Here is a 70,305-nt window from a genome sequence, read left to right on the forward strand (position 1 = left end):
TGTCTTGAAGGCTGTAAGCTCGCTGCTGAGATGGGTTATCGTCATGTAACTTTTGAATCTGATTGCAAGGAAATAATCTCTCCTTTGAAGGGCCCCTTATCCAATGGAAGGTGGGAAATCTATCCTATCCTAAGTACTGTTCGAGATGTTTTGAACTGCTTCCAGACCTACGTTTGGACGTGGATTCCTAGAACCGCCAACCAAGCGGCAGATCATTTGGCAATGCTTGCCATTTCGAGGATGAGCCCGGAAGTATGGGTCAACCGACCCCCATCCTCTCTAATGCATATCCTGAACAAAGATGGTTTACCATGCCCCCCAAGGAGTGCTTAATGTTTGCGGATGTGTGGGCTTCTCGACGTATTCGGTTGTCTTATGACTACGTCTTCTTATTAGTCCTCCTTCCATGCAGCTGTGATGTTTTATTTCTTGTTGTTTCGTTGTGCCTAGCTGCTTTATAGGTTGTGTACTTCTCTTGGCTGTTTGCCTTTTTATGAAATTTCCATATTTCAGACCAAACAAAAAAAAAAAAAAAAAACTCCACACTTGTCTTTGTTCACTCCAATACTTAAATTATTAAGCCTTTATGTTTTATTATTGTGTAAAAAGACAAAAAAAATGTCATCCAACTTAACCCTAGTATATTTATACGTACATCCCACACACCCAACCACTTGGAAGAATTCAAATTCAATTTGAGTTTCTTGGGTGGCTAGTATGGTGGTTATCCTCACACCCATAGACTGAATCTAACTCGTTTTTCCCTTCCCTAGAAGAAGAAGAAGAAGAAGAAAAAAAAAAAAAAAAAAAAAAAGAAGAAGTCAATTTGACCTTCTTCGTCTTAGCTTAAATATCTTGAAGAGTATGTGAAAGACTAAAGCCAGGATGGCCACATGCAAAAGTGTGATTACTGATACAAAATTAAAAGCTCTGGTGATTATGAAGTGTGATTGCTGAAAAATAAATCCAAAACCTCCTTGAAATTTTAAAAATAAATAAAATAAAACCAATGTGAGGTTGATGTGAACTTAAAGTAGTGAGGGGTAAGATAGTGGGGTGTGAGGTATGAGGTTGATGAGTTATTTATTTATTTATTGGACATTTATTTAGAGGTAATTTGGAAAAATAGTTGGATTTTCTTAAAAATTGTGAAAATTTGAATTAAAAATTAGAATGAACTTACAATATAGGGTGGAGAAAGAAAAAGGCGGGGTTTAAATGGACTCACTCGGTTCTATACCTAGTACATTCTAAGTAAAATTTAATTTAAGTAAACCAAACTAAATCATCAATACGATACAATCAATACACTGATTTTTCGAATGAGATGCCCGTCTCTACAAATTACAATTATATATGAACTAGTGGCTATTTGCAGCAAAATTAGGACGACCTGCTTGATTGTCAGGAAAAGAATCTGCAGAACTATGTGGTTGATTCTGATGAGAATAAGCATTTTTCCTAATTTTATTATTATTTTGGAAATTCAGCTAACTTAATTACCAACAAGCTCAAAACCAAAGGACGTATAAAAAGCCGACCGATTTTCACCCATAGCAAGCATAGCTATTAGCCAACAATATTCATGATAAATTAAACATCAGGGCAATTTGGTAAATTTACAATGCGTGAGCAGATATCTAGCTAAAAGGCTTTCCCATAACCAAAACCAAAACCAAAACCAAAACCAGGGGTGGGGTGACCGCCAGTTTCAACTAAAATCTATGGGGGGCAACCGCAGAAACCTTTCTTACTTGCTTAGTTTTTCCACCATCCATCCCCACTTTCTTCTTCCATCATGCCTTTCCTTTCCGCCCCTGGTTTTGCTCTCTCTCTCTCTCTCTCTCTCTCTCTCTCTCTCTCTCTCCTAACTGGATCCTTATATATAATCCTAAATCCTTCACTCTTTCCCACTGTTCTACAAGTATATCATCGTCGTCCCACTTCTTCTTTGGCATTTTAACAAACACCTGTTGATCACTCAGATCAGCCTGACAGACAGTTACCCGCAACATAGAAGAAGAAGAACTTTGCTTGCTTGCTTGCGCATTATTCTTCATTTCGAATTCTGGGTCTTGAAGCAGAAAGTCTTTCGCGTCGTCGGTGCACTTGCTTTGTTTATTTGGGTGCAATTTTCCAAGTGAAGATATATACATATGACAATGGAGACTGCGAGGTTGGTGGAGCAGGGAAGAGATCACAAGGTCGTTTCGCGTGTCGGGCACGCTAGCAAGGTTGGGTATCATGTGAGCAAGGCCATAACGAAGAGAAAATGCGGCAAGAAGATCAAGCATTCGGTGCCATCAACGGTACTGCAACAGCTCTTTGTTTCGTGTAGACAAGTTTTCAAAGGCCCTGGAACTGTTCCTTCGCCTCATGATGTACACAAATTGTGTAGCATTCTTGGTATGTTCTCCAAATTTTCATACTTGCCAGAAATGCATCTTGTACTGTGATTCATTTTTGATAGGAATCTTGTACTTTGAATATTTGATTGATCCTCTGCTTTTAAATTGCATATATGTTCTTTGGTTATTGAGGTTCCAATCCCTGATCTTTTCCATCTGTATATGTATATCTGTTTTTTGGTAGGAATCGTATGTTCCTGTCATTCTGTTTTAGGCAAAAGTCCAAATCTGAAAAAATGTAAGTGAACAAAGCTACTATTCATAGCTAAATTCAATGGGCATTGCTATAAACAGGAAAAAATAAAAAATTGGAGAGCACCATATGCTTTGTTTTTTGGGTTGGTAGGCTACATATGAACGCAAGGTCAAGGCGTGGACCCCAATCTATGGATTTGGGGGACCAAGAGTACCTAGTTTTGAGTTGCCAAAAGGGAATGGTTTCTCTTGTCTTCTTCTATTAGAAGCTTCGGTCAGGTACTTGACCAAAAAAAAAAAAAAAAAACTTCGGTCAGGAGGAAAACTAATTGAAAGCGATTATTTCTGTTGATAATTTTAATATTATTTTGTTGTGCGTAGTGTATGCTTTTTGAGACTTAATGGTAACTTACTCGCTGTTTTGTATGTCTTGGTGATTGCAATTTTGGCCTGGCTTGTCCTTGATTTGAAAAATTCAAGTAAATCATAAAGCAATGAAAGATCCCCAGTTTTTAAAGCATTGTAGATTTTCCTAGACGAAACCCCAATTTTGCATTTTCGCCAGAATGCTCGGTTTAATATTTATTTGATTAATTTTTCCTACTACCCGAGGTGGATTTTGGGGAATTAGAGAGGAGAGTAAGAAATGTGCGTTGTCCAGAAAACAGAGGATTTGTCAAGATGCAGACAATGTGTGTTTACTTGAGAAGTTGTGCTGTACTTCAAAATATGCTGTAGCGTGCACAAGATAATGAAAGTAGGATATATATACACGGACATGCCTGTGGGAGAGGGGCAGGCTAGCATTTGTATTGAATATTTACGGGTAATACATAAAATTTTGATTCATTCCATGCCTGAAGGAAACATTGTCTGAGTTGATTGCATTCCTTAATACTTAATGTGGATGTCCTTAACCTTCTTGACAAGCGTTATTTCTTGTGGTACTGTAGATAAGATGAGACCAGAAGATGTTGGGCTTAGTAGGGATCTGCAGTTCTTCAAGCCTAAAACTGTGGTCCAAGGGACTCCTAGGGTCACATATACAACAATATACGAGTGCAGTAATTTTTCGGTAAGTCTAGTATTTACTTGAGGATAATTTCTCAGAACAACTGCTAAATTAGTTCCTTTAAAATTACCATATTTTGCTTGTTCACTAATTAAATTCATAGAATTCATACAAACTTCAATATTCTAATAGTGTGCTGTTTTTTCCATAAACCATTTACTCGGCCATTTGTTGATCACGCTTCCTGTTTATTCTTACGTGCAGTTGTGCTGCCTTTTTATTCCAGCAACTGGTGTTATCCCACTCCATAACCATCCAGAAATGACTGTTTTCAGTAAGCTTCTATTAGGCAAGATGCATATTAAATCATATGATTGGGTTGATCCCGTCAATTCAGATGGCTCCACACCAGCCCCTCAATGTGAGTCTCCTTTTTCCCTAGTTCTTTATTTCATTTTAAAGAAATCTATGCGGACGATGGATGGGTAACCGGTGTAGGATGGTTTTGCAGTGAGACTGGCAAAGTTGAAAGCTGATAGCGTCTTCACATCCCCTTGCAATACATCTGTTCTATATCCAACAGAAGGTGGCAACATCCATGCCTTCACAGCCATTACCCCATGTGCTGTGCTGGATGTGCTTGGACCTCCTTACTCTAAAGAAGATGACCGGGACTGCTCATATTACAAAGATCATCCCTATGCTGCTTATTCAAGTAAGTGAACTTTTGCTCTGTGGTCTTCATGAGCACTTTCTTCTTTGAAAATTTGCCAAAAGCGTGTGATTTATTTCCTTTAATATAGTGGGACAACAATGTAAGCAAGGTGTGATGCATATGAACCTTTCTAAATTCTCAAACTCTTTGAAGCTTAATTCGTATCTGTATGATTTACTTGGGAAGAAAGTGCACTGCTCAAAATATTGAAACTTTGATTACTGGAAAGAATTCAAGTTTGAGTTTATAAACTGTGCCTGATTCACCCGGCAATGTTTCAATGCAGATGGAGAGGCATCAGTAACTGAAGGGAATGGTGATTGTTATGGGTGGTTGGAAGAGATTGAAATGCCTGAGAACTCAGAAATGGATAAAATTCCGTACTTAGGACCACAAGTTACTGAGACGAGTTGCTAGGATTGGATGAATGCCTTTCAGTATTGATTGTTCTCCACATTCCTCTCTCTCTCTCTCTCTCTCTCTCTCTGCGCCTGGTACAGTGTTTGAATTAAGATATGCTGGTTGTAGAGAGCTTCATTTCATTATTTTGTTCTTTACTATGTAACATAGTTTTACAGAGTTTGATAAAGACGTTAGGTGGAATGTTGCCTTTCAGCCCATGGTTTATGAATTGTTATTTTGCTAAATATAATAGTCAAACCAAAATCCAGGAAAGAAAAGGGTGGTTTTCAATTTGTCTAATCTAAGGGAATGTAAACGTGCCCTAAAAGAAAACCCATTTATTCTTTGATAAGGGCTCCGGGCCAGGCTTAAGCTTCTTTGGTAACTTCCAAGACTAAGGCAACTGCTTTGAGTTTTCTGTTCTTATTAAACTTTAAACAGGACGCATATGCATACGTCACCTCAACCAGAAAATTTTCTTTGTAAACAAAAAATAAAGGGTTCCAACTCAAAGCAAAAGGGTCCAGCATTTACATTCTACATAGGTGATGCCTTCATTCCATTACCCTATAATAAGTACCCCTACGTTTGGGCGATAAAACTTAAGGCCACGTTTGATATGCGGGACTGGATTAGACTATAGCCTAGACTAACTAAATGACTAAATTTTGCTAGTCTAGACTAGTTAAACGACTTCATTTTGCATTCTTGGAATGATTAATGTGGACTATAAGGTTGACGGTTAATAGGGATAAGTTTTGGACATCAACCTCTTAATTATCAATTTCAGGCTAGGGATAAGTTTTGGACATCAACCTCTTAATTATCAATTTCAGGCTAGTTACATTGGTGTGCCCGTTTTCTACACAAATTAAAGACAATTTCTTTAAATTGGTCTGCAAAATTATTTTTAAAATAAATTTCAATAATGTTAGTATTCAAAAGCTAATCAAGTACACCATATTTTTCTTATTTTATAACTGTTGATTATAAAAATAAAAAATATTTTTTTAAAAAAAAAAAAAAAAAAAAAGCAGTCGCATTTGGCCGGTTTGTATCATATAGATTTCAAACTAATGCATTGAAATTGTGACCCTTTTAATTCTGATATTATTCCACTAAATTTTTTTTAAGTATTAATAATTCCTCTGTATAAATTTAATTACATATTTGAATTTGTGGTTTGCAGTTATGTACGTTTTTCTTTACACACTTGTAATTGAGAGTTTGCTTCGATGAAATTTAAAATTTTATTATTATATTTCTTTTATTTCGAAACAAATTTAAAATATAAATAAATAAATAAATCTCTTAGAGTCCTTCTAGCGGGTCTTAGTGCCTTCCTCTCACAAGAGGGAAGATCTTACCAAACTTTTAATTAATTTGTGACGAAATCTTTATAGTGGCCATTCGTTTGGAATAACTCTTTTTTTGGCAAAGCGTAGACTACAACTTATTTTATTAATGTTTTAATTGCTGACTTTATTTCAATAGCATTAGTATATTAATGTTCTAATCATATTATTGTTGATGTTGGATATCAATTATCTTTGGTTCTGGAAAATGGATTAAGTTACGTTATGTGTGGTGTCTTTCGATCTTGTCTAAAGCTTATCTTATTTATGGGAATAGAGATTTACATGATTTTTAAGTGGGAGTTATGATAGAATCGATATATCAGAGGTCCAATATCATATACCGTGAGATAAGTGCTACCAAATAATACTTTATTTTATGGAAGTGTGAACATTGCTATAAATATATGTGATTCCAAGAAATTATCTTAGTTTGAATTTTGTGAAATAAGATAATACAGAAACTTATCATTTTCTACTTGTTTAGTTTTGTCAAATTTTAAATAAATAAATAAATAACTTGAAATGGAAATGGAAAATGGAAATCTATTTCATGATCTTATCTACATGATCTTTTTTTTGTTCTTTACAAATTAGAGTTTATATTGTGTATGTTTATTGTTTTATTCAATCTAGAAATGCCAATTCATGAAAAAATGCCTTGTTGATTGCATACACATTGGTATAAAAAAAAAAAAAAAAAGACTATTCTATTTCATGTGCATATGCATATACTTTGTGAAAACACAAAAATAAATTTCTTTTTTCTTTGTTGAAATTAATTTTCTAGATTTTTCCTAATGATCACACTTGTTTTCAATTCTTATATTTATTTTAGCAATAAAGTTGTCAATAATGTGGGTGATTATTGCCCTTAACATGGTTATGAAACTTAATTACATTTTTTGTGTTAATACCGTTAAGCTTGGCAAGAACTTTATTGCTGAATAGTGCAATTAAAATACAAAACAAGATTTTCAGGTTTAAAATGATATATTATTTTAAAAGGAGAAATTATGACTTGTTGAATGATTGAGTGAAAAATGATATATAATTTTGTTAATTTTGATATACTGTCATGTGCAATTATATATCATTATTAAGACTCATAGCATAATTTTGTTCACTAAACCCATAATTTTGAGTTAATTATCATGAAGTAGGGGTGGGCACTCAAACCGACAAACCGGAAATCCGAGCCGAACCACACCGAACCAAACCGAAAAAAAACCGAGTTGACCAAAAAGTCAAAAACCGAACCGGACCGGATCCGGTTCCATGTCTTCAAAAACCGAACCGGTGAAACTAAAAAAATATATAATTTCAATATATATTTATATTTAATGCTATATTTTTAATTTCACTTAAAAAAACTTAATATTTATCCAAGTTCAATGTCAAAATATCTCTCTTTTCTCACTTTAATATTTATTTTTTATATGAAATTGAATAATTTGTTAATTTTCCAGTAAAAAAATAATATTTCAGTTGTGAATTGTATTACAAAACAATTTTAAAAAATAATTTTTATAATCCGGTTCAAAACCGTACCGGAACCGGAACCGGACCGAAACCGGTTCAAACCGAACCGGATAGTTTTTGAATTTTTTTAATTAAAACCGAACCGAACCAAACCGCATGAATAGTACCAGATCGGTTCTAATTTGAGGCAAAAATCGATCCAAACCGAACCGTGTCCACCCCTATCATGAAGTGTGCATGGAGAAGACTCAAACATAATGATAAATTATATATTATTATAAGTGGCATTTAATTTTGAATTTTGATCTTATGAAATACTTTGACCCTTTCCTCAACTAGTGGGGGTTGATGATTCCCTTAATTTGTGAGGTTATCGTCCTAAAGATTCTTTTATTAATTATTATTATTTTTTATCTTTGTGGTCAACATTGGAAACATAATGGATTTTGCTTTACATATTTTAAATGCGGGGGTGCTTTATATTCATGACCTTGATATAACCTCCAACTAATTATTAAATAAGTATTTTTTTGGCCAACTTGTTGTGTCAGTGCGAAGTTTTTTTGATATTATAAAATTTTATTATTAGACTAATTTGTCTTCATTTTTTATATGAAAATGTGTGCAAATAATGATGATCTTGGCATAGAATTTTGGTGGAGACTTTTTATGGTCTTACAGAGTCATATTGAGAATCGAGAAAATACAATGACAATTGAGAAATGCGATCATGATTTCGGCCAATTGGAGTGCACATAAAGGGAGTAAGAGAATCCTTAAATACTCCCTATTCATGGTTAATTTTATTTAATGAATTAAGCACTATATTGTTGCTCATAAGCATCAACAAGTGTACTTAAAGTTTCATGGACCATCAGAAATTCATATTTGGACACCAAAGAATTGAGAGGTACTCTTGATCATAAGATTTGATGTATGATGTATTAACGTTATACTTCAATGTATATCGATGCGTATGTTGAGAGGACCCGCCCCGAATTCCTTAGAACCTGGGATGAATTCTGTGCTATTTCCAACATCAAACTGATGCCGGGCCCACTTACTAACGACATAGTCTATCTTCCAAGTTAGGGAAAAGAGAAGCGAGACTTTCTGCCAAAATTTCGACAGTCTCCGTTGAAAAATGGACGTTTCCCAAAATTTTCAACATGTTAGAAACACAATTATGAACACCAACCAGCATAATGCACAAGATAATAACATGCAATTGTAAGGGCTTTGTCGTTCCGGCAGCTACTACGGGCCTGGGCTGCCATAAATAGCAAAATGGATGAAATTGCCCCTTGAGCCTGAGTTCGAAGATCAAGCCCCAAAAATGCTTCAAAAGGACAGAGATGCCTTAGGAAACACCTTGGTTACTTTCACCAACAAAAATAATTGCTGCTTACAGATAAATTCTTTATGCTTACAGGTAGAATCTTAGCTTAGCATGAGAGGCTTGTGGCATGGAAGCAAAGTTGCCATGATTTTAGTAGAGAAAGTTATGCGTTCTTGGGGGAAAAAGGATGAATAGAGCACGAATTTGCTGGGTCTTGCAGGTGAGAGAGGAAGCTTACTCTCTGGATGTGGTTGTTTTAGGTAATGATGAAGTAGTGGGGTGCTGGGTAGTTTCCGGCTGCTCGACGAAAACTCTGTCAAGCTTTGGAAAGTTTACCCAAAAGGGAAAATATGAAGAGATGGAAGGATGAGCTCGAAATTGCAGATGTTTCATAGGTGAGAGATAAAGTTTGCTCTCCAAATGTGTGTTTTGATGATGGGTAGGAAATGTCTCTTTTTATAGGCACTGGAAGTTATCATTTTCCAAGAAACCCTAATGGTTTCTATCTAATTTGGTCTAGTCTTTTCCTTCCTTTCTCCCCTCATCCCTTCAATCATCCTATTCTGGTGAAATTTCCTCTGCCCATTTGCACAAAATCAAGGATTTTTGGGAGCTCAAGGCCCCTTTCTCGCAGCTGCCTCAGTGGAGAATCCTCATTTTCAGCCATCTTTCTTCCTTCTTTTCTCCCATCTTCCAAGGCTAGGTCTGATGAGGGAAAGAAATGGGTATGTACACTGGTTTGAAGGGTGTTTTGCTCAAGTATCCCTTGATTTTTTGGATGTTTTTGCTTGAAACTTATTCCCTCCAATGTGCTAGAGCTTCTCAATAGCTTACACACATGGATATTTTGGCTTTCATTGTGGCTTTTGTTTTCAGCTAGGTGCTGGAGATTTTGCATATATTTTCTTGAGTTGCTTGGGCCTTCTAGGACAATAAGTTGGTTTATCAAGTGAATGGACTAACTTCATCAATTGTTGGGCTATTTTGGTTGAGTTAATGGACTATTTTGGTTGAAGTAATGGGCTATTTTGGTTAAAGTAATGGGCTATTTTTCTCTCTTTGTGCTCACCCACATATTTGGACCTAAGAAATGAGTTTGAGTTCTGGGGCTCCCAAGCAACCTTGGAACTTCCATTTCTCGGCCCATCAATAGGCCTCATGTCAACTTATTACCATCCATATCACAACCCACTCAAGTAAGCCCCGGGCATCTTGCGTGGCTTGGGCCCACTTAAGCTTGTAGAGTGGCTTGTTGCTTATTTGCTTGGAGTGGCATGTGTACAAGCGCATATGACGAACTTTCGTGTGCCCAAATCGGGTTTCTTCTCGATAAGGTATTGCATTGGGCCGAGAATTTAATTGGGCCGAACCGTGGATTTTTTGGGCCTCAACAACAATTCACATAATAAGCCTCCGGCCTAATATCCAACCCAAGTATGGGCGATAACAGAGCATATCTAAAGGAAGACTTCAGTTTACAACCGAAATGAAGTTCAACAGAAATTAAACAAATAAAAATGCCCAACAACAGTAATAGTTTAAGTCACGCTGCACCTAGGTAAAACTCCAGGTTGCCTACGTACCCCCCTTGGTGAGGGATTAAGCCACTAGTAGTTCTTTAATCAACAATCACAATTCAGATAATATTCAATTGTTCAAAGTAATGCCAACGATTTAATTTAGATTCATTACAACATCAAAATCGACAAGGCAACCACTGAACACTTTATTAGTTCCTTTCCTTTTATCAGTTCTTTCCCCCAACCATACCCTATCCAAGGCGTATGTTGCCGAACAACACCTTCCAAACTATAAATCATACGTTCATAGCTGTGCAGATACTCACAAAGCACTAGTTCAAGAATCTCGACCGAAAACAAATCCACACACACACACACACACACACACACACACATATATATATCAATATACACACCTCACACCATCATCATGTACCAGGGGAAGACAATCTAATCCGATGATCGTTTGACTAGACCATATGGAGGAATCCTCAACAACCATGTGGCCAGGGAGAGCCGTCCATCCGAGGAACTAGACTAACCAGCACGCACAGCAGAATCCTCAATACTCGTGTGCCTGTGACAAGTACTACGCAGACAGATTACCCAGCTATCCATTTCCATGTCCACTGTTTCCAAGTATTAGTATCCAAGGGGAGCTACATTTGATAGTACACATCATGTACCGGGGAAAACAATCCAACATGGGAATCGTTTGGTTGAACCACACGGAGGAATCCTCAACAACCATATGGCCAGGGAAAGCCGTCCAACTGGGGGGCTGGGCTCACCAGCAGGCACAACAGAATCCTCAATACTCATGCACCTGTAACAAGTCCTACGAACGCAGACTATCCCGCTAAAGGTCTACGGTACCCCGTCAAGGGTGTCCGGGTTCTGACATATCCAAACAATATCCACAGTTTTCCAAGTATCCATCAATTCCAGAATCAGTAACCAAGTACATGAGATGGCGTGTCATCACCAAGATCCAAAATCCACTTTCATAAACTAGCATATATAATAAAAGATAATCTCCTCAAAATCTACTATCCAAATATTCAAAGGTTACCGAAACCCATATACATAATAATAGTAATGATAGAACGATAATAATAATAATAATAATGATGATGAGCATTCTCGAAATTCCCATAATCACGTATAAAATACTATTCAACAAACTAGATTTCATAACCCTTATTATTCACTTTCCAAGACAACCCTTTGAAAACCTGTATCAATATCCAATGTACCCATGACCCACACACACATACGTATTTGAGTGTAAACATATAATCGACATTTAATTATATCCTTATTGACACCATACCCCTTTATCAAGCCATAAGTGAATTATAATAACAATCATCCAAATAAAATGGTAATAATAATAACAATAATAATGATATATAAACAGAGAGTCTCGTGTCACATGGTAAAGGCCGAAATCGAACCGATAGCCCGCTTTCACAACCTCCTTAACCAAAATACTCATTACCAGACAATCAGTTTCCCACCTATATCACTACATCAAAACAAGTCCAAGTTCCCAACAATATGCCATAACCTAACCACCATTCAAAATCCTACGTATTTATCATTGGCAAATAACTTCAGTATTACTATCCGGTACAGTAAGACCACAATCAAAACATACACCCTAACCCATGACTCTCAGAAACTTAACGTGTGTACACAACCTTGGCAAGATCCCAAAGCCATTCTAGTACCTTCCCAAAAGATGAGAAGGTCTCAAAAGGCCCGTGGTCAACAGTTGGTCAAACTTCTCGTTTTTAGTCAACCGGGCCCACAGGGCCCAACACCTCCGATTTCTAATCCGAAAGTTTCTACGGATTCAACAAGGTTTATTATTATACATGTCGTGTAAGTTTGGTCTAAATCGGACGGTCGGATTGCTAGTAATCGCAAGATCAGACGGTCACCGTTTTACGCAAACTTTAAGTCATTGAATCGGAGCATCCGGGACTCCGATTCATGATCTGCGAATTCCTGCACGAACTTAGAGGTACCTAGATCAACATATTTGGAAATGGAGTTGATCCAACGATCCGAACATATCGAATCAGGATAACGTCCTATATACGTAAATCTGATCGATAGTCAAATGATAACCAAATTCAAATTCGAACATACTGTCGTGCTCAGGACGACATGGGGAACATTCTAGCTTACAAACCCAACTTTGACACCCCGCCATGCACCGCCATGCGCTGCCACTGCTGGCCAATAATTATACCAACATATCAAACACATCAAGGGGATTAAGTTTCATACCTGTGTCGAAGATTAATTTGGTCGTTAAAGCCCTCGAAGAAATTTCTAGGTTTGGATTCAATAGTTTCGGAATGAAACACGTCGGATCTTCGAGAGAAATCACAGAGGGGAGGTAGGGGAGTGTTTTGGGTGTGATAACACGGCTGGGGGTGGCCGGAGTTGGCCGGAAAAACTATCGAGAGTCACGGCTTCGAAACAGCGGGTTTTGAGCCTCTGTTCATATCGATTTTCTAGTTTAATACTTAGGAATCAAAGCTGGAAATTTATATGGATGTGAAGAGGAGAGAAAGACTAAAAAAAATGGATCCAATTTCGTGGCTTGAGACGGCTAGAATCGTCCTCTGAAGGCCGCTGGGTTGTGGCGGGTGATAAGGGAGAAAAAGAGAGAGAGAGAGAGAAAGAAGAAAATCTGATTTTTAAAAACCAACTTTGAAATGTTTATGGTTGTGCCACTGCACTTCTGTTGATCGTAACTTCTTCGTTACAACTCCAATTTGAGCCCACTATGTGTCTACGGACTCATATCGACGCGATCAACATCATGGTGCCATTTAATTCCCCAAAATCCTACTTGGTTAAAAAGTAACCAAAATGACCCTATCTCTGAGGGCAAAATTATAATTTCCTATTTAAATAATTCAATTAATTTATATAAACTAAATAAATGATTAGACATTGGATCGGGATGTTACATATGTAATTTCGAATTATATTGCGATGAAATTCACTAATCATTTGTGTGCAAGATTTTGCAGGAAATATTTTAAATAACATTACCTACATTATATATGCCTTGCAAAGGCTAATGATGATATGCATGCCTTGTGGAGGAGGCTATTAATGTAAAATATCGAGGGGGATGTGCTTAAGCCCATAATGGAGTCACCTAGGGGGGTAACTCAACTTTTGTGATTGGCGATCCTATGAAGGAAGTTCAATGTGGTAGAAACAATCCATACTACGTGACTCATATAGCACTCATAAAATTATGGAGATATCTTCGAGATATTCTGCTCATCCCTAAGGCAAAAATGATATTTTATGTGACGCCAAGAAGGGATTTATCCCTGAATGAGTTTCGAGGTGGGCAATCTCCCGCAGGGTGCAGGTCACATGTATTCTTGAAGAACTCACCTAAGCGAGAGACGTCATGAGACCGCGACTGTAAGAATTGGGCTATTCTCTAGTAACTCTCATGAGAATCAAGATTAGTGCATGGCCATAAATAGCCCTACCCTGCATACAAGTCTCAACCAATACCATGTGTGTGATATGTTGAAGTTTGGTCAAATGTGTCGAATCAATACTTTGTATACTAAGGTTCCTCAAATGGAGACTATCATTACTAAGTGAAGGTTCAAGCCCATAAGGCACCTATACCTATTGCATAGTATTATGTCGCCCATATATAAATATATATTTTCACTATTTTTTGTCATGGTAAAATTTTAAAAAACTTGTGGGGGATTGTTGGAATTTAAAGGTTTTAAAAATTTTACCGTTTTGATTTATTTAATTATTTTGGCTGTTTTATTTTGTTTATTGTGGGGAGTTATAAATATTTAATTTTTCAGGTTTTATTTATATATTGAATGCCTTAATTTTATAGTTTAATGTGGTGGAGGTTACATGTTCTTGGATGCCTATAAAAGGCCAACCTCCTTAACATTTGATATACTAATACAATACCAGACTACCATAACTACCACTACAATTTGATTCTCTCCTCTTCTACATTTCATACTTTCTCTTTCTCCACTTATATTATTATTTTTGGGCAACGAATCTGTGACTTGGAGACCTATATCCGACTGTGAACGTAGTTACGTAGACCTTGAGTCTGTGTATTGGGGGTCGTATCTTGGAGTCCTATAGATTGCCAGTATCTGCACGTAGGGAGGCTATTAAGGCTTTAGGACATTGTCTTTGATGTGTTTCACCATACCAAGCTTACTTTCACAATTTTAATTTATTTTACGTTTATTTACCTATTATTTGTTTATATAGTTTTACTTTACTTTAAAAGACTTTCCAATTTCTTTAATATATTATTTATATTATAAAGGGTTTTGCTTTTGGCTTTTACGAAAAGAGAACAACTATAATTTTATACCATAAAATATAAGGACTAAATTGGCCAAATTATTAAGACACATGAGCTATTTTAATATTTAACCCTAGAACTAATGTTTTATTTTTTCATAAGCATCAATTTATAAATGGTTGATGATGGAGGTGGTGGCGATAAGGTCAGGTGTGATATGAACTTGTAGGCGGCTATGGCATTGGGGGAACTTGTAAGAGAATGTAGTGCATGCTCATTATTTCTTTTACAACCGTACTTTATAATATATGTCTCCTTGGCTTGCTTCCTCAAATTTCCAAGCTTTCTAAGCCATGTAGCGTGTGGCTTGTCACCTTGAATTGAATTTTTTTTGTTTATGTATGTTTCTTAAAAGGCGATTATTACTTATTTGTTAGGCTTAATCCTTATGATCTAATCAAAGACTAGATGCTTTACCCCTTTGACATCGTAAAAACTTACCGTCAACTCTAGACAAAAGACCAATCGTGTATATCCCCGACTTAGAGAGACTGTAATGAGGGGTTCATAGCGTATAAAATAGGCCGAGTTGCTTTAGCCGAAGCCCAAATGGGTTGGGCTTAGACCATTGGACATTTTCTATCTTCGAGTGGTTTATAGTCCAACCCAATTGATATTAGGCTGGGCTTTGGGCTTGGAGAGTTTGAATTTGGGCTTTGAGATCAAAGTTTCTTTTACCTTTCACTATACTAAAAATGATGGTATAAATGATTGTAATACTAAAATAATAAGAAATAAGCATAATATAAGTGAATATCAGTGGGGGATAAACTGAACCTTAATGACTTTTACTTTAATTGTGATTCTGTGAATAAGAACTACAAAAGCATAATATATGTGAATATCAGTGGGGGATAAAGTTGGTTGATGTGGTCTTTTTATACATCTTCCTCTATTAGCTTTAGAAATTTCGGATTAGTAAAAATATTGTAAATAAAAAAGTGTAAAAAATTATGGTTGTTTGTTTTTTTTTAAAATTTATTTATAGAAGCGGTATTGAGAGAGGGAGGATCGAACTTCGGTAGGACCTCAGACAAATAGCACTAGACTAAAGGCTAGTTAGAGTTCTAATTTGTTATATTGGGAAGCCTTAATTTTTACAAACTATGTAAAATTAATATTCCGAAAGTCTTCTTTTATTTTTATTTTTAAATTTATTATTCGGGAAATCCAGCTATGACCAATTTATTTTAAATATTTTGCACTACTAATAAAAATTCAATAATTAATTTTCATATATATATATATATATATTAACAACATAACATAATTAGATGTCCATTATTGGTCCTTGTTTTGAGCGAATTAGTCCCATAATTTACACTCGAGTTCCATTTTGGTCTTCAAACTCTCTCTTTCATAACAACTTGGTCTTACCGTTACAATTTTCGTAAATTTTAAGGAGTAATTAGTGATCAAATTGACAATTTTACTTTTAAAGTTGACGGAATTTGACAACGAGACTAATTTGACACATGTAAAAAGAGGTGGAGGGCCACTTAAGTGAGCAAATTACTTAAATGACCAAAATGAAAGTCGAATATACATTAGAGGTCCATTCCTTTTATAAAAAAAAAAAATAAAAAAAAAAACCCTTCATTTAATAATGGATGTCTAATCAATAACCCAATATATGTGACAACCACCCATTAAAATCTTGGAGTACATAATGAAATGAATGGTCAATGATGATGGGTTTGAAGCTCTAAAATTCCTGGGAAAGTAACTGAAATTATGTAAGTAAAAGCCAAAGAGGATGAGGATATGTGTGAGAGTGATAGGCCAACAAGGAAACTCTCACCTTTATGTTGCATGAAATGAGATGAGATGATAAAGCTCTCAATTCCATGTGAGGCTGTTGCTTCATTCTGCCACTTTAATAAGTGGGTCTTGAATCCATAAAGTAGTCACCACCAGACTCTATTTGTGTCTCAACAATACAAAATTGGAAAATGCTTTTCCTTATTGACCTCCATTGTCTTCCTGTTCCTGGTGTCAGAGTTTGTTGAACCACGGCCCACAATTGTTTCTAAATTATTATAACTAATATTTGGCGCTATTCATGTGTGTATTTTATTATTATTTCTTAATGAAAGTAGATCATATAATTATAGCTACTATATAAGAGTTATGGCCACATCACAAAGTGACAAGACAATCGAAGCCAAAGCTTACCGGACTTGGAAAGCGAAAGCTTACATTCCAGTCTGTGCCTGTGGTGTGGCTATGTCATGTGTGTCTCTGCATTGTCCACCTTTAATTTTAGTGTTTCATATTTCAAATTGAAATTTAGTATTTCATATTTCTCTCACTCACACTCACAGTGAAATAAAGCTTCTCTTCTCTGCAAGAATCTTTCTTTTTCTTTTGCTTTCATCAGTTCCGGTATAACCATGGCTTCCCTTTGAGTTTAGCTTTCCAAAATATTCCAGAAGATCAAAAAATAAACACAGAGAGAGAGAGAGAGAGGAAAAAACGTAGTGAAGAAAATTAAAACGTCTGTCTGTTGCGGTTTGCATCCCAAGTTTCTTTGAACCCGTGTCACTAGATTGTCTTGTTGTGGTGCGCAGTGAAAAAGCTGGCTTCTGGAGAAGAAACCCATCTCATGTGTCAGCCAGTAAGATTTGCGGGCACCTTGGAAACTGATTGTTGAATGAGTGGTTAAGAAAAATTTGGGATTTTGTGAAGCAGGTATGCATGTTTTCTTTTTTAAAAATTTGTTTAAATTTATAATATTTTTTGTCGGATTGGGTTTAAATTTTGTTGCAGTTTGATATATGAGAGTAGGAATGTGCTTATTAATCTGAGTTGGGTTTGTGTTTGTGGACTTTCAAAGTTTTCCTTTCTTTCGTTTGAGGGGATTTCATTTTTGTGCTTTTGGGGCAGTTGTGAATATTTACTTGGTTTGAAAGTTACCATCAATTGATTAGTTAGTCTTAACCAACTATTGTCACAGGGTTTTAGCAGAAGCTTGTGGATTTGTAATTGTCTGCAACTGTCATTTCTTTTTTTGTGAAAGGAAAAGAAAAAGGAAATATCCAGAAGATTTTATCAATTTATCTGAGTTTTATTTTATCTCAAGCTCCTGGACTGGTATATTGGAACTCTGAAGTCAAATTCATTTGTTTATTCAATCCATTGAGGTGAGATGGCCTCTGATTTTGTTGAGAGAAAATCTTTGATACTGTCAACTTACTTTTGTCTCTGGTTTTTTTTTGTTATTTATGTGTCCTTGTTCTGACTGAAATTCTTATATTTTGAGTATATATGTACATACATATCTATACATAGTAACATGTTCAATATGTTTGTATGCCAACATAATATGAGTGCAGGAGTTCTGTATGTGGTTTGGGAAGCTGGATGCCGCTACTTTCAACAATGGGGTCTCGTAGTCCTTGGAAAGCCTATATCTTATGAGCTTGGCCCCTGCAGCCGATTCTGCTGAGACTGCTATGGCAAAAGTATCTCTGTGTTTTATGCCTTTGGTTCTTGCTATCATTCTCTTGTCAGCTACTCATTCCGAACAACATCAATCCTCCCAAGCTCAGACCCTTTTGAGAATTGTACGATTTTTAAACTTTCCAACTGTTTTGAACAGCTGGAATAACTACAAAGATTTGTGCAACTTTGAAGCAAATTCTTCTTTGGCTGTCGTATGCTATGAAGAAAACATAACCCAGCTGCATATAATCGGTGAAAAGGATGCTCCTTTGTTGCCTCGGAACTTTTCAATTGATTCCTTCATAACAACTCTTGTTAAACTTCCGAGCTTGAAAGTCCTCACATTGGTTTCTATTGGCTTATGGGGCCCCTTGCCTGGTAAAATCGCACGCTTGTCATCACTGGAAATACTTAATCTGACTTCAAATTTCCTGTATGGCGCCATCCCTCTGGAGCTTTCATCTCTAACAACCCTCCAGACGCTTATTCTTGATGATAACATGTTTTCTGGACCGCTTCCGGATTTGCTGAGTTCACTTCCAGTTTTGGCTGTTTTGAGTTTGAAGAAGAATTTGTTCAATTCATCTTTGCCGATTTCCTTGAGTGATTTGGAAAATCTTAGAGTGCTCGGGCTTTCACATAACCACTTCTATGGGGAAGTGCCTGATTTTAGCCGTTTAACAAACCTTCAAGTTCTTGAATTGGAAAATAATGCTTTTGGACCTCAGTTTCCCAAACTTGGAAAAAAGTTGGTCACCCTTGTACTGAGCAAGAACAAATTTAGGTCTGCCATCCCTGCTGAAATCAGCTCCTATTATCAGCTAGAACGGCTAGACGTTTCTTCCAATATGTTTGTGGGGCCATTTCCAGCATCATTGTTATCTCTACCTTCAATGACTTATCTTAATTTTTCAGGAAACAAATTCACGGGAATGCTTTTTGAAAATATGTCGTGCGATGCTGAACTTAAAGCTGTGGACTTGTCCTCAAATCTTTTGACCGGAAGCTTACCTAAATGTCTTCTGTCAGATTCTAAGGACAGGGTTGTTCTGTATGCTAGGAATTGTTTAGATACTAGAAATCAAAATCAACATCCATTTCCATTTTGCCGTAATGAAGCATTGGCTGTTGGAATAATACCTGAGAGAAGCAAGCAAAAACAAGCTTCGAAAGCAGCGCTTGCCTTAGGTTTAATTGGAGCGATTTGTGGAGGGGTTGTGCTTGTTGGCCTAATTTACTTCATACATAGAAGAATGAATACCAACAAGACAATGAAGAAATCTCCACCAAGATCAATAACAGAGAACGCATCAAGTGGATATACCTCAAAGTTACTATCAGATGCGAGTGAGTTCTCATACATCTTTCTCTCCATCTCTCTCTCTCTCTCTCTCTCTCTCTCTCTCTCTCTCTCTCTCTCTCACACACACACACACACACACACACACAAAATTTGATGAATCTTTTATTTTAAAGCTATAGCAACTTGTTCCCAGGCATATGATTCTTTCTAGCTTAGCTATATCAAACAAAGATATGATTGTAGATGAAGTTGGAAAGGCTGTAATGGCAAAAAAAAAAAAAAAAAAAAACTCGTTAATTAACGTGAGCCACAAAGAAGCACAAATCCTGGATGCTGATTGGCTATATCTTCCAATGTATTCAAAATGTCTAATAATATGATATTTTGCTTTCACCTAAAGGATATGTATCTCAAACAATGAAGATGGGAGCGCTTGGCCTTCCAGGTTATCGAACCTTTTCATTCGAGGAACTTGAGGAGGCTACACAAAATTTTGATACATGTACTTTCATGGGTGAAGGCTCACACGGACAGGTATATAACATAAACATGTTACTTTCTTGTTGAAGCAGTATGTCGTATTGATGAGTTTTTGTTGAAGCTTTTGAATGCAGTTTGGTGTGATTAACTATTAATCACATCCTAGAAATTCTTCCCAGCTTAAATAATTGGTCGTTACCTGGTGCTATCGTTCAATTTTTTGTATCAACTGAGGATAGCTTATTTTGATTTTAGGAAGCATTGATTAGTTAAATCATGCTTTCCTTCATAGTATACCAGTGCTTGAAAGGGTGAACTTCTTTTACACACATCTTTTCTTTATCGTTTTCATTGTCATGTGATCTAAGACCCGGTATTTCAATGGAGCTGAATGTATGATGACATGCATCTGTGCTACCATTGTGCACTACTTGGACAAACTATAGATTTCTTGAATAGAAAAAAAAATAAAAAATGCTGTTGATATTCTATTCATGTTTTTGTCCCTCATGATCTCAGATGTACAGAGGCCAGTTAAAGGATGGTTCTTTTGTTGCCATCAGATGCTTAAAAATAAAAGGAAGTCACAGCACGCAAAATTTCATGCACCATATAGAGCTAATTATGAAACTGAGACATCGCCACTTGGTCAGTGCTCTTGGACACTGCTTTGAGTGTTACTTGGATGATTCTAGTGTCAGCAGAATATTTCTTGTTTTCGAATATGTACCGAATGGCACACTAAGAAGCTGGATCTCTGGTAATTCAATGCAATCTTTCATTCAGTTTTTCAGGATAGAGGATACAGGAGTTGCACTACTTTTAATACTTCATTGATATAAATAAGTCTACATATCTTACAGACCAATTTTTTGAAGGCAATACTTCAGGCACTGATTTATCTGATTTGCTACATAAGCCAATGGTTAACTTCTGTCAAATTCTTTTCCATAAGCACTACACTGTAGGGACAATTAACCCACACTTGTTTCCTCCATCCTGAACCTTTTCCTTTCAATTCATACATTTATGTGATATTCTTCTTCTTCTTTTTTTTGTTTTTATTTTTATTTTTTATAATTTGGAAGAGGGACATCGCAGACGATCACTTACGTGGACACAACGTATAGCAGCTGCAATAGGCATAGGAAAGGGCATTCAGTTTTTGCACACAGGGATCATTCCTGGTATATATTCAAATAATCTTAAAATAACAGACATTTTACTGGATCAGAATCTTGTTGCAAAAATTAGCAGTTACAACCTTCCTATATTAGAAGAAAGTATGGAACAGGTAAGAAGAAAGTTGTAGTTAATTGGGTTGTCAATTCGATTTATTCAAGCAACCATTATGAATTGGTTTTCAGCTCTGCTCATCCTTGTAGGGCGGTCAAGGAGTTTCTTCAGGTGGATCCTTAACTTCCAGTGGCGGTTCAAGGTTTGCAATGAAAATTTTAAATGTCTTAAGTTACATACTAGAATAGTGAAACCCTTAAAAGAAGATCTTCAAGCCAAATAAAACTTCTTCGAGTAGGCAATCTGCAAACATAATAGGTCAAGAGGTTAATGAGTTGTACATAACAGATAAATTTTATTACTTTTGATGATAATCTTAGTCCTTGTGCTTGTTGACACCTTGTCACCTCTTGCCACCTTCACGGAGAGGTCTGAGCTACATCTAGTTATTATCACCTAAAGTACACCTACTTATCATATGTAGATTGTTCCGTTAACATGCAGGCAGTTACCTGTAAACTATAACCATTCTGCTATGTTGCTTGACAGGATGAAGCACGACGACAGGACCGATGTTCACAACTTTGGAGTAATATTGCTGGAAATGATCAAAGGCAGACCAGTGAAGTCTGAGACTCAAGTGGAAGTTTTAGAAGATCAGGTAAAAGCACTCTGCTTTTTGTTATATTTTCTTCAAGCACTCTGTTGTCACTGAAATCAACAAAAGACATGGTTGTATCAGTTCTAGACGTTTATCACTTTAAAATTTACTCTATCCTATGACATGGACCTGAACATCATTTAGTGAACCAATTTAGTTAACATATTAGCGGTGTTAGCAGCAATATTGATACGAACCTTGGACAGAAATATATATAATGTTCTCACAAAGCTTATGACACCACCCCTACTATGTAATTTGACCTTTCATGGAAGACTTAATACATGGCTAATTTCAACCGCAGCTGAACACCAATCCCTTCAACCAGTGCGTTTGGATTGTAAGACAGACTTTCAACAAATCAATCCACCATTGAGGTAATAAGAATAACCAGGAACCTCCTATCAAGATTCAAAATCCCCAACATAGTCTCCTCACATCAATCACCTTCCCTACTAGACCTCTTTCCCCTGAGTTACTTACACTATGGTCTTACCAGGCCTTTGATTAAACTTAGAATCAGAATTCATTACAAGGCCTTCAGGATAGAAAGAACTGCTTGGTTACTTATCAACTGTCAATATGATCTTCCTAACATCAATTATATTTAAAATAAAATAAAAAGTCATGATGACGGCAAAGATACCATCAGAGTTTTGGTTTGGTCTTCTTGGTAGATCTAAACCTCTATGCTTAGGAGATTGGTTACAGACTAATTACAACTGAGAATTCAAATTTTTATGAAAATAATTGTTATTTTTCCCTTTCCTAGAAATCGGTATTTGGTGTATTTAAAGAACAGAAAATGTTCCTGCCCTGCATTATGAATTAGGGGGGCTTGGGAAAGTTATAACACCTAATCAATTTACATACATTCATTAACTCCATGCAGCTAGAAGTGGCCCTTACAGCTGATGAAGCAGCTCGAAGAAGCATGGTTGATCCACTAGTTAGGCAGACATGCTTGGATCAGTCCTTGAAGACGCTGATGGAAATTTGTGTGAGATGTCTGTGTAAGGATCCAGCAGATAGACCTTCTATTGACGATGTTCTGTGGAACTTGCAGTATGCTGAACAAGTTCAGGATGCATGGCAGGGAGGAGAATCCCAGAGCAGTGAGGGCTCTCCAGTTTCACCTTCAATTCCTTCACGCCTCACCTATTAGCGGTGAGTTGCAGGTTCCTTAGCCATATATATATTTCCGTCTGCAGATAGACATTAGTTACGGATTTGTGCAGAGGGAATGGCACTAGTAAAATAAAAGAAGATTCTGTCAACAGGAGTCTTTTTGTTATGCTAGCTGCTTCATCTCCATCCTGCCTAATGCCCCAATCATGTTGCCTAAAAGCTTTCCATTTCCTTTGTGATCCTTGAGAATCCACGCCATAGCTAGCTACACAAAGACAATTGATGGTTGTAGAGCACATCCTTCACATTGCTCATATTAAGGGAGTGTAAACGATGACTTTATAGGTTACTGAACCCATCAATTGAGATTTATTGGTTTCCAAATCCAACAGAAAAGGAGTGTAAAGAATCACTTTAATTTTGACCGTCTATATATACATCTTGTCACATTATTCTTAATTAATTAATTAATGTTTACATATGAGTTGAAATCTATGTAGATCAGCAGATAGCTAGAACTTTCCATTGTTGAAAAGGACTCCCAGATGTTTTCTGTAATACAGTGTGGGAGTAATTTTCGTCCCACGGGAATATTTGTCTAGATTTTGTCTTCCTCTTCGTTGTCTCTTTCTCCCTGCAAAATAAATCGGAATAAGAGGACCACACCCGGGGTGTTGTTCAAAGGCCGTCCGATGCCTAAGTTAGTTCAAGTGTTTGTAGGAAAACAATAGCTAACTAAAAGGGTGCGAAAATATATGTACGGTGTGAACCGGGTGGCCGGAGCCATGTGTGAGAGGGAGAAAGAGTTATGGTGGCTAGGGTTTTGGAGATAGAATTTCTGCAGTATTTTGAGACAGAAGTTTAGACGTAGGTTTAGAATTACCTCAAGCCTTGGTGTAGCCATGTATTTATAGGAGCCTTGGAGGCTAGGGTTTCGGAAGAATAATTCCACAAATGGAAATGAATTATTCTTCCCCAATTTGGAGAGATTGACGTAATTGAGGATTTGATTTAAGTGAAATCCCTAATTAGGGTAAGAATCAAATAATTGCCAATTAAATCAAATAATTCCCAATTAGGCCAAATAATCCCCAAATGGAAGGAAATATTTGACTTAGGGTTTGGCTAAAATTCAGTTCCCACAAATGCCGCCCAGCTTCTACATGGCGTGTGGTGGCATGTAGGAGATGTGGATTGATTGTTGGATTGGGCTTCCTTCTTGGATTTGGGCTCTTGCTCGGAGGAGGTTTTTGACTTGCTAGTTTTCTGAATACCCAGTTGGAATGGGCTTGAGATTCCTTCTTGACCTAGGATGGTCAACCTGTATAAATGCAGGGTTTCTCTTCACTCATCTTCACATCGCAAACTTAACTTCTATACTTTCTAGCTTGAGAGAGATCTCGGAGAATTTGTACTGCTTGTCGAAGAGAGGAGCTGCCTGTATCCCAAGGTAAGTCGAGCATGTATATTTTTTCTTTGTCTTCTCTTTTTTGCAGCGAGAATCAATTGGGTGGGACTACGCTGGTTGTTGTCGTGAATGGCGGCCGAAGACGGTTGGAGCGGCAGTGGCTGCTGAGCGAGTATGGGGAGGAAGTTGGTGGTCTACCCTCTGCCTAGGATGTTGAGAGATGGAAGCAGAATGGTCCAGATTCTGATGATCTGCCGACTGGGTAGGAGGAGTATTCTGTCGGACACCCCATAAAAAAGGAAGGTTGATGTCAAGTCTTCAAGATATGAAGCTGCGACTTCGCAGGCGAAAGCTGTATCACCATTGAGGAAGAAGCCAAGGATCCCTTATGTTGAGAAGACTCAAGTATGAGCTGTTCCCCCATCATCAGCTAGGGTTAAACATCTCGTTGGTGCAGATAGCAAGAAGACTGGCAGTATGCACAATATTCGGGATGTTCCACTCAAGCCTCATGCAGACAAGCTTGGAGACCGTGATTTGCTCCCTGAAGTAGTCCGTGCGCGATCTAGTTCAGTTGCTGGGAGGCAAAAAGATGCAGATATTCTTCTTCGAAGTTCAGGTCGTCTGCACCAGTCAAAGGATGAAGATTGAACTGGGAGGTTTGCTCATCTATCCAACCATCATGATGCAGCTGTTGAGTCACGAGCAGTCAATGGTGAAGTTGATTCAGCATTGTTGACTCCTTTGGAGGTAAGGATGGCGACGGCTAAGAAGACGAGACAGTCATCTGTCCGGGCGAAAGGCTTTTTTGCAACGTCAACGGTTGATCCTAAGGTGGACAAGTCTAGCTCTGCACGGGATGCAGGTGTGTCTGATATGCTCAAGACTAACTTTCTGTCAAGTTCATCCACTTGTGCTGAGCTGGTTGATCAAATTCATCAGGATGGAGATCTTGGTACTTTCTCAAGTCTTTCCTTGGAAAAATAAGGGGAAACAACATTTCATCTGCTTCAAAAAGGAGTAGTTTTTGCTATTGAAACTATCTGGAACTAATCTGTTGTTACCCCCTCTTCTGCTACTAACTTGGTTAGTCGAAAAGATGCATACTTTCGCCTTGAGCGCCAGAATGCTGACATCTCTCTTAGCTATGACAAACTCTTTGCTAGATTTCGTGCTTATCACAAGTCTATTGAAGAATCCAAGTTCGAAGCTACTATGGATGTGTACAAGCCAGGTTGTTTGGACTGCAAAAATGGGCATGCTCCCTTCTACGCCACTGGAGATGGAGACATCGAGGAGCTCTGCCCTGACTTGCTCCCTGTTCAAAGTGAGCAGGTCAATGCTGCCAACATGGAATGAGCTGAAGAACAAGCGGCCGAAGAGACGGTAACTGAAGAAGGTGAAGCAGAGAAGGATGCGGTTGATGAGATGTCGGCAGATGTCGTTGATCAGGCAGATGCCGAAGAGGCTGTAGATCAGGATCTCCTCCTGGCGTCCTAGAGTAGATGAAGACTCCTCTATTTCTTTTCAGTTTTTTGTAGTATGCTTTTTTGTTTAGAATAATTGGTCTTAATTGACCATCTTCTTTTTGTTGGACTCGGCCGGTTGGTCACTTTGCTATGGAAATTTCAGTTGCTTTTTCTAACTTCAATTCACATAGTGTCTTGTGAATTGCTTAAGTGTTTCTGGGTTGTTGCATGTTTGGCCTACGTTCGAAGACGTGTCAATGAGAGTGACCCGTTTGGCTTACATCTGGAGACGTGTCGATGAGTGTGGCTTGTTTGGCATACGTCCGGAGACGTGTCAATGTGTATGGTCCGTTTTGGCCTACGTCCGAAGACGTGTCGATGAGTGTGGCTCGTTTGACCTACTTCTGGAGACGTGTCAACGAGTGTGGCCCGTTTGGCATATGTTCGGAGATGTGTCAATGAGAGTGGCTCTTTTAGCTTACGTCCGGAGACGTTTCGAAGAGTGTGACCCATTTGGCCGACGTCCTGAGACGTGCCGATGAGAGTGGCTCGTTTGGCCGACGTCCAAAGACGTGTCAATGAGTGTGGCCTGTTTGGCCTACGTTAAGAGGCGTGCCGATGAGAGTGGCTTGTTTGGCCTACGTCAGGAGACGTGTCGATGAGAGTGACCCGTTTGGCATTCTCCCGGAGATGTGTCGATGAGAGTGGCCTGTTTGGCCAACGTCTGAAGACGTGTCGATGAGAGTTGCCCGTTTGGCCGACTTTCGGAGACGTTTGGATGGGAATGGCTCCTTTGGCCTACGTCCTAAGACGTGTCGATTGCTCTCATGAACACTTCATTGGAAAGAAAAGCTTGAACTTGGATTGATGTCTGTGTGACTACATTACTTTATTGAACAAAAGAGATGAGTTGAATGGGTAAACATCAAAAGTAACTTGTCTTCAATGGAGGTGAGGGAGGCCTGGCCGCCTGCTTGGTTGGCTGATCTTCCTGCTTGGTAGACTTCTTCGCAGCGATTTGATCGTCATCCCAGAGCGCATAGCATTTTGCGGTCGCGAAGACCTCTGCCAGAGTCTGGCTGGGAGTGATAGTAAGCTAGTAGTATAAGTCGTGCTCAGCTGGAAGACCTTTCTTGAAAGCAGAGGATGCGATTTGGTCATCGCACCCTACAATGTTGGCCTTTTCTGCTTTGAATCTCTTGATATAATCTCGAAGGGATTCATCGGACTTCTTACATAGGTTGAACATGTGGCTAGGATTCTTCTTGATCGTCCGATAAGAAGTGTATTCCGAAGTGAAAACGTAAGCAACATGGTTTGTATTGCCAATAAGCTGACCTACTTTGCCTACTCCTTTTCGATCCTCTCCCTTCTACAAAACAATCCTAGATTCAAGTTACTCTACTGCACTCTAAGTGAAGTTATCTTGTATTCTCGATTTTCCTGATTCGTATGTCATTAGTGCAATTGTTCAATAGGGAAATCAAGTATTACAACTTTTAATTAAGGAAATACTAGGGGAAGGAAATTAATGGGTTGCAAGATTGCATGTAAATGTAAAGAGTTTTTTTGATCAAGAATGCAAGTGTAAATTGTAACCATCTTTTCCAACAAAAGAAGAAAAAAAAAGTTTTGAGTTGTAACAATATACTTATGCTTTATCTTAATTTCAGTGTTAATAAAGGTAAAGAGGTATGCATGAGCATGACATGTAACACACCCACCCACACCCATGCAGTTTGAGGTTTTATGCATCCCACACGCCACGGGCAATATAAATCTTGTGCCTTTCCCTCCATCATCACAACCTTCAACAACTTCCATACATACAACTATTACTATTATTTTACAACTTGGACTTAAAACCACCATTATTTATTAATATATAATTTAATTAGCTAATTAATTATCAATTAATTAATTAAGCCAGTAGGCCCTACCCCTTGCTTTTGCACGTCCCCTCACACTCCATGCAGTAGACTCATTTCACTCACTCACTCAATATTTCCCCAACTTCACCAACCATAACGTTCTCTCTCTCTCTCTCTCTCTCTCTGAAACAAAGAAACAAAGAAACAAAGAAAGAGAGGCTTAGCACATTGAGCTTGCCAACTATTTCACGAGACTAACGTGCACTACTGCTCAAATTAATAAAGTCTCTAATTATTCAAAACACTTTCCCTTCCTAGACAGCCAGCAACTTGTTATATTAATCCTTCTATTTCCATTCGCTCTTGATGGCTGATCAGCCAGTACAAGGAGATCATTGCACGTTGTAAAAATTAATACATGATTAGACGTTAAGCAATTAAAAGTCTAGTTCTAGGAGGTCACTTTGCGCTGCAAGGAAGGCTACAGGGGTTAGATAAGCTCTTGAACCTTTTCCAATCGTGAACCATAACCATCAGATCAGCCACCTTAGCACCTATATAGTCTGGCAGAGTTATGAAGCAAGTTTAGCTGGAGTCTAGTCAAGCCTTAACCTAAATCGTTGCTCATATGATTCATATTTTACTATACAAGGTGGATTAAGGTGAAATTTATTTGCTTGACTAGATCTTAAATTTTGGTTATGTTTTTGTTTATTTAATAAATATGAACGGAGTGGGATTTGTCTAAAACTGGAATCGATTTTTGATATGTTTTTTTGAGGTCCTTTCCAATTGAGGGGGGGAATAGTACTAAACTCATACATATTACACGGATGCTAGGATTCAAACTCAGAACCTTGCATGAGGGAGTAAATATTCCAAGCCACTACACTAATAAGTCCTTTGCGCATGTCTTTTGTCCCAATCAAATCAACAAACTGTGCTCAAATTGTATAGCGGAAGATCTTTAGAAATTAAAGCATAATATTGATTTTATACATTGTGCATTTTCCATGAGGTGTGCGTGCGGCTTTCTCAATAGCACCCATATATAAACATGTATACAAAGTTAAGAAAACTATTTCCTAGTCTTAAGAAAATCTACGCTTTTGGATTTGGAGGAGGAAGCAGCCATTTGGAACCCTGAATATAGCTTAGGCTGAGGAAAGGTTTGATTTGTTCATCATTCAACTGTTTGGTGTATTTTACTCTCCCAACCATACTTGAACCTGGACCCGAACACTTGTATTCTCCATAGAACACGGTTCTGAATACAACAACAAATACGAAAAAAATTGAAACTATTAATTAACTCTCAAAATCATTCAATTATATGAAAATGCTTAATTAATTAGTGTGTTTTAATTTGCTTACCTGTCACGTTCCGGGCGGTTCTTGTTGTTCCAGCCGGCTGGGGTGATAACCTCAGACATGCTGGTGTAGGCAAAGACCACCCTAGGACTAGTCCTCCAAGCCCTGCCCAAATACGTGCCATTTCCAGTCCCTGTTATGTTGCAGTGGAGAAATGAGTATCCAGTATCCTCTGAAGCTGAGTCCCTTGCTTGTGCTGTTATCACTGTCATTTCATTATTCCCCAGCACATGTAACTCAGTGTTCTGCACCCATTAATTAACTACCCATCAAAACAATGACATAATACATAGACAACAAACAGCTGAGTTATAATGAAGAGTTAGTCGTATACATAACGTTTCTCACACAACATGCACGTGAAATTCACTATTATAAGAAGAGACTCGCATTTAGCAATATGATTTGTAAAACATGTAAGGAGAGTTAACAAAAGTTCCTTTATAAGTTTTCCTTTTATTTAGGAATTATAGGGAGAGTTTGGGTGGCATTACCAAATAGAGAGACTTTCCACTTCCAAAGATGAAATCCACAGTGCCTTCAATAAAGCAGTCCTTGAAAAAATGATTGCCCTTGTCATCACAAAGTGTGTCCTGGAAACCAATCAGCCTGCAATTGAACAAGGCTGACTTGTTCCCCGACACTCTCAATGCCAATGCCTGTTCTCCCACTCTTTTCCCATCTGGCTTTGGCGAAGAGTTCTTCTCACAACAACAAATCAACATAAATTATAAGGAAACAAAAATATTAAAAGAAAGTTAATTAAAGAATTATTGTGTGTGATGATAATATCACGTGACATGAAACATTTCTCGCAAATGTGAGACATTTTCGCACCTTAATAATTAGGTTAGCTGCCACGAAGTAGTCGGATTCGGCAATCACTGTGGCACTGTCCACAGTTCCATACTTTTGGGCTGTGCCACCAAAGGTCAAAGTTGGCATATTTGTTGGAGAGCCATAAAATGTAACAAATGATTTATTCCGTGGAATTGTGATTTTCTCATTGTACTCTCCCCCTCCAATGTACACAATGACACGTTTGGTGTTGTTGGTCGGAATGCTATTAACGGCGTCAGTGATGGTCTTGAATTCTCCAGTTCCATCTTTCATAACCTTGACGACGGTTTGACCAACCTCAGCTGTTACAAGGGCAGGGTCAAGCGTGCCTTGCCGTTCTTTGTACGGATTCACGTTGTTATTGAACCACGTGTTGACTTGGGAGTGGTCGGCTGGTACTGGTGTATCATCATCTGCCACAGCTATAATGGCGGTGGGGAGAATTAATAATGTCATGGTTAGAGCTGCATGGACACCGAAGTACGTGTTTTTTCCGGCCATTTTTATTGTTTATTTTTCGGGTTCTTGGTTTCGAGTTTTTGTATCGTATTGGGTGCTGTTGATTAGAATGGTGAATAGAAGGCTTTGATTTTATAGTGCACTATGCAAGAGTTGGTTACGGCACAGTGCATGTTGAGAGGGATTAATCCTAAATTTGTGGGTTTTGGAGAGCTTCTTGCACACTTTGGTTTCTAACTAGGGGCTTATGCTCAATGAGATTTCAGTTACGCATTTTGTATTTGTTGAATAACAGAAAAGCACTAGTTGTAGCTAGCTCTACAGCTTAATTTGGGAAGGCATAAGAGGACATAATTGTGGTATTATTAAGAGAGTTCAGTTTGCCATCACATGTAAATCCCAGTTATACCCTTGATTATTAAGGATAGTCACACATTCGCAACGGCGAAACCACCCTTAGAGTTTTGATGATAATCTTAGTCCTTGTGCTTGTTGACACCTTGACACCTCTTGCTACCTTCACATAGAGGTCCTGAGCTACATCTAGTTATTATCACCTAAAGTACACCTACTACTCATATGTAGATTATTCCGTTAACATGTATGCAGTTACATGTAAACTGTAACCATTGTGCTATGGTGCTTGACAGGATGAAGCACGACGACAGGACCGATGTTCGCAACTTTGGAGTAATATTGCTGGAAATGATCAAAGGCAGACCAGTGAAGTCTGAGACTCAAGTGGAAGTTTTAGAAGATCAGGTAAAAGCACTCTGCTTTTTGTTATATTTTCTTCAACCACTCTGTTGTCACTGAAATCAACAAAAGACATGGTTGTATCAGTTCTAGACGTTTGTCACTGAGAACATCATTTGGGGAACCAATTTAGTTAACATATTAGCAGCGTTAGCAGCAATATTGATACGAACCTTGGACAGAAATATATATAATGTTCTCACAAAGCTTATGACACCACCCCACTATGTATTTTGACCTTTCATGGAAGACTTAATACATGGCAATTTTCAACCGCAACTGAACACTAGCTTAACTAATCCCTTCAACCAGTGCGTTTGGATTGTGGTAATAAGAATAACCCGGAACCTCCTACTATCACCTCTTTCCCCTGAGCAGCTCGAAGAAGCATGGTTGATCCACTAGTTAGGCAGACATGCTTGGATCAGTCCTTGAAGACGCTGATGGAAATTTGTGTGAGATGTCTGTGTAAGGTGTTGGAAATTTTATATTATTTAATAATATTTAATTTCTATAGTGAATGAAAAATAAGTTTATCTAAGAGACGTGTGTCTTAGTTTCTCCAACTGGTCGGTTTCCTTAGATTTGTGCCTATTGCTATTCAACGCATAATAATGCAAAGGTTGTATCTCTTGAACTTACACTAATTCACAGATACATTGTTTTATCATGGGTGGATTGAGTTTTATATAAATCAAGCACCCTTCATCAACCTGGATATCTCCAAAGATGGACAGAGTTCTTTTTGTGAAAAATAGAGTACTTCCTGATACTCTATTTTATCTCTTTGTTAAATACTTCTAACGTTTGTCTTGAGCGTACAAATATATAATTGGTTCGCTAGAGTCTTAAATTGAAGTGCTTCAATGTTGGATTATCGATTGTTGAATCCTTGGAGATGGACGCCTATAGAACTGCGAGCACAAAGGCAGTGGCGAAATCTGTCCTTAGGACATTGCAATTCTTGCAAGCCTCAATCGCTAAAGTTGCAATCAATATTTCTACTTGTGTTTGTTGATTTACATTAATTTTGTTTATACCATAATCAACCGAGCATATCCAGCCTCAAAACAACTAGTACTAAGACAGTCTCGCCTTCTCCCCTGCCAAAGGAAGGCACTCTTTTGAGGTGCCAGACACCTGCCGAAGCTCTCAACTGCCGAACCTAATCTCCAAGACATGTGTCACTACCACAGCGACTTGTACAAAGTGCCACATCGAAACTTTGTGCAAGGCTCTTATTTTCACTTTCCTATAAATAGGAAACAGTACCCAAGTAAAAAGGGTAACTACTTTCTCACTTTTACTATTACTCTATCAAATTTACTACTCTTAGCTGACTTAAGCATCGGACAATCTTCGGCCGACACCACACTAGTGTCCGAAGCTTAACGACTGCTTCTCTTACTTTGTCTTTTGCAGGCTCTTCCTTTACCGAAGGTCCTCACCTTCTGCCCTGCTGAAGAAAATCTACTTCTCTCTAAGTTGACCTCTCAAAAAGAGCATCAACATTTTGGCACCGTCTGTGGGAATTCGACACTTGAATCCCATTTCTCTCTACCAGCCCAGTTGGCTCCTTCTCTCATCAGGCCCCGTCGCCTCTTCTTTACCCCTCATTCTGCTATGCCGACCGAGGATAGCCACGATACTCCACACTATACCCCCCGCGAGGGTACCTCCGGAAGGAAACCTTCAGCAGATGTCAATCTCCAGGCAAAGGTAGAGCTCTTTCGGGCCAGCATCACCAAGATGTTCGAGAAATACGAACACCTTCACACAAAGAACGTCGAGCTGGAACATGACTATCGCACCTTCTAGCGTAACTGGGAGAAGGCGCAGGCCCAGGGTTCCCAACATGAGTTTACCCAGGATGTTGAGCCCACCCAGCCAGTGCCCTCTCAACACATCGCCCCAGTCCAATCTAGGCTCGGCAAGCACCCTTCATCAACCTGGATATCTCCAAAGATGGATAGAGTTCTTTTCGTGAAAAATAGAGTATTCCCCAATACTCTATTTTCTCTCTTTGTTAAATACTTCTGACGGTTTGTCTTGAGAGTACAAATATATAATTGGTTCGCCAGAGTCTTAAATTGAAGTACATCAATTTAGGATTATCGATTGTTGAATCCTGAGAGATGGACGCCTATAAAACTGTGAGCACAAGGGCAGAGGTGAAATCTGTCTTTAGGACATTGCAATTCTTGCAAGCCTCAATCGCTAAAGTTGTCAGTATTTCTACTTGTGTTTGTTGATTTACATTAATTTCATGTAAATTTGTTATTGTATATGATGATTACAATTATGTTTAGAATTATTATTATCTTCAAATTCATATTTCCTATTGTTCCGCCAACATTTAAGGATCTAGCAGATAGACCTTCTATTGAGGATGTTCTTTGGAACTTGTAGTATATGCTGAACAAGTTCAGGATGCATGGCAGGGAGGAGAATCCCAGAGCAGTGAGGGCTCTCCAGTTTCACCTTCAATTCCTTCATGCCTCACCTATTAGCGGTGAGTTGCAGGTTCCTTAGCCATATATATATTTCCGTCTGCAGATAGACATTAGTTACGGATTTGTGCAGAGGGAATGGCACTAGTAAAATAAAAGAAGATTCTGTCAACAGGAGTCTTTTTGTTATGCTAGCTGCTTCATCTCCATCCTGCCTAATGCCCCAATCATGTTGCCTAAAAGCTTTCCATTTCCTTTGTGATCCTTGAGAATCCACGCCATAGCTAGCTACACAAAGACAATTGATGGTTGCATATATATGTTGCGAGATTGCATATATATGATAGGCATGTAAATGTGAGTGAGTTTTTTTTATGAGGAATGTAAGTGTAAATTGTTACCATCTTTTCCAACGAAAGACAAAAAAAAAGTGTGAGTTGTAACAATATACTTATGCTTTGTCTTAATTTCAGTGTCAATAAAGGTAAAGAGGTATGCATGAGCATGACATGACATGTAACACACCCACCCACACCCATGCACTTTGAGGTTTTATGCATCCCACACGCCACGGGCAATACAAATCTTGTGCCTTTCCCTCCATCATCACAACCTTCTACAACTTCCATACACACAACTATTATTATTATTATTTTACAACTTGGACTTAAAACTAACACCATTATTTATTAATATATAATATAATTAGCTAATTAATTAAGCCAGTAGGCCCTACCCTTTGCTTTTGCACGTGCCCCTCACACACTCCATGCAGTAGACTCATTTCACTCACTCACTCAATATTTCCCCAACTTCACCAACCATAACGTCTCTCTCTCTCTCTCTCTCTCTCTCTCTGAAACAAAGAAACAAAGAAAGAGAGGCTTAGCACATTGAGCTTGCCAACTATTTCACGAGACTAACGTGCACTACTGCTAAAATTAATAAAGTCTCTAATATTAATCAAAACCCTTTACCCTTCCCATAGCTATAGCTATATAGTTAGCTAGCCAGCCAACTTGTTATATTAATCCTTACATTTCCATTCGCTCTTGATGGCTGACCAGCCAGCACAAGGAGATCATTGCACCTCCGAAAGCAGAAGAAAGGGCACATCCGGCGGCGCTGGAAGGCCTGCTTCTAACACCGAGGCGGCGGCAACGACAAACAATACTAGTACAAGCAGTACAGTAGTAGTAAGTGGTGCAGCTCCATGTGGAGCCTGCAAATTTCTGAGGAGGAAGTGCATTAGTGGGTGCATATTTGCACCCCATTTTGGTTCAGACCAAGGAGCTGCACGCTTTGCAGCGGTGCACAAGGTGTTTGGGGCAAGTAATGTGTCAAAGCTTTTGTTGCACATTCCCTTGAACCGCCGCCAAGATGCCGTCGTCACCATTTCTTATGAGGCTCAGGCTAGGCTCGCTGATCCCGTCTATGGTTGTGTCTCAACCATTCTTGCTTTGCAACAACAGGTTTCATCATATATATTAACCATATTACTAATTAATTACTTAATTAATCATCAAAACACACACACACACACACACACATTTACATACCTATATATTCTCTCTCCAATCTATTATTGCCTTCATGGAAATTATTGATCAATTAATGTGATGAGATAAGAGATGATGTTGCAAGTTCAAACCAGGCTAGATAAATTTACTTCTTTTTCTTACAAAACTTTCCATAGGGGGTTTTGACAATACTTCAACATTGATGGCCACGAAACATTACCAATTGCTCCCTCTTCTAGCAGTTTCTATAGGGTCCTGAGTTCAAATTTCATGGACTACGAATGTTCAATAAACAAAAAACTTCAAAAAATAAAAAATAAAAAGGGAAAACTGCAAGCTCTCTCACCTTTTTTTCATAAGATGGCGTTAGTGTTCACATATATAATTGAAGCTCCATGACCAATCTTAAAGGACAGTTACAATATCTATTAATTAATTAGTTAACTGTTGTGGCATTAATGTCCAGGTTGCATCTTTGCAAGCCGAGCTTGCAATGGTGCAAACTCAGCTGATAAACAGTAGATTTGCATTTGCAAACGCCCTTCAGATCAGCTCCCAGCAGCGGCAGCAGCATCAGCAACAACAGCAACAACATGAGCAGCAGCAGAACATGGCTTTGATGTTGCAACCTGCCTACTCCAACAACTCCTCTGCTTCCACTAATCTCATCAACATGTGCAGCTTCACCTCTAATTTTGACCTTGCAGCCGAGACTGCGCCGTCTTCACAAAGCTTGGACCCTCTTCAGCTTTCAAGGCCATCCCAAGACGAAGAAGATGACGAGGAAGAGAGTCAAGTTCCCCTCATGTTCGCCAATGATCGATACACTTGAATAATAAGATAATAACTCAATGCATTGCGTGTTTCTTTCCTTAATATTTCTCTCTTTACAATTGCTTGTAGCTTCTCTATCCATGACCATTATCATAAAACTATACTTCTTTTCTTCTCCCAATCTATAATATATGTTTACGTTACCTCCTATCCTAACTTGTCGTCCTTCTGCTAGGGCAATAGGTCAATCATACATGCAGAGAGATTAACGTGGCTAAATATATTGTTCCTAACTTTCTTATTTGCATTACTGAGGTGAGTTTTACCTCAAAAACAGTCACTGAAACTCATTAACCAAAATATCACGTCTTACTTAGGAGTTGGGGTTGCTGCAATCGTTGGGATAGCATTCCTCCAGGTTTGGGCCACTTCGCTTTCAGTTCCTGAATGGGGCTGCTAGGCCCAGAACTTGCCTTTTTTCTTTTTTCTTCTTAAGAGATGAAGGATGACAAAGTTATTCTTGCACAAAAGTTAATATAAGGGATTATTGAGCAAATAAATTGGATTCAACAATCAAAACATCCATTATGAATTTAGTATCCAAACAATTTACATCAACAGCAGCATTAGACAAAGCTAACCGAAACTTGAAGCAACACGGAATTGGCCCTAAGCTGAAGAGAGAATTTAGAAACACCAAAACCAGCCCTGGTCTGCACAGAAACTTTAAGCTATAGTAGATGAGATGCATGATCACTCTCTTTTCTTTCATTTAATTTCAATATTTGATTCAACGACTAGTATGCCACATGATCTTTTTGTCGGTGTAGGTGTGAGTAAAAAACCGGTTTCTAAACTCTAAACACTGAATCCTAGCGAGAGCTGGTACAAAGCTTTGATAGAAGAAATATAATGTTGCACAAAGTTGAACCACCAAAAGACTCGATACCATAGAGCTATTTGTGTTGAGTTGCATAGCTCCTAATAACCTTGGCCAATTGACCTTAACGTAGGAAAAGGAAGAGGAAAAAACAAGAGGAATCATTTATAAAAGCAGAAAAAGAAACTCATGAACACTGGCCCACCGTTAATTTTGCAAAATTTGCATCTGCATCCTATTCCGAATAGCAAATTGCAAGTTAAACCGATTACGGATTTCAGTTAAAGTATTAGGTATAAGTTAACAAACTTATGGTGCTATTTTCTTCTCCTCAGTCTCTTTCCCCTTTTCATTTTTACCATTTATTGCACAATCCTGAATGTGCCACCAACTGCTCCTTTCCCTCCTACATATCCTATAAGGACAGAATTCAAGCTACAGTACTACTTAGTCTAGAGGCAAAAAACTACAATTAAGTCTGCTCTGAGGGCAAAATTCCAAGACAACAAGAGCTCCCACAAAAGCACTGCAACCCCTTTGACCTTTCCCTAATTTCACCATAGCTAAAAGTAAGCTCTTCATCTTCTTTTATGTCTTTCGAAGCAAAAAAGCAAAGGCGTGGGAGTAAAGCACCTGAGCTTCTCACCAGTGCTGTGGATAGATTACCACCATCACACGAATGGTTGATGAACCTTGATACATTTCCAACTCTTGTCGCATCAATATTGTATCTTAGACATGCCTTTCTGGATGGCATATGCTCCCTCACAACCAAAAGAGCAGGGGAAAAATGACCACCTGATGCAAGCTGATCATATATCTGCTGCCGCAATCTTGCTTCTTTGGTTGTCAAGAGTTCACCTTTCTCACCCAAAAAAAGAACAATTAATAAGTAAAAAATGTTAAAAAATATAATCCAACTTGCAGGATGTATACATACACGTGTGTGCGTGTGTAGAGAGAGAGAGAGAGAGAGAGAGAATGAGATCAAATTCCCATGCATGCATACAGAATACAGATAAACATACATGCAATCGTTTGTAGGGAACATGTTATCTAAGCCTCAGAGAACAGGCTTCAGAACGCCATAAGCAAGTATCATTATCCATTTTTATGGGATTAGATTTTTCACTTCTAATTTAGGATTTTTTGCATCAAATAAAATTTCGGGGGAGAATCTTCAGCAGCAGCATCTGAAATCCATTTGTGAATTTTAAACATTTACAATAATGTGGTCAGACGTATTAACAGTCTACAGTTCCCTGCACCTCAGTTGATGCACGGATAAAGAAAGAAAAAAGGACGGCTCCTTAATTCTCCCTTAAACTTCTTCTCTTCTTTTCTTTCCATCGTCCCCAAACACTTCCCTAATCCGCTCCTTAATCTGTTATTGTCAAACTTCAATTTCCTCCAGTCCTGCCTTCCCACCATTCTTTCAAGGTTTTGCCAAAAGTATGATGATCCAACAATCATGATTTCTACGTGTTTGGTTCACAGACTACACCCTTTCTGTGTTCCAGATGCCCAAGCAAGTGGGTGCCAGAATACATGATAATTACTCAACAGAAAAGCTGAGTATGGTATTTCCTTTCAGTAATTGTTGCACCAACATTTGTTGATAGGAATATTTCATATCTGAACAATACTTTATCAATCCAACAGGATAACAAGAAAAAAGAGTGATCCTAATCCAATTGGAAAGCTTGTTGTCTAGAAAAATAACAGAACCTTAACCTCTACTAATAACAACAAATTCAAAGCCAGAGAGCAGTCAGCCATCAATATCAGCAGACTCATAAACTTGAAAACAATTTTAGGATTCGCTTCAGAACAATTACTCACATGAGCCATCTATATCAACAATTAGTCTTGGTTTTGAGTTACTTGATGTGTATGACTTTGTGCACACCTATTTATGAAAGAAAATATCAAACGAGTGCCAAATTCAAAACTTCCAACCAAATTCAATCACATTGTTATAAATCTGTCTACACTTCTATTCTATGTCAGCAAAGTCAAGACAACATTTTTCTCATCTCTAGTCACAACCAATTTCAAATTAACACAAAACACAAAACAATCAATCATACACCGTCAGGATACATACTAGAAACAATTACATTTTACAAGCGCTAAAGTGCTATAACTATCAGTACCAAACAGATAACACCACATGTGATATAAATTATTCAAAACAAAATCCAATTCCTAAATGTGGGTTGTTTTTGGAATACCTGCATACTCACAAACAAACCGACCCTTTGGAATGAACTGGTCCGCATACAAACTCCACCCTTTTCGCCCATCCCTCAGAATCTTCAACTTAATCTCAATCCCTCTCTGAGTCAACCTATTGCCACAATCCAACCCACACTCACAACTCGGCCCACACTCCGCAACGACGTCGTTAAAGCCACCAAAACACGGACACCCATCACCCCCATCTCCCTCTTCCCCACATGCCTCGCATTCACACCCATACGCACACTCTCCCGACTCGTCCACAAAACGCAGCGTTTGAACTCCAAGTCCAGCCACCGAGTTCGATTTGTGTGCAGAAGAACTGGAGCCCCAAGATTGGCGCCCTAAAAATTGAGAAGAGGAAGAAGAAATTTGAGATGGGGTGTAGATGAAGTAGGCATACGGGTGTTCATCGACGGAGTTGTGGAATGGAATGGGATGACTCTCGAAGGCTCTGGAGGCGTCAGAGGCTCGGCGGAGAGTGATGGACTTAGAGATTGTGTGGAGGGTGGAGCAGGTGAGAGATATGGTGGCGAGTTCTTGTGGGGTCAGCCATGAAAGGACGAGCTCTGAGCATTGGAGGAGGAGGGAAGGAGAGTGGTTGCGTTTGGATGGTGGTGACTGGTTTTGCTGCATCCTTCGAAGAAAAAGACTTTTGATAAGAATATGAAGACTATGTTGCCATTGCTATCGATATAGCGGGACGACATCAAACGATGCAATGGGTCTTTTGGGATATTTCCAATTAAATTGGACATAGATGCTAATTATTATTTGGTGGGCTTTAATGTGTTTCACACTAAATATGGGCTTTCGGACCTAAGTCCCGAATAACTATGGTTATGAAATCCAACCCCATAGGTGAGTTTACAATGAAACCTCTGTGCAATTTAAAGCTTTCAATGAAACCCAACCCCGGTATGATTTGTTTTCAGTAGATTTAGTTTAAAGTTTTCATGTTGTCTATACAATTTCAATTGCTTTAAATATTGTTGGTACATTTATATTTTTATAATTTTGTTGCTAACGTTTGGGCAATTACTGCTAGTGTTTGAAAATAACAAACCTTCAAACTAATTTATGTGTTATTATTATTATAGCTCAACGTTTTGGAAAAGATTTAAGTCTTTAATTGCTCAAAGACAACCAACCAATTAATTACAAAATCAATTTAAAGCTAGATATTCAGTGTATCTGCAAAATTGTTTTTAAAATAAATTTCAATAATGTTAGTATTCAAAAGCTAATCAAGTACACCATATTTTTATAACCCTTGATTAAAAAAAATATATATCGCATTTGGCTGGCTTGTATCATATAGATCATATATATGTCAAACTAATTCATTGAAAATGTGTCCCTTTTAATTCTGATATTATTCCACTAAATTTTTATTAAGTATTAACATTCTGACATTATTCCTCTATATAAATTTCGTTACATATTTGAATTTGTGGCTTGCAGTTGTGTACGTTTTCTTTACACACTTGTATATCTGTAATTGAGAGTTTACTTCGAAGAAATTTAAAATTTTATTATTATATTTCTTTTGTTTTGAAACAAATTTTAAAGGTAAATAAATAAATAAAGCTTTAATTAATTTGTGTTGAATCTTTACACCGGCTATTCATTTGGAATAACAAATTATTTTTTTTCTCCGAAGCATAGACTGTTAGGATTTTGGCTCGTTAAATATGTCCTAATTGATTTAGAATTGTTTTAGGAAAATTAGAGGTATACCAATTCTTGTCTTAGAGGGATTAGGAAAGAATTTCAGTTTTCCTTATTCAATTTAGGTTTGGATTTCTAGAAGTCTATTAGGATTTGGATAAGTGTAATTTCCTAATCCACTTAGAAATAGGAATTCAATCAGTCTTGGGACATGCTTCTGTAAATATCGAAATGAAGCATGTCCAAGACGGCGACGCCATAACCATACTTCTGAACTTTTCTTCTCAACACTCGTACCCTCAATTGTATAAGCTTGAATTAGGCTGGCTTCACGATGCCTAGTACCACAACCAATCGTCTTGCTGTTGAGAATGTCCTGAAAAACACAATGAGTAGGCCAAAAGGTTACAGTGCAATTTAAAGCCATAGTAATTTGGGCAATAGACAAGAGATTATGGTATAAGGATGGAACAATCAACACATAATCCAAAGTGAGGGAGTCAGAGAGAGAGAGGGAACCCTCCCCAATTACTGGAAAGGGGGTACCATTGGCATTAGACACCATCGATTGAGAGGTAATTTGTCCAGGATCAAAGGTCATGTGATCAGTGGCTCTGGTGTCAATGACTCATGTGTGTTTCTTTGAAGAATTATGTAAAACATAACCTTGGGTACCTGTTGTGGCTACAGAGGCAGAAGCGGTAGCTAGTGCAGTCGGAACAGCAGGACTTACAGGATCTGAGGTGGAGGATGTGTTGAGGGATTTGCTCCTATTCTTGCGGGGAGCTTTGGAGTGGTCCCACCACTTCGGGTACCCAATCAATTCATAATAGCCAGCACGGGTATGTTTGCTTCCACCATAGTTAGTGCATTTGTGCTCCGGACGAGAGCTTGTGACTTGAGTCTGAGAAGCACTACTGGAAGAGGACAGAGGGCCCTATGGAGGTTGAGTGGCCAGGACTGCAGTGTCTGGAGTACTGGTCATGGTCAGTCGTTGTTGAGCTTTGCGACGGACATAGGCAAAGGTTTGGTCAAGGTCTAATTTGGGATCTTTGCGCAGAATTTCCCCCTGGACTTGATCAAACTGAGGGTCGAGGCTGGCAAGAAAAAGATGAACACGAAGACGATCCAGTTCGGTCTGACGTTCAGTCATGTCGGCATCGCAGTGCATGCGATTCGGAGTGCGGTGATCAATCTCCTGGAAGATGGTTTGAAGCTGACTATAGTATTTGTGGATAGGTGCACTATTCTGTTTAATGGAGAACGCCTATTTGTTGAGATCAAAGAGGTAAGTTTCATCCCCACCATCAAGGTAGGTTTTCTTCACAACATCCCAGATTTCTTTGGTGGTACTTAAACGAATGAAATGACTCATCACGTCGGGTGACATGGAGTTGATGAGCCACCCCTTCACCCAAAAGTTCTCCGTACACCATTTGGCGTAGGTGGAGGAGAGCTTAGAAGGTTGCGGGGTGTCGCCGGTGAGGTACCCCAATTTTTCACTAGCAGCAATACGCATCTCCATGAATTGAGACCATAAGGCATAATTGGTTTCAGTCAGGGTGACACTATTTGGGAAAGGAGCGTTGTCACTATGGATAGTAATAATTTGGGAGGATGGTGGAGTGGTGTTGGTGGTGTTGGAAGAGGATCCATGGCAGCGGAAGAATTTTAAGGGTAAAAAAATATGTGTTTTGGAATTTGAAGATATGAGGGATGTGGATGGAGATCTGAATTTGGTAAAGAGAAATATGAGTTTGGAGAAATATGAGGAATTTAAGGAATATGATTTTAGGGTTTGTGTTTGAAGAAGTTTGATATGAGGATTTAGGGTTTGTGTTTGAAGAAATTTGATATGAGGATTTAGAGACAACCGAGGATCGATTGCTCTGATACCATGCTAAAATATGAATATGGTTTGAATGTATTAGGTTAACTTTATTCTTCTCCATATGGAGGTATATATAAGAGTTTACATGTGGGCTTTACAAGGAATTAAATACAGTAAATAATGAGGAAATTATCTCCTAATTGTACAATGATTTATCAATTATAAAAAATAGGAAAGTAAATCCCTTAATTAATCAAGGAAATAAATATCCTTGATTAATTAGGAAACTCACGTCAACACATTTATGGAGAAATAAAATTTGACTATTCCCTTCTATTTTGTGCATATGGGTATAGTTTTCAAAACATAAATATAAATTCCATTTTTCTTTATTGAAATTAATTGTCCAGATTTTGCCTAATGGTCACACTCTTGTTTTCAATTCCTATATTTATTTTGGCAATAAAGTTGTTAATAATGTTGGGTGATTATTGCCATTAACATGATTATGAAACTTAATTGCATTTTGTTTTAATACTATTAAGCTTAGCTGGAGCTTAATTCAGTTATATAGTCTTACTGCAGAAGTCAATCTTTGCATCCGTTTTGGCCTCAAAACCTTCTTTGCTTCAATTTTTGGAAAACTGCAAATTAATTTAAATAGATTTAATATGATTTTTCCTTAAATTGGTATTCATTTTTTACATTAAATCTTGCTGTTAACTGGCATTTGATGGCTTTTAACGTTCAGTTTTATGCATTATCTTTACGTGATTTAATGCTTTGTTCCTTCATAATGCATACTAACGCTAATAATTTGTTTGTCCAATTTAATGTATGTTGGTAGTTTATGAACGTTGACAAATACAAGAGGTTGTGTATATCTTTTAAACAAATTTTTTTATTCTCAGAATGTGAAGTCAAATATAACTATTTGCACTTGGACTTGTAAGTTAACTAATGTTTTTTTATTGTAAAGTCTTGACAGTAGTCACATTGAGTTATTTGTTATGAAATACACATGGAGAAGACTTAAACAAAATAATGAATTTTATATAATTGTAAGTAGTATTTAATTTTGAATTTTGCTGACCCGTAAATCCTTTAAAGTATTATTGGCATATCTTATGAATTTAAAATTAAATAAATAAATAATAATAATTTGGTACAATCTTCATATATTTTGAAATTTTCCTTTATTTGTGAGGTTTGAGTTTTTCCTTATGTGAGTAATTGCTGGGGGTGAAGGGGGTGTACGATGCGGCCCTGCCCGACGCATTACGGGCGGGGCTGTGTGCGGGAATGGACCAGGGCTGGCAACGGGTGGTGCTGGAGTCTGACTCCAAGCTCATGATTGATATGCTGAAAGGGGGTGGTTGTTCTGACTCCCGGGTTGAAGGTATTGTGCATGACATTAGAATCCTGATGCGGCAGTTGCGGACTGTGGTCTTGTCTTTTGTTCCTAGAATAACTAATAATGTGGCGCATGTAATTGCTGCCTTTGCGTCCAAAACCCAGGGTCCGAGTAGGTGGGAGGGATCTCCCCCCTTATGGTTAAGTAATTCGTTGGCAATGGATGTAACCTCTTCTTTTACTGTTGATTGAAATGGAATTATCGTTTTGACCCAAAAAAAAAAAAATACAAAATTAATTTCAATACTTATTTTATGTCGAATTTAATTTTCCAGATTTGGAGTGGTTTGATTACCTCTTTAAAACTGAAGTTATGTTGTGCATTTATTATAAAAGTTTTGATATCTCCTATGGGAACTTTAATGCTGTAATTTTATTTGTTACTAACATTAAGCAGTTTTGCTTTTATACTGAAGGTATGTATTCTTTCCTTCTCTCTTTCCCACAATTTTGAGAGTGTGTTTAATTTTTCTATGCTATCATGGGAAAGATTCATTATATTCATTTAGTGACATAATAATTTTCATATTTCATTAATTCATTTAGTGAATTAAGCGCTATATTGTTGTTCATAAGCATCAGGTGTACTCAAAGTTTCATGGACCATCAGAAATTCATATTTGGGTACCAAAGAATTGAGAGGTACTCTTGAAAAGGGAACGAAATATCGATAATTTCGCCGATATTTTGGCGAAATTATCATTTTTTTGGGGCAGCGATATTTTACACATTTCCATCTATATATCGTCAATTTATCGATAATTTCGCCGATATTTCAGTTACGATATTTTCGTTCAATTGGCAGCTGTAAATGGTCAATATATCACGATATTATCGATAATATCGCGATATGAACTTTCAAAAATTAAACAATTTGCTTAAAACTAACTCACGCTTGCACATAGTGGGGTTCAAACCCCTCTCCACTCTGATATCTGCAGCCACTTAACCACCACGCTGGTCATAACTTCGTCATTATAAACTATGGAATTTAGTATATATAATACTTGCGAGCTGTTTTTCAAAATAGAAACTATAGTATAACATAACCACCACGCTGGTCATAAGTAACTTTGTGATTATATGATAATGAATATTTGACCTTCCCTTTTCAAGTTTCAAGTTTTCAACTATTCACCACGTTTCAACTTACATCACTTACCCCACCATTCAACCACTCACCTAACTAATTAGTTGTAGTCATATTTCTATACATATAGTTAGGTAATCCTATTTCTATATATACAAATAAAATCAAATGGTCTCATGCCGTCCTTTATTTCTCAACATCTCTCCAAAACAAAACATAATGCTCATGTTTTTCTCAACATCTATCAACCTCAATTTCCCCGCAAGTTAAAAAAACAAAAACTGAACTATAGTAAGTTATTCTCATTCATTATTGTTATTTAATTTGCATGTTTATTATTATCTATTCCAAATTTTTGGTGGTATTATATTTTAAATTGTGTCAATTACTTACTTAGTCAATGACATGTGGTTTTTAATTTTTCTATTCTTTATTTGGTCACTTACATGTGTATTTATTGTCTCTAAATTCATTATTAAAGACTTTATATGCTTCCATCACATTTTGTTACACTTGTTTCATTATTGTTTTCTTGTTGGTCCATGCATATTCTATTTGGCCTTTACACAAAGAGTTTCATATTTAAGGTAAGTTTACAAACTTATATATATGTTATTGTAATTTATACAACAACAAAAAATTTGTGTGAACTGGTGCATGTGATATGAGAACCAAATAATACTTGCATGTTAATTCTTTGAAGTAATTAAGTAATGTTGTATAATTATTCCCTAGGATAATTTTAATATGTTTAATGTTATTTATTATTTTATTACTGAATTGGATTATTATTCATTATTAGGTTTTATTATTCAATATTATTTTTCGTAATTACTTAAATTCCTACAATCATTTTCCTTGCTTCCTATTTAATTCTTCCGTAGAATAACTTTATTATTTAGGTTCTCTTATATAACCGTCACTATTATATATTTTGGCCAAAAATAATTACCTAATTTCTATGACAAATAAATATAGGTACGTTTAAGATGTCTAGTGGACTTACTAAACGTGATCCAGCTTGGGAACATGGAGACCCAATAGACGGAAACAAACATGGCTCAATTTGCAAATATTGTGGTCGGGTAATGAAGAGTGGTGGAGTGACACGACTTAAGTATCATCTTAGGGCATGTTTGGTAGGCCTCACTATGCCTCACTGGACTGGATTGTGTTAAATAACACTTAAAACCCATGTTTGGTAAGGAAGGGAATTAACTTAAATGAGACTGCATAGTCCAACAGTGAAAAAATAACTGGACTCGCATGTCTAATTCAGTGAGCCCCAAATGCAGTTCGCAAAATAGCACCATCGCTATTTTGAACACACGAGCCCAGCTGGATTTTCCTTATGCCTTGAATCAAAACACCACCACCACAGACCCAATCGACAGACTCTGGCAATGCCCAGCTCTCCCTCTTCTCCCCCGAATTTGTTCTCCCTCATGACCACCACCCGCAAGCTACACACAGACCCATCTCTCTTCGCCACCACAGCCACCCGCAGAACCCAGAACCATAGTTTCCCCATTGGGTGAGGCTCACGTCCGGAAAGAATATTTTTCAAGACTTTCTCCCCTATGTTGAACTTTCTCGTTCATTTCAAAATGCGGCATAGCGAGCTTCGGTCCCAGCCCGCTGCTGTCTCCTGGAATGGCCTGACTAACATCCCCTCTCTTCGCCATCTCTGTCAGACCACCACCATCAAACACATAACCAGCCGCCAGAGACCCAACCGAACCATCATCACACCCAATCAGTCAAACAAAGCATCATCACCACCCATAAACAGCCACCACATACTCAGTTCAACAACCATCATCACCTAATTAAACTACCACAACCATTAATTAGTGGAACCAGAAAGAGAGAGGGGTGGGTGTTTGCAGCCACCACATAACTAGAAGTGGATCTGGCTCTCTTAAAAGTTGGGGTGCAGCATGAAGAGAGAGTGAAAAGGAATGAAGGAAGAAGAAAAGAGAGGAAAGAATAGGAAGAAAAAAAGAAATAGAAGGAACGGCCTGGAAAGGAAGAAAGAAAAAAAAAATGAGGCTTTGGAAGGAATAAGAAAGGAGGAAGAAAGAAATGGGCCAGAGATAAGGAAGAAGAAGAAAAGTCAATAGGGAGAAGAGGAAGAAAGAAAAGAAGAAAAAGAAAAGAAAAGATAATATAGTTTGAAGTGCGTGGTTCAATTGTTTGTTTGACCAGAGATAAGATAATAAAGCACCACATACTCACTTATTTGTTTTCTTTTTATTTATTTTTAGGTAAAAAAAGCCTTAATTAAAATTAAATATTAGAATTTTATTAATTTTTTATTAATTAAAATTAAATATTAAAATAATTATTTTTAGTCCGACACAACTCCAAACATAGGTCTTCACTATTTTTACAATCCAGCTTCTTAGTCTGACCCAACACCAAACGTAGGTCAGTACTTAATCCAGCTTAGGCTAATCCGAGCTAATTCGAGACAATCCCAGGATTTAGTCCAGTCCATGATAGTCTACCGTGCCAAACGACCCCTTAGTGGATTAGATCCAGGAAATAACGTCCAACGATGCGATAGTGTTCCCCTAAAAGTGAAGGCATTCATCACCACATTGTTAAAAAATAAACAACACCAGAAGGAAAAGAAAACACATGGAATGGAAAATATTCGAGCTGGACTACGAGGAGAAGTCATTGGCCAAGGGGTTGACAGTGATGATGATGACGATGAGGATGCATGTGATGATGACATGGGACCAGAAGAGTGACACAATTTCAAACAAGCATTACGTGCCTCCAAACAGTCAGCATGGGAAAGAGAACACCTCCACAAACTTCCTAATAGAGCACAAGTTTCTGGGACAAGTGGTGGTGCACAGATGAGACGGGGAGCAAGTGTTAGAGATTCACAACCAACACCGCCAATGGCCCCAAGTTTATATAAATCATCCAAAGCACGCCAAAAGAGTGTTTGGAGTTATTTTGCTGGAGGTAATGTGAAGGAGGGAATGGGGCGTCTAATTAGCAAGTTCTTTATCTATGACAATGTCCCTGCTGAGAAGGCATCATCACATCATTTCAAAAATATGGTATTGGGATGTCAACAGGCCAGTGTTGGAGTACAACCTCCTACTCCCTATGAGGTAAGAAACAAATATTTGGAAATGGAGTATAAAGACATTAGCAAGTATGTCAACAAGTTGAGGTCAAAGTGGGAAACTAATGGTTGCACAATCATGTGTGACGGATGGACTGGCCCAACCAGATTGTCTATCATAAACTTCATGGTATACTCCAAGGGAAAGACAATTTTTTTGAAGTATGTTGATGCTTCAGACCATATAAAGAACTACAAGTATATTTACAAACTATTGAGGGATGTGATCATGGAGGTGGGAGAGCATAATGTTTTCTAGGCTTATCACACCACCAAAAGAGGATCAACTGGCGAAACCCCATTTTCCTTAGCCTATGAAATTAAAGCAATCATTCCTCCACACATTATTGTTCCCTCAATAAACACTGAGGTGGGCAGCATTAATCAAAACTCTAAGCGGATGAAGCTCAACCTTGACATGCTCGATGTGGAACGAGAAAGGCTATTGTTCGATTGCAGCATATCAACAGCAATTAATGTCCTACTACAACAAGAGAGCTAAGGTTAGACAATTCCAACCTCAGACCTTATCCTTAGAAAGGCCTTCATTACGATGCAGAGACAAGAATCGAAGAAGATGAAACCCAATTGGGAAGGCCCAAGGTTATATACTTGATATTTTGGAGGGGAAAAAAGTGTCGAGACAGTGGAATGCTTATCACCTCCGAAGATATTACCGTTGAAGCTTCCGCTCAGTAGCTTAGTCCCCAACATGTGGCAAGGTTTACTTCACTTCAGTCAAAGAAAAGACAACTGTTGATGTTTTCGAGTTGTTCATCCAGTTTTTTGTAATATAATAAAGCGATGTAACTTCACAAACATCAATGCAAGTTCAGGTTTCATTGTATGAAGTGTTCGAGAAACATTAATACTCAGTAGAGAAAATCACCCTTTATGTAAGCGGTGGGTAAACATTCTAGCATCCTACGGGAGATGCTCAACCACATCCTTTATGTAAGAGGGTAAACATTCTAGCATCCTAAGGGAGATGCTCAACAACACCCTTTACATAAGCTGTGGGTAAACATCCTAGCATCCTACGGGAGTTGCTCAACAGTACCCTTTATGTAAGTGGTGGGTAAGCATTCTAACATCTTAAGGGAAATGGTTAACCAACCAATCAACAGGCTCAACACAAGTTTTGGTTAAAATTATAACTAAAATTTCAAATAGCAAAGTAGCCGAAAAAATAAAACTCAAGTTCAACAGATAGAGGATGGTCGATTGAAAGACTAGTACTTGAAAAAGAAAAAAAAAAGCTACAAAGGCTTTAAAAAAATTGGCTTTATCTACTTCGAGGCTTCAGCAGGCAACTCCTGGACAGCAACTTCCTGCTCATCTGCTTTAACCTCGTCAGCAGCGCCTATCCTAGCCTCGTCCTCTTTCCACTATGCGCTCATCAGCCATAGCCTCGTCAGCTACATGCTCCTCAACTGCATCTATATCCAGAAAGGCATCCAGCCCTACTTTAGTGAGGAACTTCTTTGGGCAAAACAATTCGGCCTCTTAATCACTAATGGAACGATAGGAGCAACACCTCTCTGGAAAGCATTAACCTCGAATTTTTGAGTATCCTTCCGGAAAGCATCGAATATGCTCAATAGCTTATCATGACTTTGAGACAAATCATCAAACTTGCGTTCAAGCTAAAGATAGTTTTTCTTTTGTTGATTAAGAGTAGCAATGGTGGAGTCAAGCTCACCATCCTTCAAGGCAAGTGAACTCTTTAGCAAAGATATCTCCCTTTTCAAGTTCGAAGTCTCTATCTCATGGCGTGCCGACGAGAGTAGGTCAGCTAGGGTAGCATTCTTCTTCTCCAACTCTTAAAGTTGAGCAAAAGAGGAGGCAACAATAGATAAACTCTTAATGGTCTCCGCAGCAAAGATCACCCTTTTTTTAATCAAAGAAACGACCTCACCCCTCTGCTTTTCTGGAGTAAGGCTCGAAAAGTGCTAAGGTCAGTGGCTTAATGCAAGTGATCGACCAACCCAACACAAGCATACAAGCTTGACAAGAAGTTGGACTTGAATAGATCAGACACATGCACACTCTCAAGTGGATTACATATTAGTAGATGTCACCCCCACAATTTGCAATAGTGGGGAACAATACCTATTAGTCTTATAGGTGCAATCCATGATAAGCACATGTGGAAATGCATGCAAAATCTCAATATTAAAGGGGTGTGTCCAAAACAAGTTAGTTACATCATCACCAAATGTCCTATCTCACTCAATATAATTGTGTTCATACAACTTAGTAATCAATTGTTGCATCTGTGTTCTCTCAGTAAATTCTTTGGTTCTATTTTAGATCCTAGCATTGTATGTTGTCTTCATAGTTGAAACATTCATTGCATCAATATCCTTCACGGTGACCAAAATATCTATGCGTTTTACCAAACGCTTAAACATGTCCACTAATAAGGCATTCTCCTCTTTAGAAAGTCTCCCCACAAATGAATGACCTTCAAGATACTCTGAAAAAGCATGGTTATGTACTCCGCAAACCACATTCAACTTCCAATCATCCTCATCACAAATATTAACACATTTTAACAAGAATGAGCATCCACATTTCTTGGTACCAGTGTCCCTAGAACACTTTTTTGTATCACCATTTGCATCTGACCTTACACCAATTGTCTCATTAGACTTGCAAGACCTATATTTACCACTCCCCTCACAAACAAGTATTCCTCGAGGTCTCCTATTGCCCTCACCACTAGCATCAGACCTTGTAATTACAATTACGATATTATTCATTTTTCCTTGTGCACGAGCCCGTCTAATTAATTCATCTCTACCTTTGAATATCTACACATTAAACTCATGTTATTTGAAGTTAAAATATGGAACATTAATGCCACATTAATGATACTAAAAAGGATTTCAGACAAAAAGAAGGATACTCAAAATGACTACCAAATAAGTTGTGAATTGATTACTATAGTCCATTACACATTCTGTTCCAATATTGTTGCCTTCAGTAGCGGTGTCACCTTGTTTTTGTTCTTTCAATAGGAGTAAGTTCAGAATAGCTTGCATTATATTTGTGGTTGACAATAAGTTACTGAAAAATAAATATATTTCGGTTCATCGCCACTGAATGATAGGTAAAAGTCGATCATGCGTCACCGACGCCCTTTCTATGTTACGGTGGATCTCCACCGCATCTTAAGTTAACGCCAGTCAAACACAAGATAAATAGGTTCAATGTTTCAGTGGCTTGCCACCGAATTCTCCTATCGCATTCAGTACTTGTGTGTTGCACGTAACCAGCAACCACCATGCAACTCTAAACTTGAAAAATGCCAAAAAATGAACTCATACCTCATTCAAAGCCTCCCTAACTTCAGTCTCACCGTTCATGAATGGATACTAGATATGTTTTCACCAATATAAGCGTATAAACCTTGTTAAGGTTGTAGGAACATGATGGTTTGAGGAAAGAAAAAAGTCTAACTAGAGTTGCAAGAACGTATGTGGGGTTCAGTGAACAAATTTATTTTTATTTTACAAATTTTGTCCTTAACGGCAATTATGTACAAGGATAAAATAGATTATTCATGTTTAAAATTACTATATGGTGAAAAAAGCAAATAATGGGGTGCAAATAAAATCTCCCTTTCCCTTTGAATACATGCACAAATCCTAAATGGAAGGACTTGGGATCCTTTAAGTAAATATGGTGGCTGGCGGTCTTCCAAATATGGAATATTTTTTTTATTATTGATGTATTTGATTTTCCAATTTCCCTTATTCTTTCTATTTACTCCCATTACAATTTCCCTTGTATTGAATTTGCATGCATATATTGCTCGTATTAAATAGGGTGCGTTACATGTCTCACAAAGCAAAATATCAAATATGAAAATTGGCATTTTATTATGTTGAATGCATATTGAATTCACCAACTTTATAGCTATCGCATCACTATCAAAATGTTAACAGACGAAAAATTAACTTTCACGTATGATACATCAAAATGTGGTTACAAGACCTATACCTAGCTCCTCTGCAAGCTCATCCCATACAGGAAGAAGTGTGAGCACGACAAGGAAAACTGCCACCGTGACAATTGTTTTTCTCCACGTTCCAACCTCTGTTACATCATTTAGGCAAGGTTTCTCTGGAGTCCTCTGAACATATAGATCAAAATAATATCATGAGATGGGAAGCTTCGTGAAACTGAAATATATAAATTCTTATTTGCAAACCTGGCATATGAGCACATAGAGTCCCCATGGAAGTGACAGAGGTCCGCCGACCTGAAAGGAAGGAGGAAAGAAAAGAGTAAAACTTAGCCAAAATTGGAAGAAATGTTATTATAGAGATGATGGGGGAATACATGAAAACAACCACAAGCTGAATTACTGATTTGATAGATTGTGATGTGAGGCAAAGCGTGATAAGTTGTAAAAGTTAGACATACCACTCCCAATCCAAGCAACGTGTACGTCGTCAAGCCAAAGGCAACTAGGGCATTTTTTCCAAAAGCACCCTGCAAGTATTGTCCATAAATGTCATGCCTAAACAAAATAACTGGCTTTCGCTCAAGGTAGCATTTGAAATTTTAATTGGGACAGTAGTCCAACAAATAAACACCTGTTATTCCATGTATCATGGCCAGATGTATACTTGAAGAAAGAGGGTATGAAACAGAATTTGAGGGGGAAAAAACTAAGCAAAGAAGAGAAGAAACTACTGGCTACTATAGCTGCTACTAAAATCTGTGAATATTGTGGTAACCAAATTAAATCAAAACCCTAGATCAAATAATTCATTCCATTTGGGGATTATTTGACCTAATTGGGAATTAATCAACCTGATTGGGAGTTACTCAATTTAATTAGGGATTACCCAATTAAATTGAACGTTACCTAATTGGGTTGAGAATTGATTTGGTTAATTACCACGATTCCCAATTAAATGAGGAGTTACCGAATCAGGATTTGATTTGATACCTACCACAATTAGGGATATGATTTACCCTAATAAATCAAATCCCTAATTAATCAAATCAATTCCAAAAAGGGGAGGAATAATTCCCTTCCATCTACGGAATTATTCCTCTGAAACCCTAGCCTCTGAAACCACTATAAAAGCATAGCTACACACAAGGGTTGAGGTACGTCTGAAATCTCTACTAAAAACTCTGCAGAAAATTCCTTTCAAACCCTAGCCACCTCCTTTCTCTCTCTCTTTTACATAAGACTCCGGCCGCCCGGTTTACACCATAAACACATCTCCGTACCCTAGTTAGCTAGTGTTTTTCTTACAAATACTTGAACTAATTTAGGCATCAGAGGGCCTTTGGCCAACATCCCCCCGGGTGTGGTCCTCTTATTTGTTCTATTTTGCAAGGAGAAAGAGGCGGCGAAGAAGAAAGGGGAATCTTCCGAACCGAATATTCTCGTGGGGGAAATTTGCTCCCACGAGAATATTCGGTTCAGAAGATTCTCCTTTCTTCTTCGCCGCCTCTTTCTCCCTGCAAAATAGAACAAATAAGAGGACCACACCCGGGAGGTGTTGGCCAAAGGCCCTTCGATGCCTAAGTCAGTTCAATCGATCCGTAGAGAAGTGATAGCTAAAATAGGGTACGGGATGTGTTTAATGTGTAAACCGGGCGGCCAGAGCCTTATGTAAAAGAGAGAGAGAGAGAGAGAGAGAGAGAGAGAGAGAGAAAGGAGGTGGCTAGGGTTTGAGAGGAATTTTCTGTAGAGATTTTAGACATACCTCAACCCTTGTGTGTGGCTATCCTTTTATAGTGGTCTTGGAGGTTAGGGTTTCAGAGGAATAATTTCGTAGATGGAAAGGAATTATTCCTCCCCTATTTGGAATTGATTTGATTAATTAGGGATTTGATTTACTATATCAAATCAAATCCTTTTTTAATTAGGTTACTCCTCATTTAATTGGGAATTGTGGTAGGAATCAAATCAATTCTCAACCTAATTAGGTAAGGTTCCATTTAATTGGGTAATTCCCAATTAAATTGAGTAACTCCCAATTAGGTTGATTAATTCCCAATTAGGTCAAATAATCCCCAAATGGAAGGAATTATTTGACCTAGGGTCTGATTTAATTTGGTTTCCACAAATATCATACAAGTGAAATAGAAACATGCTACTCAAGATAGTTTTAGAAATTTTTTGAACACTAGTCATAGAAACCAACATCAGTTATCTTTTGTATTGGGCAGTTGTACATACGTTAGAAGCAGAGAGTAGGTAGAGCAACAGAAAACACATTTGTAAGCAAGATAGGAGAATAACTACTTACTATTGTAACTTGTACAAATTTCTGGTCTAGCATTGAGACACATACACAATGTGTGTGTGTGTGTGTGTGTGTGTGTGTGTGTGTGTGTGTGTGTGAGAGAGAAAGAGAGAGAGAGAGAGAGAGAGAGAGAGAGAGAGCATATCAAGATTATATATATGTACTCCTTTTATAAGCAACACAAGATCATTTGACATTTATAAAACTATTGTGATGAAATGCGAAGCCTTGGGGATGTCAAGATATTGCAGACATGAGATGTTGATTGATTCTAACAGTTTATCACTTTTTGGGAAGTGGTTGTTTTTCAGAATTAGATTCTAAGAATTCCATAAATATTCCTTAGAATGGGGTCTTTATAATCCCAAGCAATCAACTGTTCCCACCAGTGTTTGCAAATGCTGGGAATGAAAATGTTTTTAACAATTTTATTTTTTGGAAGAATGCCGAAAGGATAAAGTTGTCATGATTATTTATAAAGTTAAACCAAAAAATGGGAATGGAAACCCACCTCGTCCTTTGTCTCACAAATGGATTTGCACATACAACTCCAACATAAAATACATCTAAGGGGTTTCCTCAAAATTATCTACTGTAAGAACTTCCCCCATAGTAGCTTCCTACACCAGCCACCTTTGTGAGAACTACCAACTGCTCTTACAAGGAGAATTGTTAATCCTCCTAGCTCTTAAAGCCTGATAGTGAGACTTAAGATCAAAATGACCTACTCTTTCAGGAAGACACATCATCCTATTATGCTCATCTGGTCTAACATTCACAGAATATAACAGATCTGAATGGAACTATCAATTACAGCTCCTAATCATTCATCAGTCTATAGATGTTTAATTCACCATAGCCAACCCTTTGACTAATCTATATAGTCAGCCACCAAGCATCTTTAGTAGAAGCAATAAGGTAGAAGTATGGGAAGAACACCTTTAATGAAGACTGTCCACACCAAATACTATAAACCAAAATAGAATCTAGCTACCATAACTGCAGAAAGTCTACCTTATACTTCTTTTTAAATAAACAACTAAAATAAATACAATACATATTTCATGAACTCGTCATAGTAACAATCAGAAAAGGAAATTCACTGCACAACTTAACTAATATTTCATACCAGCACCAGGTTGTATCTTCATTTATCAAACCTCAAAGATGTAAGTTTACCAGTTCAAAGGAAAAGGAAGGAAAAGGTCACCTGCACAGCTCTTCCACCATCAAGACACCCCACGGGAAGCATATTAAAAGCTGTTGTTGTCAACCCACACCTGTAATATTAAACTTGAGTCATACACATGCTACACATTACAATACAGTTATTAAGATAGTCCAGAAATAGTACATTACCAGCCAGCAATCATAAGAGGATGAATTGGAACAGTCGCAGCATGCATTGATCTGCATGTTTAGTATAGTACCATATCAACTATGAATATGATTATTGAATCAAAAGGGTTTCGCAGGCATTGTATCTATAGAAGCCTTCTTAGCTCACAAGCAAACAAGATTTTCGCTTTAATAATGCACAGAGGTAGAGGAAGGACATACGCATAACCAAGAGTAGCTCTACTGATAAGTCCAAGAAGCAAAGAACCCTGAAACAACATACTTGGAACCTGCACTAGATCTCCTGTGGTATTGGGGTTAGATGAGAGCAGCAGCCCTGCTGCAAACATTGACAGCGACAATGCAGCACCAGCAAACGGGCCCGCAAGTGATATGTCAACTTTTGTGCTCCGATCAGGAAGAACGGATTTAAACTACAAAACCAGTGACTGATCAGAAGAAATTCTCTGGATCATCATTGATTACAAACAAAGACTTAGATTCTAGAAGATGATAAGAAAAAGGGGTCCAGGTGCACAGATGACCTAGTTAAAGAAAAGGTAATGTCTTGGTAAGACTACTGCATCAAATATGACATATCTAATCTATTTAAAAATAAAACATGGGAAAAAATAATTATTCAGAATAAAAGCCTATTTAAGAAGCCATGTTGGGGGGAGGGGGTTGACTACACTGACATCTAGCCTGTGCCGGATAAACTAGCAAAGACCTCAACCTTGGTTACCTACATAACAAAAATTTAAGGAAAGGTCACATCTGATAATAAATTATCAAGAATCCAAAACTAGAAGGCCGATCTAAAATTACCCTTCAACCTTGATAATATGGTTATATCAGAATTTTTCCAGCAATAATTTTATTCTCAAAAATCAAAAGGAAACCGAAAAAACCCAAGAACCAAAAAACAGATGCAACTGGAATAGCTCCAATTACTTCTGTCTCTAAGTTTCTTAAATGGATGACTCAACTAGAATAGCTGCTATATATCTTTGCATTATATTCAGGGGTCAATTTAACCTGCGTAAACCTATAAGGGGTTCTTGCCTGCAAGTGATTCCCTAGTTAGTCCATTGCATACCTTTGTATTATTCGTTGCCTTTCTACCAAATATTAAGCACACTAAATCACTTAAACAACACCACAAATGCAGGGAAGTTCTACTCAGATTCCATACTGAAATATTAAGGACAAGTTAAGCCACTTAACTTTCACATGTTCTGAATTGCTACTTGGATAATTAGAGGTACCTGAGTGATTGCTCCAAAACTGCCAAGAGTAATATTAGGAATGAAGAAAGGAATGCTAAGTTTCACTTTCTTTGGGAAAGCAGCCAGAAAATGCCCAACTTCCTGCATGTGATTGACTCTATTATGATCATATTCAAATAAGGTCAAACATCAAATCCAAATAGGAAATCAGAATTCAAAGAATATGGACTAATTCATCAAAATTTAAAAAATCATTTGGAAGAGGTTAAAATATGAGTATGCCTAAAAAGAAGGAAAAAGTTAAGAAATGAATAACTTTGATTATTCTGGCATTCTCACTCAAAACATATGCAAGTCATCGTATTTCCCTTCAATTAAAATTGACACAACTTGTAGAAAAGTATCGAAAGACAGAAATAAATGTTCTTTATTAATTAAGTCTGAGTGGGAGCTTTTGGCTTACAGGAGTCATAATCAACAGATTTTCCAAATTACATACTCCTGTCTCTCAACTTTCACTATAATTTTCGCACACATAAGCAACTAGAAATTAATTTACAGAGTCAGACTCGGCAAGCATTCATTTAAATTCTCATATCTGAAAAACTTCTGTCAATTTAAGGTTTGATGTACTTATTTTGGACAAATATGATATGTTTGAGAATGAGAGCCAGTAATTGCAAACAACAAAACAAAAAGGATAATACCCAATTTCATTTCTTCATAATAGCATATGATTAAGATCATCAGACTACATCATCAGACTAAGTCAACTGGAACAATAAGCATGTTCTTTTTCTTCACAAGCATCAAATCTCACATTAAAGATCTCTTATGCATGGGCATAACAGATGGCCTTAAAGACCCTACTAGATGAACAACAATGATCTATTTTAATTGAAATGGAAATGAAAAACTTGACTAAAAAGCATAGTGCAACAGCAAGATAATTCACTTACGTGAAATAGCAAAACCCCCAGAACACCATATGCTAGGGGCAAAGCCGAGTCTACAAAGGGAAATAGCAACTCCATATCTGGTGGGTCAATGGCATTTGGATCTGTGAAGTACTTCACCACCTCTGGTGGCAGTCTATTTATCTGTTTAAGAAAATGCATGAAAATAAGTAGTCACGCTAAATATGAGAAAGAAATCAGTTGATGGACCATTTATGACATCATGAAATACAAAATTTAAAAAAAAGGAAGTGTGTTCGCGTACCTGAGATGCAATTCCTAACTCTACAGATGATCCAATTGTTAGAAGGAATAACAAGAAAGCAATTACATATTGCCAAAGTGTTGTTGGCCCTGGTTCTGAGACCTCTTTCCGCAGCAACCCAAAGCTAACACGCGGCCCACCACGTGGATCTAGATCTTCTGCATTGGGTTCCTCCACCATAAAAAGGTTGTACTTATTACCTGTGACCTCAGCCAGTAGACTCTGGAATTTGGCAAAGACCTCTTCTCTCTTTCCCCTCAAATTCCCGAGGAAGAGAATACCCTCACCAAGGTCTCCAAAAGGCTCCTCTTTGGTCACCCAAAAGGTAGAATAACCAAAAAGCTTTTCCTTAATCAGCTTTACATCAGCAGGATCAACCTTCTCGGGTCCAAGGAGTTCCATCAGTTTGAAAGAGTCAACTTGGAAATTATTGTAAGCGGGTCCAAGTGGTGATATAGTTGGTGGCTGAAGAACACATTGACACATTAGACTATGAGAGACAGTGTTATGTTATTATGTTAGATGCATACCATTCAAGGTAAGACAATATATATTGTGTGTGACTGTCTGCATGTAATTCATGAAACATTTATTGTGGATTTTACCAAATCAGCAACAATTGATGAGCTGCAGTCCATCTCATTTGTTTTTCCTTTGAAACTGAGCTCTCAACCGTTGGAGACATTTGACAGGTAAGTCTGGATTTTAACTAAATCCGGAAGTCCAGATGAGATAACTATTCTTTCTACGTATACATGCATTTAAAACATAAACAGGAAGCTTATTCAACACCAAGTTCTTAAAACAATCCAAGAAAACACTAACAGAGAATATGAACTTAAATGCATCCTCAAGTGAGGCAGCTAAAACTCATAATTGGATTGCTAGCATTTTTGGTTTCTACTATCATAAAGGTCATACCGTCATCAACTGCCAGTCCCACATAACCTTCACTGACTAATATGGTAAATTCTACAAACATGGAACCGTATATTCCTTTTTAAAGAACCCATAACTGGATTTTGATGGCTATACCAATTTCTTTATTTCTTTTATAAAAAGAAGTCAAATTAAATACTTAAATTCAAACTTCAATTGTCGGTAACCAAACTGAGAGAACAACAAACTAATGCAAAACCAACATGTAAATTGTAATGCAATTACACAAATGGATATATAAAAAAATAAAAATAAAACCCATGTCTCAAAGTTAAGCAATGTACCCTGGAAGAAACCGATGGAGGGTCAGAGTCATAGTCGTTCGTGCGTGTATCTTCGGCCACTTCTGGCGGTGAAGCCGTTGTTGTCGTCGTCGTGGTGGCCGAGTCAGTTGTTGACTTATTACTACTGCCGCTGCTGCTGGTCTCTCCTTCATGGTTACCATTATCACTAGAGCTATAACATCTAAGCCTACGAAAACTCCTACGCGGGAACCAAACTCTCTCGCTCTGTATGCTTCTTCTGCACAAGAAGCATGAACTCTTGGGCTTCTTGGGTAATCTGAAATTCGGAATTTGACGGGATTTGACAGTGAAATTGAAATCCAGGGTGCTCAAAGTGCAGGTAGTGAGCGTTCCCATTCAACTCAATCGCAAACCTTGAATTTAATAACAAGACCACAAAATTACAACATCATCTGTCTGGAATTTGCAATAGTTGAACAGGAGGGAGGAGAGCGCTACACTCTTCAGCTCGTTTTGGTGTGGCTGAATAAGTGAATATCCAAATGACGTCTGGAAAATATCCTTTTTAAAATTTTGTTTTTTCTCTATCTTTTTTAAAGGTGAGATTTCTCTTCTATTTTTTCTTCTTTTTTTTTTCTTTTCTTTTTCTTTTCTTTAAGACTAAAAACAAAAGTATGCGAATATTAAACGGGGAAAATAGTAACTAGGGTTATATTGTATTGTTGAAGTTTATTTGAAGTTTATTTAATGCCTTCAATGCTCCAAATATACATACAAAACATATAATAACCTACAATCTCATTCTCCTAAATCATGTAGTCCAAAAAAACTGTAATCACTCATCGTAAAATTTAATCTAAAAGTTTTAAAAAGACCTAATTTAAAATTATAATATATCTTTTTACTGCAGCAAAATTGATTATTAAAAAAAAGTTTTAAAAAATTGATTATTAAAAGTAAGTTTTTTATTAAAAAAAATTAAAATTAAAATAAAGTGACCAAACAACCACCACCACCGATAAAGAAATACAGAATTACCACGACCTCCACCACCTATGCTCCTTCATAGAATGGAGAAAATCAAGACTGCTATGCACGACCAACTCCAACTCCAACTCCAACTCCACCTTTAAAAATATGAACATAATCTTTTAAAAAAATCTCTGCAAAAATAAATAAATAAATAAAATAAATATATCTCACCACCTTGTTAATTCCTTTCAGTTAAACCAAGACCTAACATCATTACCATGTGCATTAAGGGTTTTTAGCCCCTCGTTAATTCCTTTCAGTTTTCACTCTGTTTTAACATTTATGAGACTCTTGTCATTGAAAGTTGGATTTGTCAAGATTTTCTATTGAACTCGAAACACAGACTAGAGATAGTAAAAAGCTACTGCAAGTGCAAAAGCAAACTATAGTCTGGCCAACAAAGTTCCTGTCATGTGGCTAATATAGAAATTATAAATGAACACCTACAATTTTCTTTCCCTAAATGAAAGAAAACAATAAAGAAACACATAACCCAATTGCAGAAATCAACGTGAATATATAGCGAAAACTATTCAATCTTATTTCATTTCACATTTTCTCCTTGTACAAAATTAAAACAAAAAACATAAGGTACCTGCATCCCATTTATTAACATACAAAAATCCAACTAAACTCATCATCAGCTCATCAATCAAATTGAAAAGGGTCAACATTAAGAAAACTTTTCCATTTCGAGGTTTAAAGCATGAGAAAACATGTAGTAATGAAAGAAAACAAGGAAATAAAAAATAAAAAAAATCTTAAAGATAATTCAACTATGCGAAAGAAATGGAACCATTGTGTAACAAAATAGAACAAGCACACATAAAACATACCCAACCAAACCAGTTAGCACAACAGTGGGCAGTCACTAGCTGCAAAAAATTTGACAAAGAAGGAGGTTAACCTCACATGGCCAAAGGAACATGCTTATCCAAAAGCAAAAAATGATGTTAAACATTTACACAAAGACAAAGTTTTCAGAATGGCATATCTACAAAACAATCTATTGAATTTATTTAATAATGGATATTTCTTTAAAGAACAATCTATTGAATCTCAGAATATGCACAGATAATAATCTTCCAAAAGCCACTAGAGACCCCAATTTTTAAAATTGTTGTTACTATTATTCTTCATCCAGACATGACAAAAAAAATCATGTACTTTGTGAAAAGTTTATCTTGAAAATTATTATAAGCAACATCAACAATACATTTCCCGACCCATGCAATGTATCCTACATTAGTTTCTGTAGAAATAACTTAATTATACATTGGAAGAGGACTTCTTATTAGCCAATGAAACTCTGTAAACTACTACAAAAGCTCATTCACCCAACTTTTTCCTCATAGCCAGTCATGGACAAAACAAAAAATTCCAGCCATTTGCATGAACAGAAACCAAAGGGCATAAAAGTAAGACAATTTGTAACAGATATAAGTGAAAACAATAATCGATTACAGCTAGCCACCAAGCTAATCTAATTATTATAGAGTAAAAGGTATAATCCAACCACTTAATTAAACTACCCACATGCAAAACGAGAAGAAAGAGTCAAAGTTCCCTCTTTTAAGAATAACTCATCCCCATTGTTTGGTTGCTGAGAAAATTCTACAAAAATACGAAATCAAAAGGTAAGAGTTGAACAAGCAAATCAAAAGGGATATGCCATATTTGAGATGTGATATTCCGTTCCTAAATTAATATTAAATTATTAAATTATTCAAATAAAAGATAATTTTACTCCGAGAGTATTTTAAGAGGTTTAAATTTGACTTTTTGTTCGGAAAAGAATTTGGGAATTTTAGTAGTATTGTTGCATAGAGCGCGTCGATACAAGTTCGTAGACACGTAGTGGGCTCAAATCGGAGTTTCAACGAAGAAGTTACAATCAACGGAAGTGTAGTGGCACAACCGTAAACATTTTGAGGTCAAATTTTTTTTTTTTTTTAAAAACCCAAAGTAAAAGTTTTATTAATTAATCATGAATGAATTATTTATGATTTTTGCTTTCCAAGCATACATTTTGAATTCAAATGCTTTTATAAAATTTTGTTTATGATTAAATGTGAATGGCTTGGAAAGTAGAAAAGGAAATGATAACAGGATTTAAGGATTTAGTAAGAAATAGTATTAATATTTTCCGTGAAAGGTTTTTAAACCACCATAGGTACCTAAAATTTTGCCTTCGAATAAACTGTTGCCTTCAGTTGAGTCAGCTCGCGTTTGATAGTTGCCCCACGAGTCCTAGGAATACCTAGATCGTGAGGAGCGAGGAATGCGGCTCGGGTTGACCAAGTGTCTCCTGAGTTATGCGAGGAATGCGACTCGAGATAACTTTGTGTTTCCGAGTTCTGCAAGGATGTATCACTTATGTGACACTTGGAATTGATGGTATGATGGGGGAAATGAATAGAAAAGTATGGAATTGACGGATTTATGAACGGTACACCTAGGTGGAAAAGAATTATTATTTTTCAATGCTTTTAAATGATTTTGATGAATTGATTGAATGTATGAATGATTATATGAATATAAATATGCATGCTTGATTTTTATATGTATATAAAACATGGATTAAATGAATTTTCAAATGGTTTTAATAGTGGAGTTAGTATGTTGGTATTATGTTTTGCAAAACTTTCTTTTGTCCACTCACACTTTTAATGTTTTAAGCCCCCAGGTAGTAATCGAGTATCGGAGCACCACCACCGGGCATTCATCATCCACCACTCATCCTTTTCCATTATGTAGGATATTCTACTGTAACCATTCTACTTGGAAATTAAATTAATTAGTATGTTATGATATTGCCCTAGGATTTCTATAAGGTCTAAGGCCACTCAGATTTACTGTTGGATTGTGTGTGTTCTAACATTGTGCATGTTGAATGATTGGGGATATATGAATTGCATTTTATACAGGTGTAAATTTTGGGAAACAAGCAATTTACAAGGGAGACTTTGCTGAATTTTTGGCAGAAGTTAAACCTTAAATGAATTCATGAGTTTTAGTTTAGAGGGCAATTTGGTCAACTGTACCCAACACCTGACAAGTGTCGAATACGCACAACTAGGTCAGAGAGAACGACCCAAAAAGAGAGAGAGAGAGAGAGAGAGAGAGAGAGAGAGAGAGAGAGAGAGAGAGAGAGAGGGTAAAGAAAAGGTGATAAGGGCCCAATAAGTATGTATTATACTTGGCATTCTCAAAATGTCCAGCTAAGGATGGTATTTGGAGAAGTAAGTTTGGCTTGATGGTATTTTACGGTATTTCCCCTAGCAGCTCGATAATTGTATATTTATTTTTAAATTAATAAATATATAATATAATATAACAAAGCATAAGTTACCCTAGAGCCATTCCTCATTCCTCCTAATCATAGTCTAAAATATCGATAATATCGACGGAATATCGAGAATATTATCATTTTTTTGGGTTAAGGATAATATCAACAATAATATTGGAGAATATCAATATCGATAAGTTCCCTCACACTTTAGCAACATTTGGCCAAATTATCGCTATAATATCGATAATATTGAGATGACAAAGACAATGAAAATTTTGAAGAGTTATTTACACTAACACCCCCTGAGGTTTCTTGTGTTTTCACAAAACCATATTAGGTCTCAAAAATTACACGAACACCCCCTGACGTTTCAATTTGTATTCACAAAACCCCTTTTTGTTGCTTATTTGTCCAAAAATTGATGATTTCATTGAAAAACAAAAACAAACTTATGCAAGTGACAAAATTAACCTCAAGGGAGTATATGCAATCTAATCATCAATTTTTAGATGAAAAATCAATGAAAAGGAGTTTTTTGAAAACAATTTAAACCCTCAGGGGGTGTTCTTGTAATTTCTAAAATGACAGGAATCACCCTGAATTCCTCAGAATCTGGGACAAATTCTATGCTAGTTCTGACATCGTCCCGATGCCGGGCCCACTTACTAAAGACACGAGACTTTTTGTATAAATTTCGGCAGAGTCTCCCCTAAAAACAATTAATAACCCCAACTGGCATCATGCAAAAGTTAAAATTCATGCAGTTTACATCAATGGCCTCCGGCTTCATAAATCAAACCCTAGTATGGGCGATAACAAAGCAATCTAAGAGTTTCGGTTTACAAGCAATAACCAAGTTTAACAAAAAGGAAATGAACAAAGCTTATCCTACTGAAGCTTGGGATTCGGAAGTTCAAAGCTCGGCTCTGCTGCACAACTTGGTCAACTACTGTCTGGGGGGCATAATACAAAAAAGTGTGAGTGGACAAAAACAAAGTTTAGTTCATAGTTGAAATCAACATAATATAACCCCACCATTTAAAAAACAATGCCGAAAACCATATGTATTCAAAATCGATATATCCATATATAAATATATAGTTGAGTCCAAACCACAGTGAGATCCAAAATACCATAATGAAACTTTATTAATCATCCCATTCAAACCTTTCCCTCATATACCCAAACTAGTCTCTCGAAACGCGTGCCCGTTGGCACGGCAAGTGAGGAAGTATCTTCATCGATAAACAAGAACGAATGAATAGATATATATATATATACACAATATAATGGTTATATATAAGTATGACGCCACTAAGTGTTACACGGAAAACAATCCAACCGGGGGGATTGTTTGACTAGTCCACGTGTAAGAATCCTCGATTGACCATGTGGCTAGAGAACGAGCCGTCCAACTGGAACTAAACTCACTAACACGTATCCTCAATACTCGTTCACTTGTGACAAGTCCTACGCGAGCTGACTAACCCCGCTAAGGGTCTACGAAACACCCCTTCAAGGGTGTTTGGGTTCTGACATCTCCAAGTATCACCACATTCCAATTATTCAGGGAGGTACATAGGGTAGTGCGTGTAGCACTTCAACTGACATACTAAAATCCACTCTCTTTTCACAATCTCAAACCAACACCCCCCGTACCCCACACATAACCAATCATAGATAGGAATTCTCGAAAATATTATATATCAACTTAATATACTTGCAATATGCCAAAACCCAAATATTTATTTCAAAAATATATATAAATATCATGTTCAACAATTAATGAAATAATAAACTCAATAAATCATTAAATCATCATGCTCAGCTTTCCGTCTTAAAAATAATGTTATCATTTGAAAACAATGTCCACTCACAAGTAGACCCACACTGCTTGATCCTGAGAGGGTCCCGTCTGTTACGTGCGAGTCGTCGGAGTACCTATTTCAGAATACGATTACGAAATTAATATAAATGCTTCAAATAAGAACTTTAAATTAAAATCCTAATTTCCTAGATTTCAAGTATGAGTACGAGGAAAGAGACGTTCTTAAGGTCAAATTACGTGTTTCAGATGATGGGATAGCTTCGGAAGATGCTCGGTCAACCGGGCTGGTGGGGCCCACGACCTCATTTTTATGATCCAAAAGTTCCTATGGGTTCAACAAGGTTTACTAAATATGTCCTGCAAGTTTGGTCTGAATCGAACGGTCGGATCGTTCGCGATCGTCCGATCGTACATTTATCATTTAACACACACTTTAAGTTATTGAATCGGAACATCCAGGGCTCCGATTTACGATCCGCAAATTCCTATACGATCCTGGAGATTCCTAGATCAACATATATAAAATTGGAGTCGATCCAACGGTCCGAACATATCGAACCCGGATAACGCCTAATATGTGATATCCGATCGACAGTCAAATGATAACCAAATTCAAATCCGAGCATACCGTCATGCTCAGGACGACATGGGGATCATTTTAGAACCAAGAGGGACACCGAAATAGTGCCCACGCGTTGCCGGCGCGTGGGTGTCCAAAGCAATTCCGGCGGTCGGAAAATCTCCAAACCACCAGTCAAGACTTATAGCTACATGATCAGGACATTGAGTGGATCAACTTTTGTTCTTGGACTAACCCCAAAAAGTGGCCGGAGATGGCCGGAATCGTAAGCCAAAACTGGCCAAAACTTTAGTCGCTAAATCGACAACAAAAACGTAGAAATCGATCCTAAATTAACCAACCAGCAGCTAGAACACATTGAGATGATGAAAAAGCATACATAGATCGAAGAATTTGGTAGTCAGAAAAGTCCGAATGAGCTCCAGAAAATCTGGGTAAAAACCGGCCAAATTCTTGCTTTTTCCGTTGATCGTTGTGGCTGCTGGCGTCAGGGATGAGGTGGGATGGAAGGAGGAGGAGGTGGTTGTTCTTTTGGGACTAGTGCACCTAAAATGGTTTCCGAAGTTGGGCGGTGGTTGGCCAAACGTGGCCGGCTATGCTGTTTGAGAAAGAGGGGGTTCTATTGCGCATATTGAGAGTGAGAGAGAGAGAGAGAGAGAGAGAGAGAGAGAGTGAGTGAGAGAGAGAGACAGAGAGAGAGAGAGAGAGAGAGAGAGAGAGAGAGATGAAAGGAATTTTCAGATTTTTATTAAACCCTTTTCGAATTATTTATAATTTTGCCACTACGTTTCTTTTGATCATAACTTCTTCGTTACACTCTGATTCAAGCGCACTATGTGTCTACAAACTCATCTCGGCACGATCTATGTCAAGGTATCATTCATTTCCCTAAAATCCTTCCGGATTAAAAAGTGACCAGAATACCCCTATCTTGAGGGCAAAATTGTAAATTCATAATTCATTACATTAATTAAATTAACGAATAATTATATTTTGGGTAGGGGTGTTACATTAAACCTCAAGGAGTTTTGGGGAAAAGCCTAAAACCTCAGGAGGTGTTAGTGTAAATAACTCAAATTTGAACCTTATACTAACTTATCATACAATGTATAAAGTGTAAAATATTGTAGTAAATCATTATAAATAAATGTTTACAATTTGTTTAATCTTCTTTCATCAATTACTACATATTTTCTACACTCGTGTTTGTTGGCTCGCTATATAATCAACTTAAATCAGTTAAAACCCATCATGCAATGCATTTCCTTCCAATTTTTAATGATAAAACCATGGTCTAAAATGACAAGACCCGACCCAAATTCTACTTTGGAATCTGCGCTGAACCCTGTGCATGTCCGACACTTGGCGGGTGCTGAGCACAAATGACCGAACTACCCTCCTAACTAGAAACCTAATATTTTCTTCTAGCTCGACTTCTTCCTAAAATTCGGTAGAGTCTCCCTTGTAACTTGCTCATTTCCCAAAATTTTCACCTGTACACAAACAATTTAGATATCCTCATTCGTTCAACATGTACAAAAATAGAATTCATACAACCAAACATACGTCACACACCAGAGTCCAAAGTTACTAACATGATAACATTCATGATAGGCTAAGCAGAAAAGAAGGTGTATAAATAAGTCGGGCTGGTATATACCCATAACTGCCACTTAATACCAATAATATCATATTAGGCTCACAAATGAGAATGACAATAGAGAATTTATAAGCTTTCCTCAAACATTCATTCCTTGTCTCATAATATTAGAATTATTGATATTAAAACCTTTGCCCATAAAATACCAAGATAAAATCCTCGATTTTAGTTTAAAAACATTTCAAAACTTATATTCTTTCCACCTAGGCATACCCCCATTCCCGATCCGTCAATTCTAATCATAATCCGTCAATTCCATTAATACCGTCAATTCCAATAATAATCCGTCAATTCCATCCTCGCAGGCCTCGGAGACACCAAGTCTACTATAGCCACAATCCTCGCACCACATGGTTCAAGCATCCTCGAGACTCGTGGGGCATTATCAAAAATAACAAAATTGTTTCAAGGCAATTAGGGGATACTCCTGTGGTGGGTTTGAAAAGCCATATCCGAAACTTATCACAAAGTTTCCCTTTATTCCACAAATCCCTATATTCCACAAATCCATTTCCATGCACTTAAATAGTTAATTAGTTTGTTAATCACGTCAAACTCCGATTATCAAACAATTCCAATACTGTAATTATAATCTTCATAGCAATAAATAACTAAATAAGTGAATAAATAAATAATAAATAATCACTACCCCTAGAGATTCCATCAGTTCCAATAATGTATAATCTCCAAGCATCAAGAATAACATGCAAGTATACTATCAATTACTATAATACACTTTAAAATAACAATAATAGAACTACACACAATTTAGCAATCTATATATAATTATCTATACTCATCCCATAATTATATAAATCCATAATATGATCCTGATAACTCAATTTTCCGTCAGGACTTGTCTGCATGGTCATTATAACACTTCTCAAAGGATATAACTACCTCGGAAGACTCATGGTCAATCGAGGGGTCAAACCGCCTAAACTTGGTCAACTGGGCCCGCGGGGCCTACGACCTCTGGTCACAAATCCGGGAGTTCCTATAGGTTCAACACACTCTTCGAAACCTACCCTGCAAGTTTGGTCCGAATCGGATTGTCGGATAGATCACGATCGCACAATTGGATGATTATGATTTATCTTGCCCAAGGATTCACGATTTCGGAGTATCCGGGACTCCGATTCATAATCCGTCGAATCCTATACGATCCTAGAAATACAAGGTACAATATATGTGAATTTGAGTTCGATCCAACGATCCGAACATATCAAACCCGGAAATCGCTCAATAGGTGAGATCCGTTCAAGGCTCAAACGGTATCCAAATTGAAATATGAGCACACCTACGTGCTTGTGGCAACCTATGGATCATTTTAGGACAAAATATGGCCCCACAACATTGCCCACGAGCCACCACACGAGCTGGCAACACATGGGTGGTTTGATCTATTTCTGGCAGCCGAAAAACATCAAATTCGAGGGCCAAGATTCCTACCACAGGTTCAGGGCATCAATTGGAGCCACTTTTGTTCTTGGCCTATCCCAAAAAAGGCCAGAAATGGCCAGAATTTCAACCTGAAATCCGGCCAAATTTTGAATTGAAAATCGAGTTATCTAAGCTAGAAATCGATCAAATCCTCCCAACCATCAGCTAGAACTCAAAGAGTAGATGAGAATCCATACCTTAATTGCCGAAATTGGTGGCTAGAGGAGGGAGATCGAGGCTGGAGAAATTCGGCTTGTTTTCTCTACCCTTTCGGTGGCTGAGATGACGGCTAGCGGCGAGAATGGATTGGGGTTCAAAGGCGGGGCCGGGCCGGTTTCGTGGGCAGTTGTGGGCGGTGGTGGTTGAGGGGTTTCACAAGGAGAGAGAGAGAGAGAGAGAGAGAGAGAGAGAGAGAGAGAGAGAGAGAGAGGGAGAGGGAGAGAGAAATAAATAAAATCTGGTTTTTAAAACCAGTTTTCAAAATTACAATTTTGCCCCTCTAAGTATTTTGATCGTATTTTCCTCGTTATAACTCCGATTTGAGCCCACTACGTGTCCATGGATTCGCATCGACATGATTTACTCAACAGTCCAATTAAAATTTCCAAATTGCTTCTCGATCAAAAAGTCAACTTTTATCCTAATAAAATATTCTAGGGGCAAAATAGTTTTTTCGAGAATAAATTTATAATTAAATATTAATTTAGGTTTGGGTTGTTACATAAAATATCGATGGTTTCGGAAATTTTGATAGTCCAAAAACAGGGAAATTTCGATGGAAATATCAAGATATTATCGATATCGATAAAAATTGAATAAAAAACACGGAAATTGTAAGAAAAGGTTGAAAAATTTTATTGAAACTTTGGAGGATGTTTATTTAGTCAATTATCTATTACTTTATCACCCAAAAAAGAAAAAAAAGAAGAAGAAGAAGGAAATG

General features: G+C 37.6%; 8 protein-coding genes across 11 annotated transcripts; 4 read left to right on the forward strand and 4 right to left on the reverse strand.

The window, feature by feature from the left end:
- Positions 1-1,846: 1,846 nt before the first annotated feature.
- Positions 1,847-4,977, forward strand: LOC117633804 (plant cysteine oxidase 2-like). The gene is made up of 5 exons (XM_034367587.1): positions 1,847-2,406; positions 3,557-3,678; positions 3,880-4,036; positions 4,127-4,330; positions 4,617-4,977. The coding sequence occupies exons 1-5, from the start codon at positions 2,157-2,159 to the stop codon at positions 4,745-4,747; spliced, it is 864 nt and encodes a 287-aa protein (XP_034223478.1). The 5' UTR covers positions 1,847-2,156; the 3' UTR covers positions 4,748-4,977.
- A 12,310-nt stretch (positions 4,978-17,287) lies between these two features.
- On the forward strand, positions 17,288-23,545 carry LOC117633802 (probable inactive leucine-rich repeat receptor-like protein kinase At3g03770). 3 transcript variants are annotated; one of them, XM_034367584.1, is made up of 9 exons: positions 17,288-17,521; positions 17,787-17,973; positions 18,166-19,621; positions 19,978-20,111; positions 20,577-20,817; positions 21,146-21,351; positions 21,443-21,495; positions 21,843-21,954; positions 22,847-23,533. In XM_034367584.1, exons 3-9 carry the CDS (start codon positions 18,247-18,249, stop codon positions 23,117-23,119), a joined length of 2,394 nt encoding a protein of 797 aa, XP_034223475.1. In that variant the 5' UTR covers positions 17,288-17,521; positions 17,787-17,973; positions 18,166-18,246; the 3' UTR covers positions 23,120-23,533. The 3 variants fall into 3 exon arrangements, with proteins under 3 accessions (XP_034223475.1, XP_034223474.1, XP_034223476.1); XM_034367583.1 differs by lacking the exon at positions 17,787-17,973 and having other exon boundaries at positions 22,847-23,545; XM_034367585.1 differs by lacking the exon at positions 17,787-17,973 and having other exon boundaries at positions 21,146-21,244; positions 22,847-23,178.
- Positions 23,546-28,796: 5,251 nt separating this feature from the next.
- Positions 28,797-30,542, reverse strand: LOC117633803 (pectinesterase PPME1-like). The gene is made up of 4 exons (XM_034367586.1): positions 30,039-30,542; positions 29,696-29,902; positions 29,205-29,446; positions 28,797-29,097 (listed from the first exon to the last, which is right to left on the reverse strand). The coding sequence occupies exons 1-4, from the start codon at positions 30,540-30,542 to the stop codon at positions 28,932-28,934; spliced, it is 1,119 nt and encodes a 372-aa protein (XP_034223477.1). The 3' UTR covers positions 28,797-28,931.
- Positions 30,543-34,747: 4,205 nt separating this feature from the next.
- Positions 34,748-36,181, forward strand: LOC117636148 (LOB domain-containing protein 20). Its single transcript, XM_034370627.1, has 2 exons — positions 34,748-35,178; positions 35,693-36,181. The coding sequence occupies exons 1-2, from the start codon at positions 34,762-34,764 to the stop codon at positions 36,056-36,058; spliced, it is 783 nt and encodes a 260-aa protein (XP_034226518.1). The 5' UTR covers positions 34,748-34,761; the 3' UTR covers positions 36,059-36,181.
- Positions 36,182-37,091: 910 nt separating this feature from the next.
- LOC117636147 (histone-lysine N-methyltransferase SUVR3) lies at positions 37,092-39,828 on the reverse strand. Its single transcript, XM_034370626.1, has 2 exons — positions 39,115-39,828; positions 37,092-37,741 (listed from the first exon to the last, which is right to left on the reverse strand). Exons 1-2 carry the CDS (start codon positions 39,755-39,757, stop codon positions 37,353-37,355), a joined length of 1,032 nt encoding a protein of 343 aa, XP_034226517.1. The 5' UTR covers positions 39,758-39,828; the 3' UTR covers positions 37,092-37,352.
- Positions 39,829-42,501: 2,673 nt separating this feature from the next.
- On the forward strand, positions 42,502-44,228 carry LOC117634017. The gene is made up of 2 exons (XM_034367915.1): positions 42,502-42,588; positions 43,872-44,228. The coding sequence occupies exons 1-2, from the start codon at positions 42,502-42,504 to the stop codon at positions 44,226-44,228; spliced, it is 444 nt and encodes a 147-aa protein (XP_034223806.1).
- A 6,355-nt stretch (positions 44,229-50,583) lies between these two features.
- LOC117634018 lies at positions 50,584-51,039 on the reverse strand. Its single transcript, XM_034367916.1, has one exon. The coding sequence runs from the start codon at positions 51,037-51,039 to the stop codon at positions 50,584-50,586; it is 456 nt and encodes a 151-aa protein (XP_034223807.1).
- A 1,096-nt stretch (positions 51,040-52,135) lies between these two features.
- On the reverse strand, positions 52,136-60,068 carry LOC117635632 (probable zinc metalloprotease EGY1, chloroplastic). 2 transcript variants are annotated; one of them, XM_034369967.1, is made up of 10 exons: positions 59,567-60,067; positions 58,344-58,808; positions 58,082-58,222; positions 57,162-57,263; positions 56,116-56,327; positions 55,915-55,965; positions 55,766-55,835; positions 52,709-52,777; positions 52,494-52,544; positions 52,136-52,415 (listed from the first exon to the last, which is right to left on the reverse strand). In XM_034369967.1, exons 1-10 carry the CDS (start codon positions 59,921-59,923, stop codon positions 52,257-52,259), a joined length of 1,677 nt encoding a protein of 558 aa, XP_034225858.1. In that variant the 5' UTR covers positions 59,924-60,067; the 3' UTR covers positions 52,136-52,256. The 2 variants fall into 2 exon arrangements, 1 of the variants encoding a protein (XP_034225858.1); XR_004586908.1 differs by lacking the exon at positions 52,136-52,415 and having other exon boundaries at positions 52,504-52,544; positions 55,735-55,835; positions 59,567-60,068.
- Positions 60,069-70,305: the final 10,237 nt, after the last annotated feature.

Source organism: Prunus dulcis, chromosome 7 (genome assembly GCF_902201215.1).
Source record: "Prunus dulcis chromosome 7, ALMONDv2, whole genome shotgun sequence".
Classification (NCBI taxonomy): domain Eukaryota; kingdom Viridiplantae; phylum Streptophyta; class Magnoliopsida; order Rosales; family Rosaceae; genus Prunus; species Prunus dulcis.

Bases quoted from the DNA above. Each gene is read 5' to 3' on its own strand.
- LOC117633804 (XM_034367587.1), top strand. From the start codon at position 2,157: ATGACAATGGAGACTGCGAGGTTGGTGGAGCAGGGAAGAGATCACAAG. The intron at 3,679-3,879 runs GTAAGTCTAGTA...TCTTACGTGCAG, and splicing joins ACGAGTGCAGTAATTTTTCG to TTGTGCTGCCTTTTTATTCC. The intron at 4,331-4,616 runs GTAAGTGAACTT...GTTTCAATGCAG, and splicing joins TCCCTATGCTGCTTATTCAA to ATGGAGAGGCATCAGTAACT.
- LOC117633802 (XM_034367583.1), top strand. From the start codon at position 18,247: ATGAGCTTGGCCCCTGCAGCCGATTCTGCTGAGACTGCTATGGCAAAA. The intron at 20,112-20,576 runs GTATATAACATA...TCATGATCTCAG, and splicing joins GTGAAGGCTCACACGGACAG to ATGTACAGAGGCCAGTTAAA. The intron at 21,955-22,846 runs GTAAAAGCACTC...AACTCCATGCAG, and splicing joins TGGAAGTTTTAGAAGATCAG to CTAGAAGTGGCCCTTACAGC.
- LOC117633803 (XM_034367586.1), bottom strand. From the start codon at position 30,542: ATGGCCGGAAAAAACACGTACTTCGGTGTCCATGCAGCTCTAACCATG. The intron at 29,903-30,038 runs GTGCGAAAATGT...TGTTGTGAGAAG, and splicing joins CAGCTAACCTAATTATTAAG to AACTCTTCGCCAAAGCCAGA. The intron at 29,098-29,204 runs GTAAGCAAATTA...TGTTGTATTCAG, and splicing joins AACCGCCCGGAACGTGACAG to AACCGTGTTCTATGGAGAAT.
- LOC117636148 (XM_034370627.1), top strand. From the start codon at position 34,762: ATGGCTGACCAGCCAGCACAAGGAGATCATTGCACCTCCGAAAGCAGA. The intron at 35,179-35,692 runs GTTTCATCATAT...ATTAATGTCCAG, and splicing joins TTCTTGCTTTGCAACAACAG to GTTGCATCTTTGCAAGCCGA.
- LOC117636147 (XM_034370626.1), bottom strand. From the start codon at position 39,757: ATGCAGCAAAACCAGTCACCACCATCCAAACGCAACCACTCTCCTTCC. The intron at 37,742-39,114 runs GTATTCCAAAAA...TGGGTGAGAAAG, and splicing joins GTTTGTTTGTGAGTATGCAG to GTGAACTCTTGACAACCAAA.
- LOC117634017 (XM_034367915.1), top strand. From the start codon at position 42,502: ATGAGGGATGTGGATGGAGATCTGAATTTGGTAAAGAGAAATATGAGT. The intron at 42,589-43,871 runs GTTTGTGTTTGA...CTGGGGGTGAAG, and splicing joins TTAAGGAATATGATTTTAGG to GGGGTGTACGATGCGGCCCT.
- LOC117634018 (XM_034367916.1), bottom strand. From the start codon at position 51,039: ATGAATAATATCGTAATTGTAATTACAAGGTCTGATGCTAGTGGTGAG.
- LOC117635632 (XM_034369967.1), bottom strand. From the start codon at position 59,923: ATGGGAACGCTCACTACCTGCACTTTGAGCACCCTGGATTTCAATTTC. The intron at 58,223-58,343 runs GTACGCGAACAC...TTTCTTAAACAG, and splicing joins AGTTAGGAATTGCATCTCAG to ATAAATAGACTGCCACCAGA. The intron at 55,836-55,914 runs GTAATGTACTAT...TTAATATTACAG, and splicing joins CCTCTTATGATTGCTGGCTG to GTGTGGGTTGACAACAACAG.